The sequence below is a fragment of the Phaseolus vulgaris genome, chromosome 1 (genome assembly GCF_051622355.1).
Source record: "Phaseolus vulgaris cultivar YP4 chromosome 1, ASM5162235v1, whole genome shotgun sequence".
Classification (NCBI taxonomy): domain Eukaryota; kingdom Viridiplantae; phylum Streptophyta; class Magnoliopsida; order Fabales; family Fabaceae; genus Phaseolus; species Phaseolus vulgaris.
This window is the reverse complement of record NC_143498.1, coordinates 21,778,285-21,849,456: the sequence shown is the minus strand read 5'-3', so window position 1 is coordinate 21,849,456 and position 71,172 is coordinate 21,778,285. Positions and strand designations below refer to the sequence as shown.

Below are 71,172 nucleotides of genomic sequence, written 5' to 3'. Positions count from 1 at the left end.
AGATGGTTTTCAAGGTCTTCTACTATCGTGAAAACGATCTTAGGCGTGATGTAGTGTGGCGGCACAAGCGCATCCATGATCGCCTGTGAGAATGACTTGGGACGAGATCTTGGGGGCGCATTCAAACCTCACTCCCTTGTAGAGTGTTAATCAAGTTGTTGTAGATTTTTGTGCAATTCCTTATTGTTTGCTCATGAGGCATCTATCTTCGCCATCAGTTGATCTTGCCTAAGCACTTGCTCAGATCAAGCTTCTGCAATAAGCTTTTCTTGTTCGACTTTAGCCTCTGCCATTAGCATGTCCTGCTTGACTTTGGCTTCCGCCATCAGCCTTTCCTACTTGGCTTTGGCCTCTTGTTGGATCCACTCCTGCTCTTGCCTATACTGCTCGTTGGCTTCTTGGAGAGCTCTCACGGTGTCCATGAGCTATTGTAGGGAAGGGGCATCATTCCCTTCAGATCCTAGCGGTCCATGCCTAGTGTTCCTCATATCGCTAGAAAACTCAAACACAAATTTGGATGGGATCAAGTTTTATCAGGCCCCACGGTGGGTGCTAAATGTTCTTTCCAGTTGACTTTCTCGTCGGTTGACTATGGTGAGAAGCTCCACTTTTGATCTGTCTCTTCTGGAGTTTGTTCTACATCTTATTGTTGCATTGAAACGTGACTCTGTTGAAACAGAGGGGGTCATACCTGTTGATCACAATCTGACGATCAAATCAGTAAGAGCTTACTAAAATTAAAGAAGTATTCAGTTTCAGTCTAAAAAACAACGTACATTTACCTTGGGTCTCAAGCCCCTTTTATAGCTTATCTCTTGTAACAGTTTTCTCTCATGAGAATTTAATCTCAACCGAAGCATACGTAACAGAAAACATTCTGTTTATGGGCACCTCCACTCAGGGTGCTACAACAAAAAAGAATCTTGACTCTAATGAGAGCATAAAATAACAACAGAAAAATCACTTGCTAACGGGGCACCACTTATCTTCAGATGCTAACTGCATGAAAATATTATGTTTACGTGGGCACCCTAACTCATGGTCCAACGTTATCTTTCACTATGTATGAAACTTAACCACTACGTGCCCTAAACACACACTTAGGTTAAAATATATTTACGTGACTTAACCACTACGTGTACTAACACACACTCTTAGGTTAAGAAATATCTTTTACTACTAACTTTATATTAGCGTATAAAAATATTATTTCAATTATTCTCCAACGGGCTTACTAACGTAACTGGAACAAACTCATGACCTACTTTAAAAGTCCAACAGCCGAACTGACCTACCCACACCATGCACTGAGCTCTGACCCCTAAGCATTGAGCACTCTGTTCAGTACATTATTAATTTATTTAATTTATATTTATTATCATTATTTTAAAAATTATTTATTATTTAATTTATATGATTTATTATTATTATTATTATTATATTATATTATTATAAAGATTTGAGAATGAAATTCATATACTTTTACTTTTACTTTATGATAATCAAATTTATTAATATAAAGTTACTGAAACTTGTTTACTATGTGGGACAAAATTGGAAATTACATTTGGTTATGTGTCTTTCTCGTTGTTTCTGTGCTATGAGGAGGAGAAACAATTTTACTATTCACGCTTGTATACTTACTCTCTCTTTCGCGCATATCCCTTAAACCAAATGCAAATCATCCCCTCCTTTTCGTCCTCATGCACAAGACTCACCCTGGAGCAAACAGACTCTTAATCATTTGCACGGATGTAGGAGCAAAGAAATGTGAGTGAGGGACGTAAGGTATCCTCTCATAGTTAAAGAGAAAATGAAACATTATGGGAAAGTCACATTGGGACCTTTTAATTTTCATTTTTACCCCAAGTAAATGTATGTGTATGACGGTGTGTAGTATTTGAATAGGAACCATTCAAAAAATTATCATTAATATTTGTGTTTTTATATAAAAAACATATACTTAATATATATATATATAATATAATATAAATTAAATAACCATAAACAATATTAAAATCTAAATACACTAATTTAACTAACAAAATTAATTTAAATTAATAAAATGAAAAATAATATAATTATATTTAAATTTTTAATTTCATTTATTTATTTTAATTTTATATTATTTTATTTATAATTGTAATTTTTATTATTTTAATTAACTAAAATATGCACAAAATTAATTATTATTATTTTTTTATTATGGATAAGGATAAATTTGTAATCTTACAATTTACATCATTAAAAACAATTCAAAATATCCTTACAACCACTACATCACATACTTCAATTTTTCTCTTACATTCACTCTAATATACCCCAATCCAAACATCATCAACTTTCTTTTCAAATCTTCACATTTCCACACTCTCACACCCTCAACTTTTCACTTTCCAATCCAAATCGCATTTCCATCTTTCGCCACAAGTGGATCCGAACACAACTATTAAAGTTGTTTCTTTTTTTGAAATTGTTGAACACATATATTCATTATTTTCCATTTCATTGAAAAGGTGTACAATTTTCCTTGATAACGTTTTTGGGTTAACTATAAAATTCTTGTCTCATACTTGTTGAAAAAATTGAATTAAAAGTGTTAAAGATATTAATATTACTATTAATTTTGTATTTTAGAATGCTCAAAGAAATAACTTTTTACAATAATTTAATGTACTTGGTTTTATAAATGGTTAATAAGATGACAATAATATTAATAATGGAGAATGACATAAAAATTGATGGAAAACAGTATAACCCTATGTATATTCTATGTATATAGCAATTTCCAAAATGATTAAAAGAAATATCCCATGACCCCTGTTATTTAACTATAATTTCAACATAGACAATGAAATCATGGCCAAAAGTCCATTCTAGAAAAACTTCACAAGCTCAACTCAAATCATGAATCAAAACTGGTTAAGCAGAGAGGCAATCAACGATGCAAAAATGAACACAAGAGAGCTGAAGCATTGTGAGGCTGAAGATGAAGAAGAAGAAGATGACGATGATGATGATGATGATGATGCAGGGGAAGATGTTCCAGACACTGTTGTGATCTTCACCTTCATACCTTGACCACAATGACCTAAAGTACCACATGCAAAGTAACGTGCACCAGGCTTGTTCAGTTTCACAACATCATTGCCACTGCTCATTGAGTTCACTGTATTCCCAAGATCACAATTCTTGTACTCACTCTCACTACCTAGTTCAACCACACTATGCAACCCAGAAGAGTACTTGAAAACTATCAAAACAAAAAGGAATAAAAGTATCAGTCAAATTAAATCAATTTTCAGGGGAATATTCCAATTCATCGTTTAAGTTTTTAAATTAGAGTTAAATTTGTATGAACTGAAAGTAATTTTTTTCTCAAAGTAACTGAGTAAATGAATCCTTTAAATTCTGTGTAAGAAACGTACCAAGTTGATCGCCAACATTAAATGTTTGGCCCGAAACCCAAGAATTAAAGTTTGTGGATGCATCCCAACCTTGGCTTCCACCAACTACATGTTGTTCTGCCATGGCCTCATTTGTAATCAAAGCAACAAACAGTGCCAAGAAAATTGTGTTCTTGCGCCCCATCTCTCTTTTTGGGTCTCTCTGCTTTCTGTGTTTTTTTTATTATCTTGGTTATGTGTGAACCTTGTTGTAATCCATTACTATTTATGCCAACAATCCGTGAAATCTATACCCCACCTCTAACAACTTAACATATGATATCATTACGTTATTTGGTTATCTTATGTATGTTCAAAAATAATGTCATATTTAAGTTATTGTACAATAACATGTTAGAAAATATAAAGAATGTTTCCTTCTAATTGGCTCAACATAGCTTGACCAGCTTTTGGTCTCTGGGGCAAAAGAAGCAAAGCATTTTTGTGTAGTTTCCTCGTTTCAAGTGTTTGCATTAGCCGCCAAGTAAACTCAGGTGGGTAGAAGTTGTGAAAGCTTTGCGTTCAAACGAAGTTAGCATGAATCATCTGAAGGGGTAGTCTCTCGAAGTTCAAATTTCAATTTTTATGACAGATAATGGCACAACAAGAAAGGAAAGGAAAAAAAAGAAATCATGGGTAGATACATCTAGAAGACTAGAACCAAACAGGGTTATGGTGAGGAGCAGGTATTTTTACACCTGAGTGATGAGTAAATTGGTGGATATGGCCAATAAATTACTCACCTGATTTTCTTTTGTTACAAATTGTTGGTTAATTGTGGCTGTTGAGATTAGTTGGTTAATTTGTTGTTATTAATTACTTCTTCAATAAGCTCTATAAATAGAACATGTATCAAACTCAGTGGTTTCTTTTTTTCATTCAAATCAATACAGTGAGTTACTCTACGAAAGTCCTCTTTCATGTTCTTTGCGCTCTATAATTTTTAGCCTCAACAAGTTGGGGTCGCATGCATCTCATCTCTAAGTTCCGATATCTTCAAGAAATGGAAGAAAAAGTGCCACTGGGGAAGAAATAAAGCAATTGAAAGTTTGATGGCCTTAAGAATGAGTAAAATAGTTAAGAAACGAACATGTAAAAGAAAGACTGATATCAATTGTTGATTTTTGCTTAATCCCAAGTCCCACATCGGTGGGTTCATTGTTTGAGAAGAAGATTTGAGGGTTATAAATTAACATCTCCTCCTTCACCGTTAAATCTCCCAAGTTGTAATATCTTCTCTCATAATAATAAAAGCGGACTGTTTCAGCTGTGCTCGGAGATTAGGCTAAATTGGTCAAACTCCGTTAACAATTTTCTGGTGTGTTTTTTCCTCTTTATCTCTTTTATTATTCCGCTTTGTTTATTCAATATTATTTGTCGGGTAGCTCTGTTAGTGTTCTGTTTTAATGGGGAAATTACCCATTTTTCCCAACAAGTGGTATCAGAGTCGAAGGTTCGCCCTTGGGTTGTTTGAAATTATTTGTAATATTGAATACTATATTTTGAGTTTGTAATGGAAAATCAAGAAGAAGAAGTGAAGGATGTATCCAGAGTGTCGGGCTCCTCGTCATCATGGTCGAGGTTCCCGGTGTCCACTTTGAAATTGGCGGTGGAAATATTTGATGGCACTGGACATTTTGGCATGTGGCAAGGAGAGGTCTTGGACTCTCTTTTTCAGCAGGGTCTTGATATTGCTATTGAAGGAGAGAAACTAGAAGAGGTAGAGGAGAAAGACTAGAGCATCATCAACCGGTTGGCATGCGGAACTATTTGATCCTGCCTGTCCAGAGAGCAGAAGTATGCTGTAAAAAATGAGACTTCTGCACACAAACTGTGGAAGGCATTGGAGAACAAGTTTCTGAAGAAGAGTGGTCAGAATAAGCTCTGGATGAAGAAAATGTTGTTCCGATTTGACTACCAACAAGGTACTACTATGAATGCACACATCACTATGTTTAATCAATTAGTAGCAGACCTGTTGAATTTAGATGTGAAGTTCGAGGATGAGGATTTGGCTTTGATGTTGTTATCATCTCTTCCTGGTGAATTTGAACATTTGGAGACTACGCTCCTTCACGGGAAGGAGAATGTGTCCTTAGATGTTGTTTGTTCTGCTTTATATAGTCATGAATTGAGAAAGCATGATAAGATGAAAACCAAATCAACGACATCAGAAGAAGCATTGGTGGCAAGAGGTCGTTAGCAAAGCCATACAAAGGGGAGAAGAGGGAGGTCTAATTCTAAAGGTCGAGCCGTTGCCAAAGATTTGTGTGCTTTCTGTCATGAGAAAGGACACTGGAAGAAAGACTGTCCAAAACTGTAGAAGAAAGGGAAGGCTCCGCAAGATGCAAATGTTGCAGAATGCAAAAGTGATGTGGAATCAGATATCTCTTTAATTGTCTCGCTTTCAACATCATCGTATCCAAATGAGTGGATATTGGATTCAGGTTGTACCTATCATATGTGTCCCATTCGGGAATGGTTCTTTGAATTTCAAGAACTTGATGGCGGGGTTGTTTACATGGGTAATGATAATCCATGCAAGACAGCTGGGATAGGTTCAATCAAGTTACGGAATCATGATGGATTCACAGGATGTACGGTACGTGCCAAAGTTGAAGAAGAATCTCGTCTCATTGGGGGCTTTAGAATCTAAAGGCCTAGTTGTGACGATGCGAGATGGAATTCTTAAAGCAACTTCAGGAGCACTGGTGATGTTGAAAGGCGCGAGGAAGAACAATCTGTATTACTATCAAGGTAGTACAGTGGTGGGGACAGTAGCGATTGTTGAAAGGTAGGAAGGCTTGCAAACTTGAGTTTTGTGAGCATTGTGTTCTGGGAAAATAACGAAAAGTGAAGTTTGGTACTGCAATTTACAATACCAAGGGTATTCTGGATTATGTGCATTCAGATGTGTGGGGACCTGCCAAGACTCTGTCAATCGGAGGTAGGCATTATTTTATCACTTTTGTGGATGATTTTTCCAAGAGAGTTTGGGTGTTTACTATGAAGAACAAAAATGATGTGCTTGAAATTTTCCTTAAGTGGAAAGCTCAAGTTGAAAACCAGATAGGAAGGAAGATTAAGGTTCTCCAAATAGACAATGGAGGAGAATACAAGAGTGATCTGTTCCTGAAAGTATGCCAAGATTGTGGCATAGTTCGACACTTCACTGTTAGAAAAACACCACAGCAGAATAGGGTGTCAAAGCGTATGAACAAGACATTTGTGGAGAAAGTTCGTTGTATGATGTCTAATGCTGAGTTAGGCAGAGAGTTTTGGGCTGAGGCTGTGACATACGCTCAACATCTCGTCAATCGTTTGTCATCATCTGCTATAGATGGCAAAACCCCGTTAGAGGTATGGTCTGGAAAACCTGCAACTGATTATGATTATTTGCATGTTTTTGGTTCTATTGCATATTATCATGTGATTGAATCAAAGTTGGATCCACGGGCAAAGAAAGCTCTTTTCATGGGCTTTAGTCCTAGAGTGAAGGGATACCGTTTATGGTGTCTAGAGGCAAAGAAGACGATTATCAGCAGGGATGTTACCTTTGATGAATCTGCCATGTTAAATAAGGTAAATCCAGAAGGAGCTGATAGTACTCCGTAACGGGTGGAGTGTGCCCGGAAGTAGGTGGAGTTTGAACAGACAGTGGTGATCCCAACACGAAATACCACAAGTGACTCTCCTATGGCAGAAGAAGAGTCAGATAAGGAAGAGGTTCCTACCCAAGAATCTCAACAACAATCAGCGCCAATTGCAGTTAGAAGACAAAAACGAGATATTCAAAAGCCTGCTCGTTTCATGGATATGGTTGCCTATGCACTTTCAGTTGTTGATGACATTCCATCCACTAACCCAGAAGCCATTCTGAGTTCAGAGAGTGGTAATTGGGCGGGTGCGATGGAAGAGGACATGAAGTCTTTGAAGAAGAATAAGACGTGGAAGCTGGCATAAGTACCAAAAGGTAAGAAGGCAATTGGGTGCAAATGGCTATTTGCAAAGAAAGAAGGATTTCCTAATAAAGAAGATGTTCGCTACAAGGCAAGGTTGGTTGCTAAAGGCTTTGCTCAGAGGGAGGGAATTGATTATAATGAGGTGTTTTCTCCAGTTGTTAAACATTCCTCCATTCGAATTTTGTTGGCCTTGGTAGCACAGTTGAATTTGGAGTTAGCTCAACTTGATGTAAAGATCGCGTTCCTACACGGTGATTTGAATGAGGAAATCTATATGACTCAACCAAAAGGATACAAGGTTGTTGGTAAAGAAGATTGGGTTTGTAAACTTAGCAAATCGTTGTATGGACTGAAACAATCTCCGAGACAGTGGTACAAACAATTTGATAAGTTCATGAAGGATCAGAAGTACAAGAGAAGCAAATATGATCATTGTGTGTATTTGCGCAAAATTCAAGATGGTTCCTATATTTACTTACTCTTATATGTTGATGATATGCTGATTGCAGCAAAGAGCCAAGTTGAGATTGACAGGTTAAAGGCTCAGTTGAGTAAAGAGTTCGAGATGAAGGATTTGGGGGAAGCCAAGAAGATTCTCGGCATGGAGATAAACAGGGACAGAGAGAGGGGAAAACTTTGGTTGTCACAGAAGCAGTATTTGCAGAAGGTACTACAACATTTTGGTATACACGAAGATACAAAACCTGTAAGTGATCTAGGTTTGATTGCTTAGTGGAATTCCTCAGTGAGTTCTGAGAAGACTGGATGAAGCTCTGGGTTTAGAGTGAACCAGTATAAATCTCTGTGTGCTTTTTTCTCTATCCCTTAACTCTTTAAATTTAGTTTTTATTTTTGTAAACTGGTATAAACAACCGATTGTTTCTGCGAAACAACCGATTGTTTTTCTGGTGCTGTGCTTTTAGCTTTGTGTTTTGAAAAACTGATTTCTTAATCAAGATATTCTCAAAGTAATTTCATTCAAAGCTTAAAAGTTTTCGAAATCCCTCTTTAAACCATTCACCCCCCCCTCTAGTTTAAAGCCATACTTTCTAACAGTTGGAAGCTTGATGTATGCAATGGTGTGTATGAGACCAGATATTTCACAGGCTGTGAGTGTTGTTAGCAGGTATATGCATGATCCGGGTAAGGGTCATTAGCAAGCTGTGAGATGGATTCTACGGTACCTCCAAAATACCTTAGATGTTGGATTGGCATTTGAGCAAGATGAATCACTTGGTCAATGCATAGTTGGATATTTTGATTCTGATTATGCAGGTGATTTGTATAAGCAACGTCTACAACTGGCTATTTGTTCACTTTAGCAAAAGCGCCAGTTAGTTGGAAGTCTACCTTGCAGTCTACGGTGGCTTTGTCTACAACAGAGGCAAAGTATATGGCGATTACAGAGGTTGTGAAGGAAGCAATTTGGCTTCATGGGTTGCTAAAAGACTTGGGAGTTGGTCAGAAACAACTTGAGTTATATTCTAACAATCAGAGTGCTATTCATTTAGCCAAGAATCAAGTCTTTCATGCACGGACGAAGCACATTGATGTTCGCTATCACTTTGTGCGTGAGATTCTCGAAGAAGAGGAGATTGTTCTCCAGAAGATTCACATTACGGAGAATCCTGCAGATATGCTCACCAAGGTGGTTACAAGGGCCAAGTTTGAACATTGTTTAGACTTGGTTAATATCTTGCACATTTGAAGTTGGTGCCCAAAGGCGCAAATTTGAAGCACTGCAAAGTTTGTTTTTGTTATGTTTTGAGAAGATTTGTATTAGGTGGGACTTGAAATTAATCCAAAGTGGAGATTTGTTGATTTTGGCTTAATTCCAAGTCCCACATCGGTGGGTTCATTGTTTGGGAAGGAGGTTTGAGGGTTATAAATTAACATATCCTCCTTCACTGTTAAATATCCCAAGTTGTAATATCTTCTCTCATAATAAAAACGGGTTGTTTCTCGGAGATTAGGCTAAATTGGCCGAACTCCGTTAACAATTTTTTGGTGTGTTTTTTCCTTTTTATCTCTTTTATTATTTCGCTCTGTTTATTTAATATTATTTGTCGGATAGCTCTGTTAGTGTTCTGTTTTAGTGGAGAAATTACCCGTTTTTCCCAACATTAATATCATTATTCTGAATTTATCTTACTCATTATTAACTTAAGTTTCTAAAACTCAGAGAAGCTTCTATACCTCTGCATAGAGTAGGAAAAAACCAGTTGGAAAATTAAAAGGAAAAATACATATGGGTACTTGTTAAAATTTTCATTTCACAACAAGTGGTCATAATCAGTAGTAGGCGTTTGAATATAGATATTAAACAGAAAAGTGATTCATGGGTCTCCAAAGGGTCCTTATCTTGAAGGCATATAAGCAAATGACTGTCCCAGAGAAAATCTTAGTAAATATGAATATGTAGCTCATAATGATAAACTGATATTTGGCACACTAGATTTTCAAATGAGCTTCAATTACGAAATGTTTTTAGTGATGTGAGCTTTCAACCATCCATTGGGATATGTATATATTTGGAACCTTCTTACTAAGAATGTAAATAGCGGCGAGTAATTTGCATACATACACATATGCATCTAGCTTAGTTTATAGTTCTTTTGATAAATCTCATCCACGTGTTTCCATGTTACATAGTTGAGGCCAATAGCCAATTTCTTCTGCATTACAATAGATACACAGCCATTGAAACACCAAAGCAAATCACTGGTGTAGTGATACTTCATTACTTTTGTAATTGGTCATTACTTAATCTTCACTAGATAACTTTTGATTGATCTCAGTGATCACTAGCGTATGAAGCCACGTGGTTCTTTCTATGACGTAGTTTGCTTGGCATCAAGTGTTAACTTGATGATTGAAAAATGAAATAACAGCATTGTATACAAAGTCCTTGGCATTGAACCCCATCACGTAGTCAGCGTGAGCATATTCCTTGATGAACTGGACACTGAGCTTGTCCACATCATGGAACTTGAGGTTATCAAGTAAATTCTGAACATCTCGAGCATCTGAAAGTGCATCTCTGCCACCATAGCTAATGAAGAGAGGAAGGTCATGAGGGATATTGGAAAGGTTGTAGATAGGAGGGAATACGTCTCCGTAATGCATAATATTATAATCTGGTCTCACATAATTAAATTTTGTCAACACCCCACGTCTTACAGCTGCAAAACATTGTAATATAAGCTTCCTTGATCAGTATAAAAGCAATTGAATTCAGAACACCAGAAACGAGTTATGTTGGTAGATGGGAAAATCTTACTCTGAGCCAAGTGCACCATATTCTTTGTTGATGTTGACTGAGGTTCATTCCTCAAGAATATATCAACAGTAGAAGAATTGAGGCAGCAATTTTTACCTAAATAGGACATCACAATCCGATCACAGATATAGTCAGAAAACATTACAGTTTAATTTATGGTTTAACCAAGTTTTCAGTGGAAATATGGAGATTTTCAGTTTTAATTCTTTAAATTATTTGGGATTTTGATTCTCTTTAGTTTTTTTAGATGATCACTATTATCAATTCTTTAAAACTAACATTCACCATATTTAGTGGTATTAACAATAATATTAAACCTTGATTTACTTCTAAGAAAAATGTGTCCAATAATATATGATGCTTAATTAAAAATCAAATGGTTAACAAGTAGTGAAGGAGTTTAGGCAAAGACATAGACCAGTTAGTTCAGTGATCAAGTCATAGCAGTCTATCCCAGGGTAAGCGCAGAGAGACTTGAGGAAGGCATCAACAGGTAACCTATACAATGCATGGAGTTGGTAAGAATCATGGTTATGGTTTAAAAGTACATATAAGGAGACAACTTCATTACCCTTTTGGATTGAATTCTGCCAGACCGAAGAGGGTAGTGACCTGTTTGGCAAAACAAAAATCATTTCCCAGAATCAACAAATGTGTCTTCATTTATGTGTGTATGAACATGATTTCACAGTAACAAGAGGTGCCACGTACCTCACCAACGAAGGACTTAGCTGCAATAACACCAAGTGCTGTGTTCATGTGGCTTAAATACGCTATAGGGCTCAACAAGGCTGCTGATTTCAGCTGGTTAACCAATTTCCCTTCGGAAAAGGATGCTAAAGCTGTCAAAGTTCCCTGCCAAACATGGCCTATCACTTTCAGAACTAAATTCTACTCTTTATCTTTAACTAACAACTTTCTAATCAAACATTGTTAATATAAAGAGTTTAACATTATGAATATGAATTAGAAATCATGAGAACATAACATATATGATAATTTATATTAAGATTGTAAGAAAAGTTGAAGCTATTAATAAGTTCCAAATGCAATACCAAGGAATGGCCAACGTAATTGATCTTCTGCTGCGTTTGGGTGAATACATAATTAAAGATGGCTGGTAGATCATAGGAGACAAGTTCATCCCAAGACCAATTCCAAAAGGCCTGGGTGATTGATATAGAAGAGTTAATTTAGCATATTAAAGGAAAAACAGAAGAGAAGATAACCTGAAAGCAGGAGAAAAACAAAAAAAAAGACCAACCGGGCTAGAGGGGTCCAATGAGATGTGTCGGCGGCTAAATCTGGTTCCTCTGCTGTTAGCAATCCAAACGTCAAAGCCATTATCAGCTAAAATCAAAGGTAGGTCTTGCTCTGGAGGGTTCAGAAGCCATGTCATACCATCCTGCATCCATGGTATTGTAAAAGTATTGTAACAAGTTTTAATTTTCTCCTACTAGACATTTTTTTCTCCCTAAAAACTACAGATTAAAGTTCTTACCACAGGTTTAAGAAACAAAATTATCTACTATAATAATAGCAAATTGTAATTATTGTATTATTTTAATCAATCAATAAATAAGTATATAACTATATGTAGAGACTATATAAGATTTGGTCGACACTTTTTTTTTTCTATTTGCTTTCATAACTTTATCTATAATTTTTTATTTTAAACCTATAATTTCACTTTTTAAACCACATTCTTTCAAGCACTCACTTTTATTATTTAGCTTTTATTATTAACTTTGTATTTAAACATTGGGGAGGATAGTAAATTTTTTTATGAAAGTGTGGTAATTTTCTTTTTTAATTAAAATAGGATTGTTTTAAAAAAATTATGAATATGTGAAAAGTTGCATCAAAGTGATACCATTTTTTTCCATTTCAAAGTGTTACGTTAACACAACTTTTTTATATTTGTGTGTTTTTTTTTAAATAATCTAATTTTATTAAAAAAAGTGGAAAAATTATCCCACTTTCGTACAAAATTTGGACAGTGAAGTATTTATTTTTTTTGTTAATTAATGAGTATAATTATGATAGAAATTAAACACAAGTGTAGTAAAAATTAAAGTAAATTATAATACGAAGAACAAGATCTTCAAAATTTTAAAGTGCACTTCCATTTAGTGGGGGTCATGTTCCATGCTATCTTGGTTGGGAAGAAGGCAACCTTGATAATCCATGTGACAGAGATACATAATAACCTTAATTTGTACGCATGACATGAGTGGGGTTTCTATCATTGCTTAAGGGTTGAGAATGTGAATATAGCTTTTTCAATTTTACAAGCATGCTTTGTTAGTGCTTGATCAAGGAAATATGAGACTATTCAAAAATCTTTTTAATACATTTTGTTTTATTAGAACAATATTGACACTTATCATGGGTAACATGGCCGACACTTGCACTGTGTCTCTTTTTATATATATATTTCCTAATATGAAAAGGATCATTTCAGGATTGGGTTTCTGAAAATTATGAAAATGAAGAAAAAAACCACATAGGATATTGATGCTTTCATACACTTTGTCGTTAATTCGAAGCCCCGATGATTGTGGGAGTATACAAAGAAAAGTAACAAAAGAAAAAAGAAAAAAACAAATCATGATTTTTTTACTTTGAAACATGTCTAAAGGAAATCAAATTCATATGACGCGGAATTCAACAGCTGGATCACACTCATTGACAATGGTCAACGCTTGTTGACCCTCATTTAATCAAATGAATGCATGCTTTAACTAAAGAGTAAAGTAATAAAATTGCTTTTTTTTTACAAAAGAGTTTAACATTTATAAAGATGATTAATAAATGTTTTATCTTAACTAAGATAAGACTTATAGAAGAGATGGATTGAAAAAAAAAACTTATTTTAAAATAATCTATTGTGATGATTGCACCTTTTTATTGCTTAATTGTAACGTCACTAAAGAAAGTGTAACTTATAGTAATGCGTTAAGCAACGAGACATATGAGCATCACGTAATTTATTTTGACAGACGCCGAACTTTCGCCACCTTATCATAAACCTGTGGTAACGTTTGTTTCAAGAATGGCAAACGGTGTGAAATTAATGAATGCAGGGCAAAAAGGAATAAAAAGAGAATAAAATGTTGCGTGAGAAGAAAAAAAGTTTAAAAAATTATTATAAAAGAGATGCAAAAAATATTAGATTTAAAAAAAAATCTAAACATATAATTTTGCCCTTCTAATTCATGCTGCACTAAGTTTAGGTGGAAAGAGAAGAAAGAAAAAAAGAGAAAAAAAAATATCCGAGATATATATAATTAAAAATAATGTATAGAAAATTTAATGAACATAAGATCATTAAAATAGATGTATCTGTTATATAACCTTTCAAAAATTATTTTTTGAAGCTATCTCAGCATTGTTATAAACCGTTTATCCTAAATACTATAACAAAACACGTAAAAAAAATTATGACGCACTGCTTCAAAGGTGTTTGATGGGTAGATATACATAATGTAGGAGATTACATAATTAAACTTTTTCATTAAGAGAATGGTATAGACATAATCAAGTATCGAACAATGAAGAATTTAAAAAGTTTAATTTTACTTAACAGTTTAAAAAGCTGAAGAGCTTATTAGTGTGTTTAGATTCCATAGAAAGGTGCAAGAAAAGGGTAATTGAATTTGAAAGTAGGAACTGGGTAGATGCATATATAATATAGAGTTTCCCACTTACCACTAGAACTCCGTGTTGTATGATCACTGGTTGTTTCCTGGTTCTGCTACCACTGCCATTAGCACGACCTTCTGGGATCCTTTGCACACTCAGAATATATCCATCATTGGTTGTAACCTGCAAAAATGTCTCACTATTTTAAGTCTGAACTTCATTTATTTTGATCATATATATCTCCAAACACCACTGCAAAGCATTTGTTTAGAGTGTATTACCTCGTGTTCTTGGCACTTGTATCCATGCAGAATGACAGAAGAGGAACATATACCATACACGGGAGGGTTGATATTTCTGCCATGAGAGACTGTTGTGAGGACCAAGAAAAGAGTGAAAGCAGCAAAAGACATTGAACCTTGAAGAGCCATGTCTGTGAGATGGTGTATCTATTAAAGGGTTGGGATTGTGGTGTTGATATGTATGAGACTGAATGAAACTGAATGTTTATATAGGGTGTGGGACAAGATAGGTGAAGAAAGTGACTCTATGAAACTGAAAAAAAGGGAACACCAAAAGATGGGAAAACGGTTTTGTTTGATTCCTCTCTTTATCTGCCTCACTGCCCAAAATAATAATATTAGACTGAAGGGTTATGTTGGGCAGGACCTTAGGCCTGCCCAGGATACCAAGAATTTCTGAGGGAAAATCAAAACTGAAGCATGTGTCCATAAAACTTAAATGAAGTTCACAAATTGATGTGTGTAAAACTCAGAATCCTTTCTATTTACTTTGAAAAAGTATATATAAAATGTGTTATTTATATACTCTGAAAAAGATAAGTAAAGAATGTAAAAGGTAGTGAAGTTGGAACAGCTATTTGACATTGGGGTCCACTAGTGACAGGGGTAAATAAAAATGGGTTTGAATGAATTCAAGACTGATTTCTGATACATATCAGTGGTGTGCTCACAAGTCTGTGATGAGATCAGTTTGGCAGCGTGGAAGTCAGAGGGTAGCCCATTCTCTTTGCCTAGGATGCAGTAGCCTCTAGGGATACAAATATGCCCAAAAAGGGTCTCACCCTCCTTCTCTTTGGCATGTTCTTCGAGAGTGATTTTCTTTTTTTATATAATTAAGGTGAATAAAGTAAAAAATGAAAAAAAATTATAAAAGTTTACGAGTGATGTGACAAAATAAAATATTTTTTATTATTTATAATTATTTTACTTATTTTATTATTGTTATTTTATAAATATATTATTAATATTTTCATTTTATTTTTTATATTATTATTTTTTTATTTCATAATAGTTATTTATATTATTATATAATTAATTATTTTTTATTACAATATAAATATAAATATTAATGAAATATTAATATAAAATATAATATATTTAATATAATAAGTATAAACATATATAATAAACATATAATATATTTAATAAATTTGTAAAATATAAATTAAAGTTAAAATAAGTTTTACATTAAAACAAAAAATTATTATAAAATATTAATAAATAAAAAAGTAATATTTTAAAATAAAAATATATTAAAATAAATCATTCAAATTTAATTATTTTTATTTTATTTATTAATTTAATATTTTTATTTTATTTATTAATTTAATATTTTTATTTTTTATTTAACATTAAATATATATTAATGAAATATTAAATTTATTTTATTTTATTAATTAATTTAATATTTTTATTTTATTATCAATTTAATTATTATTTTAAAATATAATGTAATATTTGTTGCATTTTATTTAATAAAGTAGCTTAAATTATTAAAAATGATTTTTCTTCGCAGAACTTTTCACTCTTTTTATTTTTATTGTTTTATATATTTTCATTGTTTAAAAAAAATGTTATTTTTTATGAATATGATATTTTGACATATATGGAGTTGTATATAATTTTTTATGTAATAATGTGTTTAAAAATAAATATATATATAATAAAGGGTAAATTTAGAATTAAATGATATAAAAAATTAAAATAATAATATTGAAAATTGTAATGGAATTATAGAAAAATCTGAGTTATCAATGAATGATTACTAAAAAAATATTATTTCTGTTTATCTTCGTCTTCTAATGTCATAAATTGAACCAATGAGAAGAAAAATGGATGTGGTGTGTGGGTACTGCCTACTGAGAAGGACATTGATGCTTCCACCCTTATGAGGCTTTCGGATTTGAAGTGTGAACAAGAGGAATTTTGTTTTGGTGCTTCATCTGAAAAGAAAAACTTTTCCATTCAAATTTCCTTCATGAGAGTAGCTATTGTGGTCAAGTGTTCCAGTTTATATAATGCAGTCACTGAAAGGGTAAAAAGACATTTAATTAAAGCCTTCAATTAATAAAGGAGTTCTTTCTTTTTCTTTTCTTTTCTTTTTTGTTAAGCAATCAATGCATTGATTACCTTTTTTTCACTGAATTTGCTTTCAAAAGGACTGACTTTGTCTGAAGAAAAGACATGAAAACAGCAATGAGCTTCCTAGGTGAAAAGTAAAAAGTAAATGATTTAGTCTCATTCATTAAAGTCCAAATAAACAAATAGAACTTGGCAGCAAGTTGAGTATCCCAAAACCGCATCAAACACTTAATTTTGATAAATGTGTGGGAGTGACATTGGATCATATCAAATTAATATTTTATTTGAATTTGGGAATTAATATTTTATTTAAATTTGGGAATAGAAATGTCGAAGTGGATTTGAAATAATTTGTAAAGAAAGTTAGAATGTTTGGATTAAGGTAAATAGAGTTGAAAGTATAAGAAAAATTTATGAAAATTTGTGAATAATGTGATGGGTGTGATTGAAATTGTATTTTTTTAATTGATAAAAATATAACTTTACACATTTTTCTTTGCATTTAAAAATTATTAAAAAAATTAATTTAATTGATTATTTGTGAATTATAATTTTTTTTTAATTAAAATATTATTTTCAGCAATTGAAATATTATTTTCGATACTATGTTCGAGCTAATTTCGAAAAAATATAAATTATGTAAAATTTTCGGACCATGTTTATGATTGTCATAAACTTTATTTTTCATATGATTTGAATCCAAACTTAACACCTTTTTCGGAAAAGTGAAAAGTGGAATGACAAAAAAAAAAATATATGCATGCAAAATCAAGGATATGGAACTTTTGAATCCATAAAAACAAAGATAAAAGAGTTTTGAGAAGCATTCACATTTCAACTTTCATTTTGCAAATTATTAAAAAGGATTATAAGTATATGACAAATTGAGTTCATACTTGTGGAATTTAATCCTTATTGCTTTCACATTTTCTAAATTTTTTTCAAACCTTCATAATTAAAGTTTAAGTAAGTTTCCTTGAGTCTTTATTTAGTGCTTTTCTTGTTTGTCTTCTTAAAAGTTGTCATTCTCTTATTTCCAAATTTGGTTTAGTTTTCTTGATTTTAAGTTTTTCTTACTTGTCATTCAAACTTTCTTTAAATTTGTTGTGAGAATCTTTGGTAAGCAAGTGTAAGATCTTTGTCATCTTTCACTTGAAGTGCTTGTTACCCAAGTGTAGACCCTTGGTTGAGAGAGAAATTATTTCTTGAGTGCATTACTTTTCCTTCTATCTACACAACCGAGTGATACAAGTGAGGAGATGATTGTTAATCTTTTTCACTAATTGTTTGTTTTCTTTTGTGCAAAATTATGGCTCATTTGTCTTTAGGAGAATCTTCCAAACCTCAATCTCCCCCAAAAGCTTTTCTTTTGGGAGAACTTGCGGAAACTAAGAGGACATTTGCCCAAAAGGAGGAGGAGATGCGACAATTAGTGGAAAGGTTACAAAGACTTGAAGCAGCTCAAGACAGGCAACCTAGAGGAAGGGGATGGGACCAAAGGAGAGCCTCTAGAAGCTACACATGATATGGGAGCCAAGAAGAAGACCAAGAATGGAGAATGCATCAATTTGAAGAGAGGCGCCACCAACACCCAACATCCAAACCTTCTTTTCCTTTCATTAAATTGCCTAGTTTTAGTGGGGAAAGTGATCTCAATGTGTATCTAGGATAGGAAGCTAAAGTAGAACAAATTTTCAATGTGTATGAGGTCCAAGAGGACCAAAAGGTTAAGTTAGATTCCCTGGAATTTTTAGATTATGTCATGCAGTGGTGGCATCAAACTGTAATGGACATTGGTTTGAACAAGAGGTCAGTCGTGGTCTTGGTATGATTTAAAGAAATGCATGTGCGCGCGGTTTTCTCCTCCTTATTATAGGAAGAAACTCTTCTTGAAGCTCCAACGACTTCAACAAGGACCTAGGAATGTAGATGAATATTTTAAAGACTTAGAAACTACTTTGACCAAAATTTATATGCATGATAGTGAGGAGTCAAAGATTGTTAGGTTTGTGAGTGGTTTAAGGAGAGAATACTCTCTCACTTTCTTTGCATTTCAATAGCAATCACCCGAATCCAAATAGTCCACAAGTGTTGTTTTCTTTAGTTTCTACACTATCTTTCATTTCAATATGGATTGCCATATAGTTTATAATATTTACGAGTAAATATGGTTTTTTTTTTCAATGTGTAGTGTAATTTAAAACAAAAATTCTAGAAAAAGCAGTTTTTTTTTTCAAAAATGGATAAATCATATATAAATTATAAGAGTTTTTAAAATATAAAAGAACTCGTATATCCGTTTAAAATCCTATTTAACTAATAAAATTTTAATTAAAATAAAATTAGAATCTTAAGAATTAAAAAAAATGAAAAATCGTATATATTATTTACGATTTTGAAATGAATTCGTATATGTGTACGCTTTAAAAATGTTTTTTTAACATAATTAAAGAAAAATATTTTTTTATAAAATATTGTTTTATTATATATAATTAAAAAATGGCTGAATAGATTTTATATTTTATTATTATATATAATTAAAGGATGGTTGAATGAATAGGGTTTTTTAGAAAATATTTTTTTCTTATATATGATTAAAAAATTAAATATAACTTTATGGTTTTTAAGATATTAAAATTATTTTAAATTTTTAATAAAATTAATGATATAATACTTTAATAATATAAAAGAATATAATAAACTATTTTAAGAAAAATGATCAAACTAAATTTAATTTATATGATAAAAAATTAAGTTGGTAAAATTCTAAATCTGAAACGTTAAAAACAAATTGGAAAATTTAATCGAAACGCTAAAACTTAAAACGTTAACCGAAAATTTTAATTCTCATATAAAGTAGAAAAATGGTACAAGAGTCTACATTCTACTATTGTTGATATGAACAATTGGTTTATTGTGGCCTTCATTTCTACAATAATAGTATTTATTTGGTTTATTTTGAAGTCGTTCATCCATTTCATTATATATATGATTAAGTTGTTGGTATGCATGTGGGGGGTCTGGAATGAAATTCGGTCTCATATAAGTAGACCAATAATCTTGATTTTGAGTTTGATGAAAATTGAACTTCGTAAGCCTTCAAAATATACTATAGACTCTAGATAAGGTCAACGAATGTTGTTAGTAGTAAATGACATGCCGAAAAAACAACGATGACATGAGCATAGGGAAGCCGAAGAACTTGAAACTCCTCACAATCACACCACTAGTCATTAAGTCTTACTTTGCATGACATAGGTAAGTATCGTAATTGGGGAGTGGGTAGCTCTTAAACATTAAACTGTGAATTTTGTCTATTGTACATTTGGACATGACACATAGCAGACTGTTGTTCATTTTTTTGTACCAAGGTAGTAATATCTTCTGAATATTGATGGTCAGTTTGTAACATGCACTTCGTCTTCGTCCCTCGTTCAAAAAACCAAGATCTAGTTCTTTCAAAAGTTGTCTAACGATTGTACTCCCTTTTAATACATAGTTCATGAACTCAGTTAAATTTGTTGTCATGTGGTCATACATGCTGCCTCCGTCATATGTTTGTGTCCATTTTTCCAAAGGTATTTGATCTATTTAGGAAAAAGCTTGTTGAAATTGTGATCTTAGAGCCGACAACTTTTCCTGAAGAGTTGGTTGTTTCATTTCGTAACCTGTGAGCATGTGAAAAATGAAATGATTTCAATTCACTGTGTTGCAACAAGAATAATCAATAGAAGTCAATTAAATTAAGAATACCCATGTTTATCAATTGTCTCTTCACCTCAACATTCTTGAATTTTTTATTGAAGTTAGATGCAATGTGGTATATGCAATATACTGATAGAAAATCATATTTTTTCCAAACAACTTTTGGAGATTTGAATGCTGATAAAATGGTCTTTCCTCTATTAGTTGTCATCTTAAAGTAGTTAACAAAGTCTCGTGGTCTTTTCCGGTCAAGAATGTTTCGTCATCTTGGACTATTGGCTTGGAGTAATTGAAGCCATCAATGCATGCTTGAAAGCCCAAAATACATGTTCGAAGATGAAACACGAGTTGTCTTGAACACCGTCTATAACAAAAGGCCGAGTTACATATTCAAGTAACACTTTCTTGAACCACCTGCAACCATCTTGGAAGATGACTATAGGATTCGTCCTAGTCCCTGAATTCCATGGCAAGCGCCTTTTGTTTTGTCATCCATGTTTTTTATACGTTACAGAATAACCATAACGACTTCTAATTTCTGCAATTAAACTTTTCACAGGGATGAATGGGTTTGCTTTGATGAAATTGACCACAATAGTTGCAATTTGGTTGGAGTCCAAATTTACGTGATCACCAGAAAGAGTGATCGACAAACTCTTCCATGGGAAATACGAGTTCCAATTTGGCATGTTCTAGACTAGTCAATTTGAGTGGCAATGTCATTATTTGCGTCATTGGCAAGTTCACTTCGCATGCGTTCATGCTTGCTCTGACCTTTATTTTGTGGCAGAGAGATTCCTCAAGAATATTTGTTATTCACCCGTGAAAGCTTCACAGAGAGATTCCTAGTGTGTTGCTTCAATGTCACACATAATAAATGTTGGTGTGTTGCTTCAATTTCACACACATCATTCAAATGCATATACACATGTTAGAAAAAAGTTTCATCAAGTACATGCAAGAGTTCAATAAATTGATATGGAGTTCACATAAGCATATCACCCTTAAGCCATCTGCACCATCTCCTCCGTTCTGGTTGCCTTCTCCTTCTGATTTTGGAGATCTAGTATTGCGTTCTTCCTTATACTATTGTCTGTAATCCATATCAACAAGTAAGTCTTAAATATATTTGCTAAAACTCAACTTTATGGTATTTAAGACATTTTGAACTTTCATTTTTTTTTCTTAACAGATCATATACCAATGGTAGCCAATGCACGACTGCCATTTGATATGTCCCTTTTACGGTTGCAACATAAACATGTGATGAAGACTTTATGGGTAGGGGAACGAAAGACTTATAAGGCCTAAACGACATTCCATTTGGGTTCTCAAACATTCTGAATGACTTGATTGAACATGCTGAATTCAAACACATATTGAATTTAAAAAATATTGACATAAATCATCATCATCATCTAATTATGACATTAATCGAGAGGCGGAGAACTGAAATGCACACCTTTCATAAGCCACTCGACAGACAACAATCACCTTAAAAGATGTTGTCATTCAACTTGGGCTTCCAATTAATGGGGAACTTGTTACAGGTGTTAGTACTGGTGACTTGGTATCTGCCTGTGAGGAATTGTTGGGATTTGTGGCACCAAAAACTATGGTTCAAGGAGGCACAGTCAAGATATCTTGGTTGAATAGTTCTTTTTGGGACTTGGCACATGATGCAACTGACAATATTATTGTGCAACATACACATATTGACATTAATTGGAAGTGGATTGAAGCTAGACACATCAGGCAGACGAGTTCATTTGATGTATCTATTTGTTACTGGCTCACTTTAATAATGTATCAAACTTTAGTTGGGGGTCAACTTTGTTGGTGCGTTTATATCGTGCAGTTGATCACGATATTAAATATAATAAAAAAAAATATCAGAGGGTGCATGTTACTATTATAATGCTAGGCATGAGATTGAATGACATGCTTTTCACCGACTATTGACTCATTGAGTGCTGAGGACATAACTGTCGGGGTTTGTTTTCCACTTGTGAAGAGGTTACTATTTATTTTCTTGTTCTTAATGTTGTATGTTTAAAAACTTCGTATTAATTATGACATGACAAACATTGATCGCAGGTGGTCTCAGAATTTGCATCGATTAAACACAAATGCGATAAGTGTGGGCCAAATCCGGAAAACACTAGATTAGCTACAACCGAAACAAGATATCCTTTCATCCTTTATCAACTAAATTATTTCCAAGTAATCAACAAATTAATAATGTTATTTTCTATTGTTGACAATTTTTATGGACTCCATATCGACAACCTCAAATTAGTGGTCTAATTATAATTGATGTGTCAGTTGTAAGTCGGATAGTTGTACCTTTAATCTGTTTTGCAACTGTCGAGTTTCATCAAGCAGACCGAGTAATGCGACAATTCAGGTATCGACAACACATTCCACATGACCCATGCAACCTCGATGAAGTGTACAAAGAAGACATGTGTGGGAGAACAGATAGGTACTTGCCACAGTATCACTGGAGGTGGATAACAAATTTGAACAATTGACAAAACCATTTAATTCAAGGAGTATCATTCCACAAAAACGACCATTTGTGTGATGATTCAACTTACATGCAATGGTACATCACTCATACTATTCGCTACGTCTCACCTATAAAGACCACGTTTGAAGACAATGTAAGTTCAATCATTTCATATTGTCATTTTTTTAAAAAGTACATTAATTATTTTTTAAACAACAATACAACATGTCACCCGATAGTTAACCACACCATTCCAAAGTTCACCCTCTTCATGTTGGGTAATGTTGCACAATTTGGACAAGTAAAATTTCAATCGACCCCCAATCAACCACCACAAATATTCAGCTTTATTGAGCACCACCGCAACATATTTGCCCAATTTCCCTACCATCAAGTGACATCAACTTACACCAATTTTGCATCGCAGAGAAATATTTTTTCTCCATGTCCATCACAAATATTTGGTACTTCAACAATGACACCACCTTTCCATTTCGTTTAGTTCCTACCATGCATTATTATCCGTCCACAATGCCTTCACTGGGGTTTGATATTCCATCTGACAACAATGAAGGAAAAAAATAATGACGATGATAGCCCACCTCCATCAAGACGTCCACAGAGACAAAAAAAAAAACCTCATGTGGGACAAGATCTTATAGATAGTTCACTCATTTTTAACATACATTTGTAAATTGTTTATTTTTTAAATTAGGTTGTCATGTTTGTGTGTTTTATTAAATTTTCATATTCTTTTTAAACATGTTTTTTTGTTAACGTTTTCAGTTTTAATTTTCTAATTAAAGTTTTCAATTTATTTTTAGCATTTTACATTTAGACTTTTACCAAATTAATTCTTTATCATTTAGTTTGATCATTTTCTTGAAATTATTTGTTTATATTATTAAAATATTATATCATTAATTTTTTTTAAAAATTAAAATAATTTTAATATATTAAAGATAAAAAAATTATATATTTTTTTAATTATATATAATAAAAAAATATTTTTTTAAAAACCCATTAACTCAATCATTCTTTAATTATATAATAATAAAGTATTTTATAAAATCCTATTCAGCCATTCTTTAATTATATATAATAAAAGGAATATTTTATAAAACTATTTTTTAACTATATATAATAAAAAATAATTTTAAAAGCGTCCACTTGCTATACGGATTCATTTCAAAATCGAAATAGTATATACGATTTTGCATATTTTTTAATTCTTCATATTCTTTTATTTTAATTAAAAGCGATTGGCTAAATACGATTTTAAACGGAACTCGTATATTATACGAGTTCTTTTATTTTTGAAAACTCGAATATACATTTTGGTGATTTCCTTATAATTAAATCGTATAATCCATATACTATTTATCCATTTTCATAAAAGAAAATCTGCTCATTTCCTAAATTTTCATTTTAAATTACACTACACAGGAAAAAAAAATCTAAATATTGTCTCTTGAAATGATATCCTATTACATCTATGTACTGAAGTTATTATAAAAGATAAATATAATTAAATATTAAAAATCAAGATTCTTTGTAGTTTTTAAAAAGGAATTATAACATAAAAAGTATTTTGGAGAAGAAACCAATAAACTTAGCAATAAGTTAAAAAGTAATTTTAAGTATGTATTTTTTATTCAATTTTTGATAATTGTGGAAGTGAAGAACCAAACACTTGGCGAATATTGCAGTTGAGACTCCTTAACTTTCTATGAAGGTTAATACAGAAAATTATGGTTTCAAACCATGAAAGTCATCGTACTACTCAAGATTTTATGGATTTAGATGTGGCAAAAATATTGGGTCGCAAATGTGAGAAAACTTACCCATTCATAATTGATAGTTGTTGTTTAACCATTAAATTAAAAAATTCATAAAAATAAAATAAAAAATTCATAAAAAAAATTAAAAAATTCAGACGTCCAAAAAGATAGTAGGATAGATAAGGTTATATAATGTCAGGTTGTCTTTCAACGGGAAAATATAAAAAATATTCAAAACAGTAGATGATGGAGGACCATTCTCATTTCTAAGCCATCATACACTTGGCTAAAATCAGGAAATTGATGCAACAACTCTAAAGACTTACCCATATTTGCTCATCGAATAATAAAGACAAAAAATTGAGTTACTAATGTTAAGGGTAGGTATTTGGAAAGAATCTACATTTATCAAAGCTTGGTTCCAAAGTATTATTAATTATGATATAAAAGATAAAAGAGGTTAAGAATATTAAAAAAAAAAACTCAAATTTAAGAAAGCTAAGCTCAAGAGATTTGAAATTGTTACAACTTACGCCTAATAATTTTAAAAACTCAAAATTAAAAATTAAGGATTTTCAAGAAAGGAAGACACCAAAAAGAAGCACCTAAATATTAACACAAAAATTAAATTACTAAAAGAGAAAAAGTAAGGTGGAGGAGTGGGTTGCGTTGTCAAAATGTTGTTTGACTTCTAAAGGTAAAAATTGAGTTTTTTTTAAGAACATAGGTGGTTATGGAGTTTTTGTGGTTACCGAGAATCACGATCTAGGAGTGTGCTACGGATTGATAAATTCAGAAGTGAAAATGTGATTTTTGGATACGGTAGTCCGTAAGGAAATCATTTTCCATAATCAATTTGTTAATAAATTGTTGATTATCGGATAGCTGGATCCGAAAGCTTATTTTTTGTTATAGATTGATGGATCTGGAAGCTTACTGAACTCACCAATCCAGAAAATTTATGGATTTTTCAATCTGAAAGGCTTACGAATTTCCCAATCTAGAAGATTTACAGATTTTGGATTTTGGAATGCAAAAAAACAAATGCGAATTTCCAATTCCATAAAATTACCGAACTGCATTGTCTAAAATACTAGATATGAACTGCGAAAACGATAATCCAAAAATAAAGTGGAACTATGGATCCGAAAACCAAAAAAATATTACTTACCTTTTTCTCCGAACAGGAGACCACTCAACCACCACCAACTCGTCAAGACACCATCAACCACCACCCACAGAAACGTCTTCATGTGCCAAGAGATGGAGTCTGTGGGTGCAGTCTGTAGACAAAGGAAGAAGAAAGAGTAGTGGGGATCTTATGTACATTTTTAAAAATAATAGAGATACTTTTGTCTTTGCATAATATTATGGGGATGCAGGAAGAAAAACATAGAGGTGTAGGAAGAAAATTTCAAAAACAAATTTCAAGGCTCCATAGAAACCAAATATTTTTTTCTGGCCCAAATTAAAACTGCGGCAGCACATTAGTTTTTGTTGTCACGTTTTTTTCCAATTCAATTCGGGCCCCACACCAAGAATCTCAAATTGCCAATAACTTGTGACCAAATTCACACGTTTTTGCTTCAACAATTCTCACCAATCATAAATCAATCTAGCTTCAAAGTCATGGGCCCCACCATGTGAATACAATTTTATTCAAAGCTGCTAACTGAAATATGGACCCCACTTTGACTTAATTTGAACAAAATTTATTTCACGTAGCTAAACACTGTACACACCAATTAAATACAAAATTACAAATTTTGGTCTCTTATCGATTCTTGCGGGTCCCACGGTAACTTTTCCACTTGCTGTTATTTTGTTTTAATCAAACCGTGACTCTGCTGCTCATCAATTCAACAATGTCCATGCAAATCAATGCAGCTTAACAAATGGAATTCAAGTTTCAGCAATATATCAAATACAAAAAAAATATTGTTTTGAATAGAAAATCTGCAATCAAACAGACGCAGGTTGATTATAACATAAAAAGTATTTTGGAGAAGAAACCAATAAACTTCGCAATAAGTTAAAAATACTTTTAAGTAAGTATATTTATTCAATTTTGATAATTGTGGAGAGTGAAGACCACACACTTGGCCAAGAAGGAAGAACCTACTTCACAAGCTAGTAATGTTAACCTCATTCTGCTGCTGTAGAGGGTATGGAAAATATTGTAGTTGAGACTCCTCAACTTTCTATGAAGGTTATGACAGAAAATTATGGATTTAGATGTGGCAAAAAATATTGGCTCACAAATTGGAGAAATTTTTCCATTAACTAATAATAGTTGTCGTTTAACATTTAAATTAAAAAGATTGTAAGTAGATTATCTAACGAGGTAATATATCGTCTAAGATGATAATAGATTATCTAACGAGGTGATATATCGTCTAAGATGATAATATAGATAAGGTCACATGACCTTAAGTCGTCTCTCAACAAATCCAATAACAAATCTAGTGAAATCAGTATTCAAACTTATCTGTAATTAATGAAAATTAACAATAACAAAAAGACAATTATGATTGCTAAACAGGAAAATATAAAAAATGATTACAAAACAGTAGAAAACGTAGTTGACTCTCTAGTTTATTCAACACAAATTTCTCATAAATAAGTATAAATCAAATTCAACATAATCTTATCAACAAAACAAATGTTTACTCATATATTTAATATCTCATTAGTCTCAAGCGTATACTTGTAAAACATTTATCTTCTATCTTTCTAACTAAACAAATAAGAGATTAATTACAATTAAGAAAACTAACAAAAATATCTTATTAAAGAAAAAAAAGTAAATTCTGAACATGTTTTTGAAAACAACTCCTTTGAAAAAAAAAACTCAATTTCAAAGAACCTAATCTTGCCAATTGACTCAGCCACCGTTGACTCCAAAGACAGATGGTGACTCCTCCTATCTCCTAGTGGTTTCCGCTCTCTCCTTGGGTAGCTGAGAGTGGATCCGTTGAAACAGAGGGGACCCTACCTGTTGATTGCACTCCGACGATCAAGTCGGTACTGGGCTAGAAACAATAAGTATGTAAAGCAATTTCACTCTTAGAAACGACGTACCTTTCTAGGGTTCTTACCACCTTTTATATAGATTGTGATTAGGTCAACTTCCCTGTCCCACAAGGATCTTTCCTTAAATAGAATTAGGGTTTCTAGTGAGGCATTTTGTGACGCGTTGCACAAGCTTAGTGCCGTCGCGACACAAGACTTGTCTCTTCTGGAGTGCAATATCTCTAATAGTATGGCCGCCAAGGCACCAACTCATGTACTAGCGCTGCGGCGTCATCTGCTCTGTGGGTGTCCTAATTATTCACGTGCCATGCATGCAGTCTTTCCCTAGAAACCCTAACCCCTACGGGCCTTAGCGCCTCCAGGGAACACTTGCTTGTGCCGTACCCAAATGTACTATACACACCCCATGCATGATCCTCTCGTGATTTAGGTCTTTCTTATACCTAGGTGTTAACTCATACTATTTGTGGGTCCCAACTTACGTGGTCCATTATTACTGTCGGATCACCGAGGTCCGATGTCAACATCTGATGTCGACCTTTTCTTCAGTCGAGGTCCAAGGTCTGGCCAGTACACAAGTCCCCCAGGCTTGAGCTGTAACTTGTTTTAGCGAAGAGGCTAAGTGATCGTCCACGGCGACACACGTGGCGCTAGAGTGATGGGATGTGAACAGTGCACCGAAGTGACGTTTCACCATACCTTTTTAATCAGTGTACACGTATCAGGATCAACGACTAAGACTCGTTGCCGCTTGCGCTTCTTCGTACATGTTAGACCCCTCAAAACTCCTACGCTCCTTCACTATTTCATTACTTCTCCTAATCATTTCTCAAGAATTCCTTGCTCTCAAACGCTCTCTCTTCTTCCCCAACCACTTCAACCCTTCGAAACCTAATTACTCAAAGGTATGTTTTTTACTTTATGATTGCCCCTGCTTTATGATTCCGATGCTCATAACATGCCATAACTGTTCTGGGACTGTTTATATTTTCTGCACTTTATGATTCATGCTCTTCGTTTTCGCGTCTCTTTGCTTTATGAATTTCTAAAACGCTCAAACTCTCCTTTCTGAACTCTGCCTTTTTCTCTCTTTTTTCCTTCTCCTTCCATTAGCTTTTCTCCTCGAGATGGCTCAAACGAAAACCACTCCAAACCCTCCTCCTTCCATCAACTACCAAACTCTATACCGTTGGGCTCCTGACAGCCTTATAGCCAAAACTTCAAAAATCACCTCCTTTAAGGAGATAGAGGCGTATAAGGAGAGCGAGTCCAATGAAAAATTCTACAGGAAGGAGCACGACAGGTTCGTGAAGGTCCTGCCTTGCAGGGAAGGCGTACCTGTGTGCGCTGATGACCACGCAGACCCAAAAAAACCTTTCTTCTTCGCGTACACCACTATCTTCAAAAGGCTCAAGCTCCACTTGCCATTCACGGGGTTCGAGCGCGCGCTTCTCACCGAGGTCAACGTGGCCCCTGCCCAGCTACATCCCAACAACTGGGCATTCGTTAGGGCCTTCTCTATACTCTACAGCCACTTTGGCCATACGCCATCAATGGATGTCTTCCTGTACTTCTTCGAAGCCAAGAACCCAGGGAAGAAACTGTGGATGAGCTTCAACGGGGCCGCTGGAAGAGTCTTGTTGTCGCTCTTCCAACAATCGTATAAGGGCTTCAAAGGGAAGTTTTTCAAGATATGTTGTAGCAAGTTCGACCCTACCTTGTTGGACGGGTTTCCCCTCTATTGGGTGGAGAAACCATGGCTCAAAAAACCAAGGTGCCTTGAGGACTTGGCCCCGCAAGAGCATGAGGTATGCGAGTTCTTCTCCAACTCGGGGGCAGTGTTTAGCACCGTGGAGCAGATCAAACTCGAGCACAACCCTAAGGCTCTCAAGGGCTACATTGGTACCCTCCCTTTCTTCCTTTGTTTCTGTTTTATGTTTTACTCTTGACTTGTGTGCTTTGTGGGTTTGGACTCTTATATGTTGTTGTCTTCTTATGCAAGTATGGTGCTCAATGCTGAGAAAAGGAGGCAGCTAGCTGAAGTGGCCCTTCAATGCAAGGCTACTCCTGGCCCTTCTGATGTCGATGCCTCTACTCCAACTGCTTCTGGCCCAGGCCCCTCTGCACTAGCCTTTATAGATCAAAGGCAGAAGGGGGTGGCTGAGGTCACTGCCTCTGAAGATGAGGACACTTGCTCAGGCTTCTTCTTTAAGAGGAAGAGGAAGGTTGATGTTGCGGTGCCTGCGAACTCAGCTTCGGATGATCGTGCCCCATCCTTCAGGGAACACGCCCCAAGCGTCTCTTCCCCTCGCGACCTCGTGGTACAAGAAGGTGGGGGGAGAGTGCCTCTGGGGGCAATCATGGCGCGCCTCCTGCTGACCTGCCCGCCTTCCTCCAACGAGCCCTTTTGTCCTTCCAAGATCAGGAAAGGATGGAGAGCATGGATGAAGACCCCTTACAAGAGCACGCAACCAAGTGCCTCGGGGACTCTCTCATTGCATCTAGTCTTACCATGACTAAGATGCAGAAGATGAAGGAGGCAGCTAACCAAGACGCCCTTCAGATCAAGGAGCTCAAACACCGTGAAATTGCCATCTAATTGGAGGCGAAAAATCTTCGCAAATCTGAGATAGCAGTTAAGAAACTCCTTTTCGAGAAGTCTCAGGAAGCCCTAAGAGCCCATGCCAAAGTCTTGTCCCTCTGCACTGAAATTATTGGCTTGACAGAGAAGGCGGAAGAGTCGCAGGAGAAGATGGCTAGGCTCGAGGATAAGTCATCTCAACAAGAAGAGCGAGTGGCCAAACTAGAAGAGGAGCTAGCTGGCAAGGATGAACTCTTCAAATAGACTAAGGAGGAGCTCACCAATGACGCTGCTGACGCCTATGTTGCTGGGTTTGAGGATGTCATGGCCTAGGTTGCCTGCATGCACTTTGGGTGGATCTTTCTCAAACTGGCTTGTCCAAGAAAATTGCTGGTGGGCAGTTGGTCAATGCTAAGGAGTGACTCCTTCTGTTGTAATTATTTGGCTGCTTGATAAACAATGGTCACTTGTAAATACACACACACACATATATATGTGTGTGTGTGTTTCTTATATATATCTGCTTTCTCTTGAATTGCTCCTTTTTGTTATTAGCTGCTTTGCCTGTCTTGCTTAGTCTTGCAACGCTTTAAGGCCTTTCTAACGTAGGTAGCACGCTTCTTTACTGCTCGCTTGACCTTAACTCTTCGTCGTCTTAGGGTAGAGGCGGTGCTTACTCGAACTCTTACTTCGCCCTATCCTTTGTCAAGCAAAGGTAATGGAAATGTTGCTCTCAACCTTGGCTCATAAGGGCAAGGGAGATCTTTAACTAGGAACCATATTGTTCTCGACCTTGTCTTACAAGACAAGGGAGAGGTTCACTTAGTTGGTCTAGACCTTTCCACATAGGGGTAAAGGAGATATATAACTGGGAACCATACTAACCTTGCCTTATGAGACAAGGAAGAGGTTCTTATTTCTGACCTCACCCTAGCCATACAGAGGCAGGGGAGGATTTGAACTGGTAACTATTCTGTTCTCAACCTTGACGTTCCCACACAAGAGGGAGACTCACTAAGAACTATACTATTCCTAGTCTTGGTGTTTCTAACCCAAGGGAGATGTTTACTTTGCTTACTGACCTCATCCTTGTTGTATAGAGGCAAGAGAGGATTTTAACTGGGAACCATCTCTCTCGACCTGGCGTTCCACACAAGAGGGAGGCTCACTAAGAACCATATTGTTCCCAGTCTTGGTGTTTCTAACCCAAGGGAGAGGTTCGCTTTGCTGACCTCATCCTTGCCGTATAGAGGCAAGGGAGGATTTTAACTGGTGAACCATACTGTTCTCAGCCTTGGTGAACTCACACAAGAGGGAGGCTCAATAAGAACCATAGTATTCCTGATCTTGGCATATCTAACCAAGGGAAAGGTTCGCTTTGTTGACCTCGTCCTTGCCGTATAGAGGCAAGGGAGGATTTTAACTGGTGAACCATACTGTTCTCAGCCTTAGTGAACTCACACAAGAAGGAGCCTCACTAAGAACCATACTATTCCCGATCTTGGTGTATCTAACCAAGGGAGAAGTTCATTTTACTTCACTGTACAATTGCAAAACATATCTTTAACTGAATAACTGAAATTTTATTGGGTGACCTCATTAAAAAACCTTGATAAGGGAAAAAGAGTGTCCCTTAAGTCTGTGTACAATGAAGTAACTTAACTGAAATAAAACTTAAGGTTGGTTGCGTTCCACGTACGAGGAATCGCTCCACCTTCTAAGGTCTTAAGCCTGTATGCTCCATTCCCAAGGGCCTCTGTCACACGGAAGGGACCAATCCACTTGGGAGACAACTTGTTTTCTAGTTGGTATGGGTGGGCCTTTCGCATCACCAGGTCGGCGACCTGGAACTACCGAGGTCTCAACTTGGAGTTGTATTTGTTCTCCACCCTGCTCTTCATGGCTTCAACCCTGATTCTTGCTTCCTCCCTGACTTCATCCAGCAGATCCAGGTTCACCTTTCTCTCTTTATTGGACTCTTCGGCCACGAAGTTATGAAAGCGTGGTGAACTCTTCTAAATCTCTACAGGAATCATCGCGTCCGAACCATACACCAAACTAAAAGGTGTTTCCTTGGTGGTGGACTGAGGAGTGGTGTGGTAAGCGCACACGATTCTAGGGACTTCTTCTGCCCAGGTTCCCTTGGCCTTCTCTAGTATTCTCTTTAGACCTTTGAGCATAACTCTATTGGCAGACTCGACCTGCCCATTTATCTTGGGGTGTTCGACTGACGCGAACACCTACTTTATCCCCAACTTTGTGCACAGTTTGCCCAAATATTGATTAGCAAACTGGGTGCCATTATCAGACACCAAGCGTTTTGGTATTCCAAAACAGCATACCATGTTCTTCCATACGAAGTGCTGGATCTTGTGGGCTGTGATTTGCGCCACTGACTCGGCCTCTATCCACTTCGTAAAGTACTCAATGGCAACCACAAGGTACTGTTGGGTCTATTAGTGTCTAAGTTCAAGAGGGGAGGGGTGAATTGAAGTTATAAAATTTTCGCAAACTCAAACTGTTTTACAGTTTGTCAGAGGAAAAAGAACATATTAATTTTAGAATGAACAGATTGATTCTTCAAAACACTTTAACACAAACAAAACATATCCAGATTACGATTGAGATCAAACAGTGAAAGATAGCAAAATCAGATTGGTTCACTTTTAACAGTTTTGAAGAACATAGAATATGCCAGAAGAACAATAAAAAATATTCAACACAAGGCTTCAAAGACAATGAATCTTTATCAAGGATTTAATGAAGAAAACTATTCGTCCTTAAACCAATTACAAACTTATATTCAAGAGCTTTGTTTATGATTGAAGAACTTTTCCAGATCAAGAAGAACAATTTTTATTAAGCCCAGAATTAACAAATTTAATTTCAAGTAAACAGATTTCGTTCTTGACAGATTAAACAAAAAACCAGAAACGAGTTCAGGGATGAGAAGATTTATGCAAGCACGCTTTATACTGGTTCACTTATAAAGAGCTACATCCAGTTTCACCTCACTCCAAGGTGAAATACACTAAAAACCAATTCCAAACAATTACAACACAACAGTTCTTGAAACCTACAAGAACAATACAACCCAAAGCTGAAAACCCCTATTTCGGCACACCTTGCACTCCAAGAAACCATATCAAAGAGGGATTAACACTTACACCTTTTACAACAAAGAATAAAGGAAAGATAACACCTGAAAGAAGATGCAAGAACTCAAAACCAGTAGTTCAATTGCTGCAGAACTACACCAACACCTTCATCTCGATCAAGGTTTTCCTAGAACGAGCACATTTAAAGATCACTTTGGAAAACCTTTCAAAAACTCTTTTCAATCCTTCTTCTCACTCAGAACATGTTTAATCTCTGTTAAAACCGTGATTTCTCAATAACCTTTCATGTGAGAAAGACCTTTCAATTTATAGAAAACAGTTTCTAACAACTTTTCAAAAACCAATTAAAAAGTTGTTATAAAAACAATAGGTTGATTTAAAAACAAACAGATTGTTTTTAAGGAAAACTGCCAGCTCAGCTTAACTGAAATAACTAACTGAACTGCATTTTGGGTGCCCTAACCAACTTTCGAAAAACCTTTCAGCAGGCCAAAAATAAACCTATTCTTTTATAGAGAAACAAATTTATTTTTTTGCAGTATCCTGATTTTTGAGAAAACTGTAAAAAGCTTTTTGAAAACCATTTGATCACTTTATGTGCTTGATCTTACTACCTTGATTAGGTATCTAGGATAGGTCATGTAGCAAAAGGCAACCTTAAACACACACTAGCCTAAATACAAGATCATCTGAAACACATTACAATCTTCAAAGCAAACTAGCTATTTTCTACATTAAACACACACTAAGACTAGGTGCAGAAGAAACTTCATCCATCTTCAACAGGTACTTCATTTGACGCACCGCTAAAGGGTGGTCCTAAAATATCGATCCCCCATATATGAAACAACCATGGGCTATGAACCGATCGTAACTCCTCTGGGGCGCATTGTGCCAGTCAGCGTGTCTTTGGCACTGCTCGCATCGCTGTGCGTGCCTCGTGCAATCTTCCCTCATGGTTGACCAGTAGTACCCTACGTGAATGGCTTTCAACAAGAGAGTTCGGCCGCCGATGTTACTCTCACATATCCCTTCATGGAGTTCTTTCATGATGCGCGTGCATTGTTCGCCACTTACGCAGGTCAAGATAGGATGGGTATACCCATGTCTAAACAAATTCCCATCCACAAGGGTATACCTGCTTGAATTTTTCTTGATTATTCTGTCCTCTGTGGACTCCAGCAGGAGTATCCCGTCCGCCAAGTAGTGTCTATAGGGTGTCATGCAGGTTTCGCCTTCTTCAACTAGGCAAACGTGCAATGACTCTCCCCCTGCTAAGGTGTATGTGCTTATTCTGGGCGTCTTCAATGTGTCTTGGGTCAACGACCGATGACTCCTCTTAACGCCCTCCAAGGTGCTTATCTGTTGGACCTTTGTTGTGTGAGTTGTGATGGTTCGAAGCATCCTCAGGGTCTCCTGTATGACTGTCCTCTGTCTATGGGTATACCCATGTTTGAACAAATTCCCATCCACAAGGGTAAATCTGCTCGAATTTTGGAAAAAAAAAACTCGATTTCAAAGAACATGTTCTCACCGGTTGACTCAGCCGCCGTTGAATCCAAAGGCAGATGGTGGCTCCTCCTATCTCCTGGTGGTTTCCGCTCTCTCCTTGGGTAGCTTAGAGTGGCTCCGTTGAAACAAAGAGGGCCTCACCTATTGATTGCACTCTGACGATCAAGTCAGTACTGGGCTAGAAACAATAAGTATGTAAAGCAATTTCAGTCTTAGAAACGGCGTACCTTTCTAGGGTTCTTACCACCCTTTATATAGGTTGTGATTAGGTCAACTTCCCTGTCCCACAAGGATCTTTCCTTAAGTGGAATTAGGGTTTCTGGTGAGGCATCTTGTGACGTGTTGCACAAGCTTAGCGCAACCGCAACACAAGACTTGCCTCTTCTGGAGTGCAATAACTCTAACAGTATGGCCGCCAAGGCACCAATTCATGTACCAGCGCTGCGACGTCATCTGCTCTGTGGTGCCTTAATTATTCATGTGTCATGCATGCAGTCTTTCCCTAGTAACCCTAACCCTTACGGGCCTTAGTGCCTCTAGGAAACACTTGCTTGTGTCGTACCCGAATGTACTATACACACCCCATGCATGATCCTCTAGTGATTTAGGTCTTTCTTATATCTGGGCGTTAACTCATGTTAACTCATACTATTTGTGGGGCCCAACTTACGTGGCCCATTATTACTATCAGATCACCGAGGTCCGATGTCAACGTCTGATGTCGACCTCTTCTTTAGCCGAGGTTCGAGGTCTGGCCAGTACAGAACCAATCATGGTGAAGAAGATTGTTGATAATATGTTCACGCCTTTTTATCCTTTTAAAGATCATTTTTGCAATAAAGTAGTGAAGGGCCAACCTAGCATGCTTGACTTGGGATTGTATGGTTGGTCCGCCATTTTTCAAAGGATTTTGCTATGATGGATGAGTTCGAATGAGACCTTAATACATATCACAATTAAAAATTCTCAAAGATTTTGCTATGATAGATGAGTTCAAAAGAGACCTTAATATATATTACAATTAAAAATTCTCAACAAAGTTTCAAAACAAAACAAAGTAATTAAGCCACAAAATAATAATAGTATATAAGTCTTTAATTCAGTCTAATAAGCGGCCAAATGACAGTACAAGTTTATAACTTAGTTTTAAATTCTCCAAGAACACAACATAAATCAAATCAATCATTTATTCCTCTTCGTTTCAATAAAATGCTAATACTATGTTATAAGTTACAAATACATAAAATAAACAAAATAATTAATTAAACAAGTTGGCAAGCAAACCCACCATCTTTGCCTGGGCACATTGGTGGATTATGCAAAACAAGCATAAACGGGCTGAATTCCCCACCTTCTCCCATTATTTCAATAATAGGCTGACATGCTGACAGAAGAAGAACGGGATCTAGGATTCCTTTGCTAAGGCCACCGAAGATAAGAGCTGAAGGGGAAATTCAATCGGGATTTCCGAACAGAGAAGAGAAACAAAATATAGAAGGGAAGAATATAGAGGTAAGAGAATGTGTGTATTATTGCTGATTTTAAAATTCTTTGATTATAATAGGTTTTATTTATAGGCAACGAAGCGGTGAAAGCGGTGAGTCACCGCACTGCTCACTTACATATAAAATTCACTTTATATGTAACAATACCCCTCCCATGAATACATTCTTGTCCTCAAGAATGAAATGAAGGGTATTTTCTTTTGAATTCATAGTAAAACTCCCATGTAGCATCTTCTGGAAAGTCATTCTTCCATTTCACAAGCACTTTGGTGGCTGCCATTCCCCTTCTTTTTATAGTCAAACTATCCAATATGGCTTCGGGCTATTTCTCCTACAACCTTTCCTTAGCTTGATAAGGCAACTCAGTAGAAACTATTGTATTTCCCACATACTTTTTTAGTTGAGATACGTGGAACACATTATGAATTTTTGAGTTTACAGAAAGTTCTAATTTGTAGGCAACTTATCCCACCTTGTCCAGAATTCGATAAGACCCAAAATATTTGGGGCTTAGTTTGGCATTAGGCCTAAAACTCACTGAGATTTGTCTGTAGGACTGCAACTTCACATAAACTTTATCACCAATCTCATATTTCCTTTCAGATATGTGCCTATCAGCCACTTGCTTCATTCTTTCTTGTGCCCTTTTCAAATGGAATTTGATTACTTTTAGCATTTCCTCCCTTTTTGCAAGACTTTTGTCCAACAGTTCAATATTAGATTCCCCAGGCAAATATGGCAAATGTATAGGGGGAGTTGTCCATACATAATCTCGTATGGTGTAGCCTTAGTAGCAGTATGATATGTTGTATTATACCACCACTCAGCCAGGGGTAGCCATTTCACCCAATTTTTTGGTGATTTAGCACACATACACCTCAAATAAGTCCCAAGACAACGATTCATTACTTCCATCTGTCCATCAGTTTGTGGATGGTAACTTGTAGACAACTGGATCTTAACCCCTTGCACCACCATCAGTTCTTGCCAAAATTGGCTCACAAAAACAGAATCTCTGTCACTAGTTATAGTATTTGGGAACCCATGCAATTTAAACACATTTTCTAAAAAAGATTGTGCTACTTCTTTTGCTGAGTAAGGATGAGATAAAGTCATAAAGTGAGCGACCTTGCTCATTTTGTCCATAACCACAAAAATCACTTGTTTGCCATAGGAATTAGGCAATCCTTCAATGAAATCCATAGTAATATGCTGCCAAATATTTCCAGGAATGGGCAAAGGCTGTAATAAACTTGGACTCACAACTATATCACTTTTATTTTGTTGGCATGTTGTGCAACGTTGTATAAAATGTTTTATATCTCCATTCAACCTTTTCCAGGAAACAACTGCTTTAACTCTCTTTATTGTTGCATTAACTCTCGAATGTGACTCTAATTGAAGAGTAATAAGGCTTTCACATTATCCAGTCTAGAAAGGGTATCAACTACAACATTGTCTTGCCCTTTTTTGTACTTTATTGAGAAGTCAAATTCCATCAATTTCACTAACCATTTTTGCTGAAAATTAGTTGTGCATCTCTGGTCTAGGATGTATTTTAGGCTGCAATGATATGTTTTGATAATAAAATGCCTATTTAATAGGTAATGCCTCCACCTCTGTACCGCAAAGACTACTCCCAATAATTCTTTTTCATAAGTTGAATAAGACTGTTGTTGCTTATTAAAAGCTTTGCTAATATAAGCAATAATATGACTTTCATGCAGTAAAACTGCCCCAATTCCGTATCCAGAAGCATTTACCTTGATAACAAATTTTTGTGAGAAGTTTGGAAGTGTCAGAACTGGTGTGCTACTCATTAATGTTTTCAGCTTGTTAAAAGCTTGTACAACTATGTCAGTTCATGTAAAATTGTCTCTTAACATATCAGTTAAGGGTTTAGTGATGACTCCATAGCCTTTAACAAATCGCCTATAATAACCAGCTAGCCCCAAAAACCCCTCAACTGCTTTAGGGTATGAGGTAAAGGCCAGTTGACAATGACTGCAATTTTATTAGGATCAGTAGAAACATCTTTCCCCGATATGATATGTCCCAAGTATTCCACACTATCCACTGCAAAATAACACTTAGATCTTTTAGCAAATAAAGAATTGAGTCTAAGGGTTACCAGGACTTGTCGCAGTTGTTGGAGATGTTCCTTCAAATTCTTACTATAAATGAGAATATGATCGAAGAAAACCAATAAAAGTTTCCTCAAAAATTGTTGAAATATTGTGTTCATGAGTCCCTAAAAAGTAGAAGGTGCATTCGTGAGGCTGAAGGGCATTAACAAGTATTCATAATGTCTTGAGTGTGTTCTGAATGCTGTTTTCCATATATCTGTAGGGTCCATTCTGACTTGATTGTACCCTCAAGTCAATTTTCGAAAAGATTGTGGAGCCTTTAAGTTCATCTAACAAATCATCAACTAAGGGAATAAGAAACTTGTTTTTCACTGTACCCTTATTTAACTCCCTGTAGTCCACGCATAACCGCCATGATCTATCTTTCTTTCCCACCAGAACTACTGGACTCGCACAGGGGCTACTGCTGTTTTGAATGATTCCAGACTTCAAATATTCCTGTATAAGCTTGTCAATAATGTCTTTTTGATTTTTAGCATACCTATATGCTCTCCTATTTAACGGGTCTACGCCTTGACTGGAGGTTATTTGGTGATCATGTCCTGTTCTGAATGGAGGTAAGTGAGTGAGTTCTTGAAACACATCTTGAAACTCATCCAGTAACTCTTCTATTTCAAGAGGTAATCTTGAGTGGACCACATGGGCGTGGGCATGGGTTGTTAAAGACTGTAATAAAGTTCCCGTTTCATCCCCTACTTGCATCAACAAGAGGTGCACTTCATCGACTAATGTTTTACAAAACTGATGTTGTTTAACAATTTTGACCTTATTTGTTGTCGCTCCTCTTAACACATGTCTCCTTCCGTGGACTTTAAAATCCATAGTAAGTTTATTAAAGTTCCAGATGATATCGCTTAGTTGTATGAGCCATTCTATGCCTAATACCAAGTCGCAACACCCCAAGGGGAGTAACAACATATATGCTGTAAAAGTTGTATGTTGAATAGTCCACTTGAAATTCTTGACCATAGAATAAATTGAGATTTTAGATCCATCCACCACCACAACATTCAAAGGCTGCATTTGTTCAATTGTACACCCATAGTTTTTAACAACTTGAACATCCAAGAAATTATGGGTACTACCACTGTCAATCAAAATGTGCGTTGGTTTTTTCTGATAATATCTCATAATTCTCATGGTTCAAAATCCTTACCCCCGTTAAAGCATTAACAGAAATTTGTGGTTCAGCCTACTGTGTTGGCTCCCTCTCCTCATCGATAATGTCCTCAACGGTAATGTCACCATGGAATAAGGTTCATCACAAAAATAGCATAGTCCTTTCGCTCTCCTCCCTGACATGTATGGCGGTGTAAGGTTTCTTTGAAATTTGGGCTTGGTATGTGAATTTGGTTGAGACCCCATTTGAGGCGTCGATGCAGGACCCAATACTCCTCTTTGATTCTTGTTAGAATTAAAGTTAGGATTAACAACCTCATACATCCTTGCAAGGGCAAAAGCCCGACTTACAGTTGGAGGCTGAAACATTCTGACAATCATTTGTACATCTTTCTTGAGACCACCAAGAAAACAACTTAAAACATAAGTATCGGAAAGATTCAATCTTGTAATAACTAAATCAAATTCTTCATGATACTCAGTCACAAAATGCCTTTGTTACACTCTCATGAGTTATGCCATAGGATCATCACATATATTGCCAAATTGCTCGATCAATCGTTTAGTAAAATCAGACCACGACAATAAAGAAGAATGGGAAAAGTCTTGGTTAAAGTCGTGTGCCACTGCAAAGTTTTACCTTCCAAATGAACAATAGTCAATTTCACTTTAATTTCATCTAGGGTATTATCAATCAAGAAGTAATTGTCGCATTGATGGATCCAAGGAATGACATTGTCTCCATTAAATCTAGGAAAGTCGATTCTGGCCAAGCGGGTACCGCAAACGTATGAAGAAGAATGACTTCCTGACTCTGGTGACATATTGAATCTTTTGGCATCAATACTTTGTTTCACCAAATCTTGGATGGTTTCTTTCAAACACGTACCTAATTCAATAAACCGAGAATCCATGCGTGTTGACAAACGTTCTTCCATGTCTTTCATGGCTTGAGCAAAACGTGTAGCATCGGCCATAGTCACAAGTCCTCCAGAAGAGCAAGCTGATACCAATTGATAGAAGAAGAACGAGATCTAGGATTCATTTGCTAAGGCCACCGAAGATAAGAGCTGAAGGGGAAACCCAATCGGGATTTCCGAACAGAGAAGAGAAACAAAATATAGAAGGTAAGAATATAGAGGTAAGAGAATGTGTGTATTATTGCTGATTTTAAAATTCTTTGATTACAATAGGTTTTATTTATAGGCAACGAACCGGTTAAAGCGGTGAGTCACCGCACCGCTCACTTGCATATAAAACTCACTTTATATGTAACACATGCATTGTTATTCCTAGTCCGAACAAAAAAACCAAGTTGGAGGACTTTCTAATTATTATACAAAGAATACAAATTTTCTAATTTTGATCAGTAAGCTTTCAAACGAAATTGATTTCACCATAAAAGGATTTATGTAACTTGAGTTGCGATCTATTATAGACGTTTATAGCATCTGAAATCCGGTTCCCTAAACATATGCAACCTTTACACAAGTTGTTGATGAAGGATCAGTTTCAAAAGGCAGGGAATTTCTAGATAAGTATATGCAAGTGGCAAAGAAAAACCCATATGGCCAAATTCATAGGGACACAGAAAATTCATAGTTACAAAATTGAATCCAGGGCGCAATTGCACACTGCAAAAATTCTCAGCAAATCTTTTTTTTCAACGAATACTGCAAGTGAATTAAGACACTACTCAATATCTGCATCTAGAACATAAGTTTGTGAGGTTCATCAAAGTGCAGAGCTTGGGTGGGGCTGCAATGGAATTAAAAAAGTAGCAGTTCTCAAGTAGTCTTCTTCACGCATTGTTTTCCAATTCAAAAGTAACTTTGGTGAAAGATAGCAGCATAATTGACCAGTACTTTTAGAAGCACTCATGGTTGTCATGGATATTTAGAAACAAAGCATCAACATTTGATGGCATTTTGTCTCGAAAAGATATTAGCTTTTGTTCCTCAACCAAATTATGAAGAGTAGAAAGTCAGAATATTCTAAAAATAAAAACCAACTATTGTACTATCCACTTTCCAAGCCAAATCCTTTCCCCAACATTTTAAGAATTAACAGGTAAATGGAAACGCAATACACTGGCTTTTTGTTTTTAATTTTTTTTTGAACTCTATTAACTTAAAGACTGATTCAGTTTTTCGCCTACTTGTAGATCAAGTGTAACAATTTAACAATCAATTATGTACGTATCAGTGCGTATTTTTATCAAGCATTTAAAATATAAGGATCAATCTACATTACAAGTATAACTTAAACGAACACAATCCTTGTACCTTCAAAGTGGGTAACAAGGACTATAACACGAACGAATTTGATGAGTTTGGATCTCTTCGGACTTATTGTGCAAGTTTGAGTTCAAACTCTTGTTGATTCCCTCTCTCCCATCCCGATGTGCGATCCACGTCCGACTGTTACAAGTTGCATGTTAACATTGGACAATGTTGACCGTTACCTTGATTAACATTACCCCTCTTCTTGCCTTGCACACCCTTTATATGCTAGTGTGTGGCCTTGTAGGTCAAGCTTGCTTATTCCATAAATCCATGTCTCTCCTCTCCTCTAAAAGCACATCTTCACACTTACTCTTCTCTTATCATGTGTTATTTTTCTTGTGTTGTTGCTAGTTCTATGATACTCGACATATCACTCAAGAAACTTTTGTTGTACCTAGAAGGGTTTCCGCAACATACCGCAAATGAGTCTTTGAGGAGAGTGCTCAACCACACCTCAACTAGAATGGTGATAATCCATTGGAACTATAACATCTGATACTAATAATTTGATTCTGTTTTGTTTAGATCCTTTTATTATATGAGAAAAAGAAATTATAATCAGTGAAGAACAATGCAAAAATAATGAGGGAAAGAGTAATGTTGTTACCCTACACAAAAGAAAGTAAATGGTCCACATATTTTTTTCCTTATTCCTAAGTGCAAGGATGTAGAATACACAGGGAGTTCAAATCTCAATAAGTACTGAAACCTCATGCTTTCTCGTTTGACTTTACGCATCTTCAGATATTGCAAAAGTTTCTATTCTGTCATACTTCATAGTTTATATGTTAATCACTCCAATCAACCACTTCCATCAAGTTGTCCAAGAGAAAGGAGGTGTGCCATGTATTGCTGTAAGAAGCCAAACACGTCATTTGTTAATTACATAAACACTGTATAGATCCAATAGAAATGGAACAATGTAACAAAATTAAACAAACACAGAAGCATGGTTGAAATTTTATGCTGTTAGGTTTTATCCAAAAAAAATAAAATAACAGTATTCTATTGAGGTTTGATAAATTAATTGGTCATAGCTTTCAGGAAGAGCAATTATGAAAAATATCTGTATCAGTTCGCCCATATCTGTTACTGCTTGATTATACAAGAGAACATGGAGAAAAACTCCTCCGGCCAAATGAAGGTCAGTCTACTTTGACTGAGAAAGTCATAATCCTGGGCATTAATACTTTGATATGAGAAATACAAGGATATTGTGTCTATCATCCTCCCTTTCTGGAAACCAGATTTGTCCTAACCAAGGTTTTAATTGCAGTCATAGTTCTATTGCAAATTGAAACTGCGGTCACAAATACTCCCAAAACCTTGATGTTGCAGTCAAAACTGTTATCAAATATCATTTTTAAAGCCTTGCCCCTAACCTATAACAGGTAAAAACTTCAGGATCTTCTAATATTCTCACATGCAGAAATTATCATATATCAGAAGCAAGTTTTTATGCAATTTTTCAAACAATTTCCTATCACAGACCTCCCTATCATTCAAGAGAAGACCACTATATGTCACTCACAAATAAGAAATCATTCCACTAGAAGACCACTATATGTCACTCACAAATCAGAAATCATTCCACTGTCCACCACTCACAAAGGGGAAGAACAATCCTATCCAATAGTTTCTCCCAACATTTATTTAAAAAAGCAAATCCCCAATTCACAAAGATTCTTCCTTGCAGCAGCATTGATGCAAAAGTTAAAGCACTTTGGCACAATAGGCATTCATGTATGCATCATACCGCATGATAAGCATATGGCGACTTCCCTTGACGGTCGAAATGTTTGGCCATGATGCAGAACTCAAACGGACCCCAGTCCTCAGCTTCGAAGCAGTTTCCAAGTGCAGCTTTGTACAACTGAAACAAAATTCAAACACCAAAATCGCACTTTCGGTAAAAATAAAATTCTCCAATTTCAAATTGATTGCATTATGCAAAAGAAAATACCTTGGTAGTGTCCGTTAAAAGCTCGGTACCAGCGGGGTAGGACGCGTAGAATTGATCGGCTCTAGAGTAACCAGCTCTTGTTGTATTGCTGACGTAAGCGTAGCTTATGAGCGTAGCGAAGCAGTAGAACCCAGTATACGATACTAATCTTCTGAACTTCTGAATCTTCACTATCTCTCTCAACTCCTCGTACAACCTCATCGCGATCACAAGTTTGTTATTCTCTGAAACAACCAAGGCAAATAATCAAACACATGGTGCGCGGAAGCTTGGGGATTCTATTGGGCCTCACCTTCAAGCCCAGTTACTCGGCTCCGGCCCACTTCCTGTAAAGCATCAAGATATTTTCGGAACTATAAGTTTAAATATAATTTTTAATTTTATTATCCATTCCCGCGTTGTTCCCCAAGCCAGAAAATGACCCTCCGTCTCGTGGCAGCACCACCGTCGTTCTCTCTCTTCACCTGCCGCGCCACCGCTTCCACCGCTTCCACCGCCCTCCCTCCGCCGACGCCGACGCCAACGCCAGCTTCTTCAACTCCACCGTCCCTGCCGTTAACGTGTGCACTTCACTGCCCGCACTTCCAATCGTACGGTCCTCAGTTACTCAATCTCATTTCATATTTTCCGTTTTAAAACTGCAATTTATTTATTTATATTATTGTTTTTCTCAGGTGTTCGGGGTGCACGCACGAGTTCAACCTCCACCGTCCGGTTATATTGGACGACGCCACCGATTTCTTTCGGAAACACGGCGTCTCCGACTTCACATTTGACACGTGTAAACTGGTTGGTTTTCTTCGGAATTCATAATGTCTTTTTAGTTTCTCTCTTTAAAAAAAATATTTTTAATTTAGTTTTGTTTTTGTTGTAGTGGGGTTGGAGGTGCCGTGCGAAATTGGCCGTGCGTGGCTCTTCAACGGAGCCTCTTATTGGGCTCTACGAGGAGGGTACTCATAACATAGTTGACATTCCACAATGCAAAGGTCCATAGTTCTTATATCTATTTAGTTATTCCATAGTGCAAAAAAACATAATTCATATGGCGTCTGGCCTCGTATAAGTAAGAAACCTAAGAAGCTATTTTACTCTAGTTTAAATGTTAGTTAATTTCATTTGATTTTCTCAATCTTATTAAAAAATGAACTTTCATTTTCTAAATTATCTTTCTTGCTAATCCATAACAGAACAGTGCATAGTTTATACTCAATTTACACTCAAATATAAGTTAAAATGGAAAACAAACTAATTTACACTCAAATATAAGTTAAAATGGAAAACAAACTAATTTACACTAATTAAAATTGTTAATTAACTTCACCTAAGTCTGATTTAAAAAGCGAACTTTCAATTTCTAAATTATCTTTCGTGCTAACTGATGGAAGATTTCAAATTATTGTTTCAAATGAAAATATTCTTTCTTTATTTTGAAAGCCATGTGATTGATGTTGCGTGAGTTAAAGGAGTTATTTGAAATTAGTTAATGGTTATTTGGATAATGATTTCATTAAAAAGGATGGAATCAATTAAAATTGACTTATATTTTGGAGCACCTTACTAAGAGACTATATGTATATTGTTATTCTTTGAGTGCCTTCACAAGATTCGATTCCATTTAGTCCAGATTTTCAAATGGAATAGAACATAAAATGAGTTTAAAACAAAATGGTACCTTTTAATTCCCATTGTTTGGTGTACTGACAAGATATGATTTTCTTATCCTATTGTCTTTTCTATCGTATTGGTTGAACGAATTTTTTCTACTTAGGTAGAGTTTAGTTAGAAGACAACATGATGAGATAGTTATAGTTGACTTCTCTCTCGCTCTCTCACTACCCACCCTCACTTCTATCATTGTCACCACCATTGTAGTTGTTGCCACTACCACCAACACCCTTGTTGTTGTCACCTCCCTCACCCGTGCCACTGTTGTTGCCACCACCCTTATATACATTGCTTTTACCATCATCATCATAATCATCATCATCTTTGTTGTAGCAACCATCATTTTCACTATCACCATTAGTTTCATCACCATCACCATGGTTACTTTAGCAATTATCACTACTCCATTGCTTCACCTCCATGTCATCATGATAGGAACTTGGTATTATAGGGTGCCCAAATCCCACATCGAGTCGTATGGGATGTGCGATGGAGTATTTACGTTTTTTAGTTCTGCCCCCTTAATAGATAGCTTTTGAGGGTGGGTTCTCCAAGTGCTTGGGTACTTATTACTTGGTATTAGAATTGGTTGTCAATTCCTCGAAAAGGACTACCTATGAAGGGTTTTGACCTGGGAGAGAGTTGAGTGAAGTGTCATCAGTCGACTAAGTCTTATAGAGTGAGAGTTGTTTGAGATATCAACTATTGGATGCTCAATGGAGTGTTTAAGTGTTTGGTTACCCTACTTAATAGTATTACCTTTGAGGGTGGGTTTCCTAAGTGATTGTGTACTTATCACATCTCTATTGCAGCAACTATCGCTACACCATCACGACTACCAGTTGCTACTTCTGTCATCGTCATTATCACCACCACCACAACCACCTTTATTGTTGCCACAACAACTACAACCTCCTCCACCATTGTTATCATTACTAGGAGTTTTGCCATTGTTGTTATGACTCCCACAACAACTATGTTATTATTACCATTGTTACCTCCACTCTCAACGTCACCACCATTAATGTTGCTATAATCTTGTTACTGATATTGTTGTAATTGTCACCGTTGTTGCCACCACTATCTCCTCTACCACTTCCATTATCACCATCACCACCAACACCATTATATAGGACTACTGCTTCTTATCCTGCACTTATATTATACTATTATGTTCTTATCTTACTCTTCTATTCTATCCTAAAATTGTTGGAAATAATGTTGATAGATAAAAAATTTTGGTCAAATTTGGTCTCTAGCATTTGTTATTTCTTTGGTTGTGTTTTGTGAGTGTAAAAGTAGTTTGCTTTCCTATTTATTTTTAATTGTTCTCCTTGGTTGAGGTGGAATTATGTCAATTAAGCCACTATATATATTGTCTTCTGCTTGCAGCTCATCATCCTAATATTAATGCTGCTGTGGAACTGCTTCGACAGGGTATTTCCCTGTTTTGTTATTACCACTATGTTTATTTTATTTAACTCTTCAATTTATTCATATAATTATGTTTTATGTGCTTTACCTCAATATCATCATCTAGGTATTACTGAATTAGGAGTTGGGCCATACATTGAGGATGAAGGTACTGGTGATTTGCGATATGTCCAGGTGCATAACAATAGAGTAGTTGATGAATTCAGTCCATGGTTGTAGTTTTCTGCATTCATGAAATTAACCACTAGTAAATGGTTGTTTGCAGATGGCGGTGACGACGCATAATACATCTCTTCCTGCAGCTGAAAGATATATGAATGGTTACTTCTTAGTTTCTATAACTCATTCATTATGCCAAGTTAATAGATATTTTTATTGTTAATGGAAATTAATAACAATTGCTTCATTTAATTTGTATGATTTAAGGAAAGGTTCAGATTACATTGGTTTGGAATTCTAGAAATGAAAATTCACCTGGTTCTGACAAACTGAATGCATTGGCAAATGTGAGCTTGTTGCTTCCTTTCTTTTTGCTTTTATAAGTTATCCTGCCTCTTCCCTTTTAATAATAGAAAGTGATAGTCCATATGATTGATACAGTTTCTATGGAAAAATGGTGGGCCACGGAGCAGGGTTCATTTAATTCACTCTGTGTGGGCCAACTTTCAGACTTCTACTAACAATGTAAGTTCAAATTATTCTTATAAAACAAATAAATGGTTTATATGTCTTTATAATGGAAACTAGTGTGCTGCCTGTGGTACAGGGAAGGTAGATGTTGTAGTTGCAGTAGGGAAGGAAGGAGGGTCCATATATAGTTCATGAACTGCTTCGTAACACTTATCATTTGATGCTGAAAATTTAAATTACAGATATTGTTGATTCCTAATGGTTATATCTTTGTATTTTTGGGGAACAAAGTACTGCTTTGCAAGTTTTCCCTTAACATTTCATGGTGGGCAAAAATATCACTTGCAAGCAGAGTCTTAAATATTACTTCTGTGGTTGTATATGTTGACTTTGAACTTAGGTTGCCTTAAGAAAATGATATCATATGAATCGGCAATCTTTGGAATGATTTGGATATTGCTTACTCTGGATGATGAAAATTCTGATGTGTATTTGGTAAAGCATTTCATCTAGATTATAGATGAAATTTTGATAAAATTATTTCATCTGTGTGCAAGACAGCATTTTTAATAGCTTTTCACTTATTTCAATAAGCTACTCATTAGTGTTTCAAAATAATCTCCCAGATGAAACTTATATTTTACCATCTTACCTCTTAAAATAGAAATAGAAATAGAAACCTCAATGTCCAAACTCTGTTTACTACAATTATTGGATTATTCTTTTACTGCTACACTTTTTTGGATTATTGATTTAATGTTATAGTTGTTTATTATTGTTTTAATTATTCTTTTTTTTAATAAAATATTTATTTTGTATTCAGAAATGATAACTATTTTAATTTATAATGAAGAATAAATTTTTACACAAATATTTCTTGAAATTTAATTTATATAAAAAATTAGATTATAAAAAATTAAAAATATAAATTTGTTATTATTGCAAATATGTAATTACCTAATATTAAGATTTGATTCAATAATTAATCATGTTCTTATTTTCCATTTTACTACTTTCAAGTATGTCATCAACTAGTTTTATCAAAAATTTTAGCCTTGCATTTCAGCTTTAGCTGTCTTTTGAGATTTCAGTTTCCTTTTCAGCTAATTTACCAAACATAACCTGTATTTGAGGGGAAATCTTTAGATTATGGAATTTAGAAACTTTATTTTCCATTTCAGTTCTTAAATAAAATAACTCTTTTTATCCAGGGTTCCTTGTATTCCAATCATGTTAACTTTTCTTGACAACTTATGATTACTTCATCATGAATAGTGCTGGGCATAATTTTTCTAAAAAAATCATACCTCTGAATTTCTTACTTGATGGCTCAGATAATTTTTGGGAATAGATGGAGACATCTTCTTGGAGAAAGAGATTTTTGGGAACATGTTGGTGGAATTGATGTATCCTTGGCACCTTCTTGTTTTGGCCAGGCAAACACACGGGTAAAGATTTTTAATTTAGTGGATCTTCATAATTTATACGGAATACTGCATATAATCCATCTTTTTGAACTAGTTACTATTGAAGCTTGTACACTGGATACATTTATTGTGTAAATAAATTAATCTTTATATATACATGCATATTTTTGGTATTGGCGTATCAAGATATATTTCCATATATCTAAACACTGTTATGTTTGGCATGTGTTACAGAGCAAGCCTTGGTGAAAAAGTAAGGTTGTTGCCTTGTGACATTATAGGTTCAAATCTTGGAAGCAACATGTGCAGGGTAGACTGTGTATCTATCCTCCCCAAAATCCATTAGGTGTACCGCCTTGCACTCTAACTCACCTTTTGATGCTTAGGATGTGTTTAAACAATTTCTTTTAGGATAGTTAAAAACATGTTTCGTTACTAGTGTCAGCCAATTTTCTTTCCAAGAACGTTATATTTAGGTCTCACCGTCTCATCTTAGTGTGTCAATGTGGGTATTATGATTTTCATGAGTGAGATGTGTGTTGGACACAGCAGGTTGTGTTTCTAGTGCTTGTACTTCGTAAGTAGTGAACTGAAAGGAAAATCACAAAATAAAAAACCTGGATTAAAAAATCCCTTAACAAAATCACCGGAAAGTTGTTGATGTAATCCTAGCTTGCATGACTTTGTATCTTTTGTTTTATATTTTTGGGGTGCGGAATTTGGTGGCTAAAATGAGTGAAAGAAACTGTGAACTATTGGTGTATGGAGATAATGAAGCTTAAGAGAGGTTAGGCCAACTCCTAAGAGGTCCATGCTAAAACACTTACAAATAAGGCTAGCAAAGAGTGAGCTAAGAGACTAATTGAGGCTGAAATTTGGCATCAATTCAATAGTCTATTCAAAACTCACTTACAAGAGGGCTAGCACTTGTATTTATAGTTGTATGGGTAGCCAAGGTGCAAACTTTAACTCTAAAAACTCTCCACTCATAGAAGGACAAGTGACTCTCTCTAATTGGAGCAAATCCTCTCAAATTAGAGGTTGACAAGTATCCTCCTCTAATTGGAGAGAATCCTCTCCATTCCCATGAAGACAAATGGTCTTTTAGCATTGGTGGGGATCCTCGCCATTGAGGGGATGACATGTGGACCTTCATGCCTTCCTTGCCATTCCATGCTTTCTATTTGCACTTTAGTAATTTATATGTGCACCCTATATGGTCTAGAGTTGCATTTTGTCCAAGGAGGCCCAATTGTAACAGTGGAAAGAAATAGATGAAATATATTTCTGAAATATCTTACAAATGTGATTACAGTCTCTATTTATAGACTGTTTTACAACCTAATTAAAGAAAGAAATAATAGGCAATGAAAGCCAGAAATAATGAGTGTTTAAAGCTGTACAAATCAAGTCACTAACAAATCTGTCCTAAAAAATATAAAATGGAATCTGCACTTAATTATAACATAATTCTCCTGATTATGCAACACTCTCCCTCAAGTTGGTGAATGTATATCTATCATTCCCAACTTGCAAGTAAGATCTTCGAATTGTTTTGTGGGAAGTCCCTTAGTAAACATATCTGCCAATTTGAGTCTTGAAGGGATGTACTCAGTGGCTATAAGACCATCATCCAACTTCTCTTTAATAAAGTGTCGGTCTATCTCTACGTGCTTTGTTCGATCATGTTGAACTGGATTGTGTGCAATACTGATAGCGGACTTATTATCACATGCCAAACCCATAGGAGCTTCATATTTTATTTTTAGGTCATCAAGTATGATCTTCATCCATAAGAGTTCACACACCCCTTGAGCCATGGCTCTAAATTCTGCCTCTGCACTTGATCTTGCAACTACATTTTGCTTCTTGCTCCTCCATGTCACCAGATTTCCACCCAAGAACATGCAGTAGCCTGTGGTGGATCTCCTATCAACAATCGATCCTGCATAGTCAGCATCAGTATATACTTTCATGGATAAGTTTTCCCCCTTTTTGAATAGCAATCCTTTTCCTGGAGAGGCTTTTAAGTACTGAATAATTTTATCTACTGCCTGCAAGTGTCTTTCTCTTGGATCATGCATAAATTGACTAACCACACTAACTGCATAGGCTATATCTGGCCTAGTGTGTGAAAGATAAATGAGTTTTCCCACAAGTCTTTGATATTGTATCTTCTCCACTTTTGGGTTTTCCTCATCATTCCCAATCCTATGATTTTGCTCTATTGGCACTCCAGTGGGCTTACAACCCAACTTACCAATCTCTTTGAGAAGATCAAGGATGTATTTCCTTTGAGAAATAAAGATGCCCTGTCTCGAGTAAGCAACCTCTATCCCAAGGAAGTACTTCAGCTTCCCAAGATCCTTCATTTCAAATTGAGCAGCTAGTCTCTCCCTCAAATTTTGTTTTTCAATCTCATCATCACCTGTAATAATCATATCATCTACATAGACCAAAAGTAGAGTGAGTTTACCATTCTGAGAATGTTTTATAAACAGAGTATGGTCACCTTGGCTTTGTCGGTACCCCAAAGATACCATAGCTTGAGTAAACCTTCCAAACGAAGCACGAGGTGATTGTTTAAGACCATATAGGGTCTTCTTAAGTCTGCACGCCTTATTCCCTTCATTAACAATACCATAACCAGGTGGAATCTCCATGTATACTTCTTCCTCCAAGCTTCCATGCAAGAAGGCATTTTTAACATCAAATTGATGCATTGCCCAACCAAAGTGTGCTGCCAGGGAGAGAATAATCCTGACGGTATTCATTTTTGCCACTGGAGCAAAAGTCTCCTCATAATCGATCCCAAAGGTTTGAGTGTACCCTTTTGCAACCAACCTTGCTTTATACCGATCCAGTGTGCCATCAGACTTATACTTAACTGTGTATATCCACCTACAACCCACTGCTTTCTTATCTTTTGGTCTCTCTACAATCTCCCAAGTCTCATTCCTTTCTAACGCGCTCATTTCTTCATTCATGGCTCGAATCTAGTTCTCATCTTTTAAGGCTTCTTGTACCGATGTAGGGATTTTGATAGAATCAATAGCTGAAAGAAAACTCTGGTGCTGCATAGAAAGTTTTTCTGTAGACACAAATTGGGATATAGGATATTTGTCACAAGATCTTTTTTCTTTTCTCAAGGCAATAGGTAAATCATTTAGGTTAGGTTCAAAAGCAGTATTTAAGGTGTCCTCAAGAGTCTCACTGGTATGAGTTCTTACCTCCGGTTCAGACAATTGAAGTTGCTGTTCGACCAGGACGGGTTCTTGTTGCCTTCGCTGATATTGTTTTCCAAAATATTTGTCTTCATTATTCTTCTCTGGTAATGATGTTGGTGCAGGGTCTTTGTCATCCTCCCTAAGAATGAAATCCTGCAACAAAGGAAAAGGTGGCAACTCAAGGTCCTCAGCTTCTTGAATACTCTCCCCCTGAAGTTGAGAACTAGGAAAGAAAGACTCTGTCTCATGGAAGGTGACATCTTTGGAAATATAAACTTTACGACTTTGAGGATGATAACATTTGTACCCCTTTTTGTTGGGGGCATAACCGATGAAGACACATTTGATGGCACGAGGATCTAACTTACCCCGATAAGGACTATGAACATGGACAAAAGCAGGACAACCAAAGACACGATTCTGAAGACTATTCAACATGGGAATAGAAGGATAGAATATGGTCATAACCTGAATAGGAGTAACACCCTCTAGAACCCGAGAGGGTAATCTATTAATCAAATAAGTGGCAGTCAGGACTGCTTCCCCCCAGTAAGATCTAGGAACAGATGTTTGGAAAAGTAAAGCTCGAGTAACCTCAAGGAGATGACGATTTTTCCTTTCAGCAACCCCATTTTGTTGAGGAGTGTCCACACAGGTTAATTCATGAACAACTCCATTTTCCTCAAGAAACTTGGAAAGGTTTTGGTTCACATATTCTCTTCCATTATCAGAACGCAATCTCTTAATTGGACTTTCAAATTGTGTTTGAATCATTCTGTAAAACTTTACAAACAAGTGAAAAACTTCAGACTTATCTTTCATGAGGAATATCCAAGTAACCCGAGTACAATCATCAATAAATGAAACAAACCATTTTGCACCCGAGATATTAGGAATAGGTGAAGGGCCCGATACATCTGAATGAATAAGATCAAAAGGTTTAGAACTTTTATTACCATTGGGAGGAAAAGTTGTCCGATGGTGTTTAGCAAACTGACAAACATCACAATGAAATGACTCAGCAGACACTTTTGTAAATAAAACAGGAAATAAGGACTTTAGGGTACTTAATGGAGGATGACCAAGACGTCTGTGTTGAAGCCATATCTGAGAGGATGACCAAGATTCACGACCTTGCTGAAGATTAGAAGTGTGTGCCTGTAGTCTAGCACCCTTTTTACTTTCTTCATGCTGTAAATAATATAACCCGCCCTGCTCTTTAGCAATTCCAATAGTGTTCCCCGTGGCAAGATCCTGAAAAACACAATGGGAAGGGAAAAATACCACTGCACAATTTAAATCTTGGGTAATCTTTTGAATAGACAAGAGGTTATTGGATAGTTTGGCAACGTGAAGCACATTTTTTAAAGGAAATGAAGGTTGAAGGTGAATGTTACCACGACCATTAATGGGGGTAGTGGAACCATTAGCAACAGTAATATATGGCTTACCGGATAAAGTAGTGTAGGATGAAAAAGAAGAGGAATGAGGTGTCATAGGCGGTTTCCGGCGAGCAGTGGCAGTTCCGGCGAGCGGTGCAGTTTCCGGCGAGCGAGGGCAGTGGTGGTCGGCGGTGGTTAATGGCAGTGGCAGTAACGGTCAATGGTGCAAGGTGGTGGTGGTGGTCAATGGAGAAAGGATAAGGAAAATAGAAAGTTGCAGCAATGAAGGCTGTCCAAAAAAAAAAATTGCAGCAATGAAGGTTATCAAGGAAAATGATTACAGCAATGAAGGCTGTCAAGGAAAATGATTACAGCAATGAAGGCTGTCAAGGAATATGATTACAGCAATGAAGGCTAAAAAAAAAATTGCGGAAGCAGAGTCTCCTAGATCAGGAGCTCTGATACCAAGTGGAAAGAAATAGATGAAATATATTTCTTAGATATCTTACAAATGTGATTACAGTCTCTATTTATAGACTTTTTTACAACCTAATTAAAGAAAGAAATAATAGGCAATGAAAGCCAGAAATAATGAGTGTTTAAAGCTGTACAAATCAAGTCACTAACAAATCTGTCCTAATAAATATAAAATGGAATCTGCACTTAATTATAACATAATTCTCCTGATTATGCAACAGTAACTCTAGCTGGACTCTTTCTTTTTCTATTTACATCCTACTCTAATTGGCTCAATACATGGCCCATGAAAATTGGCCCAAAACATGGCCTAAATACAAGCCAAAAATAAAACCTATACTACTCTATACAATATTTATAAAACTAGAGAAAAATGGAAGAGCACACAACAATTAATTCTCCTTGAGATGAGAGTCTTCCCAGGTCCTTCTTCTGCTTCCATACGTCCTTCCATGTGGTCCTCCATCAGTTGTCAAGTCTGACAGTTGCTAGAGAAGTTGTCATATAAGTCTAATAGTTACTGGGAAATTTGTCAGAAAAGTGGCTGGAAGAATCACTGGAGTTCTGATAGCCTTTGGAAAGGGTGACAGTAGCTGGAAAAGTCAGAAAATGTCAACAGCCCAGTCAAATTTAGTGTGGAAGAGGCAAAGTGATGCAAACCAGACTTGGTTCCATTCTTTTGTTTTTGATTTGTCTTTGGATGGAGATGCAAGATGACTTGTGGAAGCTGTGAAGAACTGAAATTCTAGTGGAAGAATGAAATGAAAACAGTGGTTTAAGAAATCTAGAAGAGGTGGTGAGGCCAACTTCTAGAGGTGCTTAGGTTAGTCACACTAAGATGTGCTAACATGGAGTGAACTTTGACAAGTAGAAACGTCTCAAAATTTGGACAGCAATTCTATACTCAATTCAAAGTAAAATACATGAGCTGAACACATTTATTTATATTGCTGTTCAGCCCAAAAGAGAGCCAAAATTCAAAAATTCAAATTAAAAAATAAACCCTAGATTTAGAAGAGCCTATGAGAGAATGCCATGTGGTGAGTCACACTCTCCATGCTCTCCCATGTGAAAGTGTGGGCCTTCTTTGTATGTGCAGCTGATTGGTGTGCTACTTTGCTCCTCCAAGACCAGCCTAGGGTTTCCTTTGGGCCAATGGAAGCCCAATTGAAACCCTAGGTAAGTTTAAAACCCTAATCCTAGCCCTAGTTTATCCTCGGTCAAAATACAAGACCAAAAATCCTACTCTACTTGACCCAAATACAGGGCCCAATTTATTTAACATTTTTAAACTCAAATAAATCCTATTCTACTCTATATATTTATACAAACTAAAGTTTGATCCAATATTATGAGAGTTTAACCATGCTGAGCTTAGTAGTGTTACACTCTTCATGTAGTATGCTATCCAATCTCTAGTTGTTCTTCTGTGGAATGGAGAATTTTTTGGATATATTTTGTGCATGCTTTCTTCTTAAGAGTTGTCCTCTTTATTGGACCTACAACAGATAGATAAAAACCCAATTAGGTTCATTTGGCCAATAAGTCCCTAAACAAGCTCTAGGTCTTCAATCTTCTTATTTTATGATGTTGTGGCTGGATGGATTTCCATCACAAAACCTCCTAGATAGAAGAGTTTGATATCATGTGAGGAAATGTGAGAGGAAATTTGTTGAATGTGCTATTACCATGTAGAATATATCCAGTGTTGTTGTATAATTGAGGGTTACTGTGTAAGGATTGATTTGATACGCCTCTTGTCTTGCTTCCTCATTCTTCCAGGCTTTTGATACCTTGCTGCGGAAGTTACAGAGATATGTTCCATATGAATCAGCTGTTGCTGATTTGTATGCTGGAGCTGGGGTCATCGGGTTGTCATTAGCTGCCACTAGAAAGTGCAGGCAAGATCTGGATAATTATTCTGAACATCTAAAATGTTGATTTCTAACTTCGTGTGCATAATTGATTTGGAGGTTTAATGCTAGCTGTTTGACAGATCTGTCAAATGCATTGAGATAAACAAAGAGTCAAAGGCATCTTTTGAGAAGACCATTGAACGTTTACCTTCCACTGTTGACAGCAGTATTACTTGGCATCATGCAGATGCTTCAAAAGTTAGTACTGAATATCTGAAGCATCACTATATTCTTTGTTTTTTTACTTCCAATTATTTTGTTTTCTGATTCACATAACTAAAATTACTACAGCTTAAATTTTGGCATGCATGGATATTTATCAACATATGTGAAAATTTTATATGTCCATGAGGGAAATCATAGTGTTTTTTTTTAGATCTAGAAACGGATATATCCTTGTCATGTGTTATTTTGAACTGATTGTATGAAAAATTTGCAAGTAACAGGAGCCTTTTTTATGGCTTGTGGGATCAGATGTTGTTATCATTGATCCTCCTAGAAAAGGATTAGACGCATCTCTTATTGATGCATTGAAAAATATATCATCAGTCGAGCGCAAAGCGTTGTCATCTTCTGAAAGGTTCTAATTTTGTGAACCTATCTTGTTTGGTCAGTACGAAAATATTTCCCCGGGCAAGTTTCTGATTTAGTGCAAGTTAACTGCAGCTCAAACTCATCCCAGGAAGAGAAAAGACCATGGGTTTTACGTGCTAAAGAAGCTTCAGTCCAGATTGGAAGCAAACCACTACCAGCTAACATCCCTCAATCAGTGCCACAAACCCTTATTTATATAAGTTGTGGATGGGAAAGTTTTAAAGAGGTGTATGACCATTCTTAGTGTTTTATCGTCGTGCTTTTACTTATCTCTAACTTCAGTTTTCTTGATGTTAATTTTAAAATTTGTTGACAGGACTGCAAGTCATTGTTGTCTAGCAAGGCATGGTATTTGGAAAAGGCTCATGGATTTAATTTCTTTCCTGGTACCCAGAGGTATTTATGTTTTTCTTTCATTTCTTAATTATTTATAAGTTTTAGTATTTACTAATTATCATATTTTCTGTTATTCTTGCATAAAATCTAAATAGAGTCAATAAATTTCCATTTCAACTTTTTATCCATCTAGAACATAAAAACTTATATAGTTTTTATCCACTTCGACTTCTTATATTTATAATGATTCAGTAAACTATGAATCATGTACACATACATTATGGTTATGTTTTGATGAATTTTTCATATACGCTTCCAGGAGAAGAAAATAGGAAAAATATGAAATAAATTTTTCTGTAAGTTAGAGTTAGCTCATGCATAAGCTTATTTGGTATAGCTTTCTCATATTAGCTCATCCAAAATTAGATTTTTAACTTATGGATAAGCTACTTTTAGATTATGGAGAATTTTATTTTCTTTTCCTAAAAGTGCTTATTAAGAAGTTTATTCAAATAGGTTCTATGTCGTATCGATCTCATCATTGCTAATCCTTTCTAGTTTTTGAGTGGAATGTCACAGACTATTGTACAACTCATGAATGTTGTTTTTCATTTTATATTATTTTGGGGGCGGGGTGGTTGATATTCAGGTAATCAAGTTAGGCCTACAAAACATGGTAACTAATAGCTTGTTTGGTGTAGTTTAATTTGAGAAAAATAATGCCTTCTTTTTCACAATATCCTTTAGGAAGTTGAAAAAAAAAAGCAATTATTTCTCCAAAATAAACTAAAAAAAACATATACTAAATCGGAAATGGAAATATTGTTTAACACCCAGGAAATTTAAAATTGCATTTATATTTGAACTTGGGTATTTCTTACAGTACTCAGCATCCCTACCCAACCCTTTACAGTCTCCTCCCATGTCCTGGGAAGTGTGATACTGGTGCAGCAAAACGCAAAACCCACCCAGCTTCCTATAGTGGGCCCTTATTTTATTTTCGTTGTTCTGTTTTCTTTATGACCTTGCCTAGTAGGCTTTGTTTACTGCAATCCTGTCCGATATTTATACTGTTCCTTCACAAGGAACTAGGCCAATGAAAATTTCTGTTAATTTATCTTGATGTTCTTCTTGCTTTTACTTTACTTTTTCTTTTCTTTTCTAGAATAGTGGAAGTTATATAAAGGAGAAAGGGCTACAACCTGGTCACTGTCAATAGAGTGAAAACTGTTGTGGACAATGCATCTCAAAGGGACTGATAATGTTAAGAGTTCCAAGTTGAATAGGATTAACTACTTGATATGATACTTAAGCCTCAAGGTTCTCCACCTAATGTACTATTTTTTTGGTTGGGGCTACGGAAAGGATACTTATAGGCAAAAGGCAAACTGAATATTTCTAATAGATGAGTGAAGCTGAGAAAAAAAGACTACCATGGAGTCAGTGTTAATAGAGTGAAAACTTCTGTGGTCATTGGGCCTTAAAAGGGGTGACAATTTTAGTAGTCTATCATAGAGTCGGATAAAATACTTCACACGGTACATTAGCTTTGAGATTCTCCCACTTGATATAGTAGTCTTTTGGGTTGGTTCTCCCTTCTGCTTTAGTCCTAGTTTCAGACATGGCATATGTGCTTTATGTCAGTTCTCTAAAATTAGAGCATGATTAAATGCTTTCTGCGTATATAATCCATGACATGATATCTACTTTAAATATGTTCCACTCTTCCCCTTGGATATTTTTCCCCATGAAGTAAATTTATTTTATAAACCTTTTTTCTCTGCAGAACTAAATTAAGGTTATTTTGTGTAATTGGTCGTATGATCGTACACAGCATATCATCCTGCCCCACTCTTCCCCGAAAGTAAAAAAATATTAACTTTTAATTTGCACATTTGTTGCAGCATTGAAGTTCTAGCAGTGTTCAAGAGGCCTCAGAAAAAGAAATCAGGAAAGAAAAAGAAAAAACACTTGCAAAGAGCTGTGAAACATTAACTTGGACATGGTTCGATATACATACAGGTTTTCGTGTACACCAGCAAATTATGTGTAATTTTGCATGGAAGAAAGGAAATGGCAAGTTTTGTAGCAGTCTAGAGTGGAGAAAGTTTAGCATTGCCATCTGCGGTGCGGGGACTGGGGAAGTCGTTTGTATCAGGGAAAAGGGAATTGTGTTTCATCGTTTGATTAATTGTGTTGAAAGAATATTAAAATTTGAATATAGTTTCACATTGCTTTTGTATCTTATTCAACATGCTTTTGATCTAAGTAATACAAAATTGAGGAATAACTGTGGAATTAAGAAACCAACTTGCCCCAAGGGTGCTGCTTGACCATTCAATCTCAATTACTAGGAAAGCTTCAATTCCTCTTTCCTCTGCTCTTAGATTTTGCCAGGTGAGGAAAGACTGTCGAAATGTTGTGTGCCAGCAGATCTTGCCTGGTCAAGATCCCAATTACTGGGGATACCTGTGACGAAATGACATCATTTGGTTAGTCATAATTAAATGCTACAAGAGTTTTAAAAAAAATTAAAAATGAACAATGAATTTTTTTTATCTCCCTGAAATATTAACATATCTATTTCGTGTTTGAATGATGTTAATATTATCTGCTGCTTAATAAACTCACCCCGGATGCTTGATACTTGGGTACTACTAACAGATGACGAAGTCCAACTTGCCTGAAGAGAATCATTGCTTTTGCTACTGACATGCTCTCTAGCACTGTAAAGGGAGTTGTATTGGTGAGAGGATGTAGATCAACAAACATCTCCATTTCCTCGCTGGTCACAGCCACCCCTTCAATACTTCCTTCTCTCTCAGCCAGCTCTACCCAGGTAAATTTCTGTCTCACTTCCCAGTCCTCTGTTCTCCTTCTTTCTTTAAAGAACCACTTCTTCTTTAGTGCTTGGATGAGATGTGCTCTAAGAACTAGTCCATGCAGTTCTGTTGCTCCATTGGCTTGTCCTACTACTGGTGGTACTACTACCCCATCATCCATAACAGGGAAGCCATTATGCGTAGTGTTTTTCAAGACATCTACTATTTTAGCTACCTTTTCTATTCCGTGGAGGGTAACCACTGATGGCTTCACATCAACAAGTTCTCCCACAGTGAGATTTCTCATCCATGGCTCGGGATTTGCATCCATGAAAGGGAGGCCTTTCAAGTGCAGTATAATCTCATAGATACTTGGGTTGAAACTGTCTCCCACAGTTTTGGCTATTAGGAGAACAATCATTGTTATTGGTAGTAGGAGAAGATTATTGGTGAGTTCAAGAAAGATCACACAAAGGGATACCGTCATTCTCATGGAACCAGCCATGAGGGAGGCTGCACCGAGTACGGCAAACAGCCCTTGGTCAATGTTTGTAGAAGACCCCATATAGATGCCAAGAAGGCGGCCATAACCTGAGCCCATAAGAATAATTGGGAGGAAAAGCCCAGATGGCACTGCAATTCCAAAAGTAATTAGTCCTAATATGCAATATAATACAAAGAAAATTAGGAGGGACAAGGGTTGATATTCTTGAGGGGTGTTGGTTGAGAATATGTTTCGAACAGCATCATCATTAGTGGTAAGCAGCAGAGTAGCAAGATCGTTATAGAAGCCAGGTGGACAGTTGAATTGTTTGAAATTTCCGGACCGTCCATTTGTAGGGCATGCTGACTCTCGAATCGAAGAATCACATGGGGTACATTTTCCTAAGAATGGGAGACCATATTGGCATACGGATGTGAAGAGTGCAACTGCAAGACTGAGGAGGAGTTTATGTATCTTTCCTTTCCTGCAACAGTTAAAGGTAGGCATTACCTTAGTAAGAGTGTAATCCGCATTGAATCAGTTTTCGATGTGTTGGCATTTGGCATTGCTTTATTATAGAGCATGAATCCGGGATACACTTTGGGATGTAATTCTATTATATACCCTCAAGTGAGGGTGCATCAATGCATCTTTTATCTGTTACTATTGGATCTGAATAAAATAAATAGACGTTATTTATTTTGTTCAAATCCTATGGTTATGTATCCTATCTTAAAGGGTGCATTGTAGAATTCCTCATAGTTTGGGATCATGCTGCAAGTTTAATTCATTAGATGCTAGGATTGATTGATTTTGATATTGTCTATATATTTTTGGCCTTAGCAGCTGAACACACATCTTGATAACCTCATTGGGCAACTACTGGCACACATTTTCATTGGACGATGCATTTGTGATCAGTATAGAACATTAAAACATGATATTTTTTCCTGTCACTGTTATTATGTGTTTTTAAAAGTTAAGTATGTGCAATATGTTGAGACTAGGGTTGGATATCATTGCTTACTGATTTATGAGATTGTAGAGTCTGAGGATCTTGTGTAGCAGATGATTGTAAAGGCTTCCCAATATCCCGCCTATGATACCAATTACTACGACGATGACAATATCCATAAAATGGTACCTGACTGTGACATTGCTTACATCAAACATAATCAAACCTCCTTCACCAAAAAGGCCACATTTTCCAGAATGGCAGAGTTCAATGAAGGCCCTGAGAACCACCACCACCACAGCTGTGCTAAAAAAAGTTCTCCAGAGTAGAGCACTTCTCCACCAGGTTGCCACCTCTTCAAGAGCAAAGAGAACTCCACCCACTGGAGCCCGGAAAGCTGCACAAACTCCCGAAGATGAACCACAGGTGATAAGATCCCGACGGTCACGATCATTGTTAAAATATCGAAGCCAACGCCATTTGATCCTGTAATTGTCGGGGCCTCCCTGGCCTAGCAAGGAAGCAATGCAGCTTCCTATATGTACCAACGGTCCTTCTTTTCCTAAATCTAGTCCCGCAGAGACAGCTCCAATGCTTCCAATTATCTACAAGAACCAATGCATGGGATGTGATATGGATAAGAATTGAAAATAACATTGATCAGCTAATAGAGATATGATGCAAAAAGGAACTAATAATTTGTGTACAAAGTGCTGATGTTAAATGTGAACACCATTTCCATTGTAGGCACGATACGATGGTCGTGAATTTTACCAATAACAAGACTTCTAAACTTGGTCAGGGTTGTGTTTGGGAAACAATTATTTTTCAATTCAACAATTTTGTTGCTTCTGTGTTTTATGCACCGGTTTTTGGTGTCTCTGAAACGACAATTCAATCGCACTGTAACTCAGTTATAGCATCCTAATGTACTATTTAGCTGAGGAGTATAACTATTTTAATGGAATAGATTTAGTATCCAAATCTGTTTTATAGAAATTAATTAGATAAGGATTCCGGTTGCAATGCAGTAAACAACACTGGATGAGAATTGGTATCTACATTTTAATTGGTGGCTCGCTGTAACCATTTCTCTACAATAATATTCTTGCATAAATTTCATTACATAATAAGAATATATCTTACATCAAAATTTGAACTCTAATAAACTATGCGCTTAAATTTTAAATTCTCAGCTTATTATATTAAAAATTGGTCTTGTTCATCATATCTGTTATTATTTGTCTTTTAAGACTAATAAATAATAAATATTTAAACAAATATATTGAAATAACAAATAGAGAGACATAAAATACAAGCATTTCCTGAACCATTATTCTAGTAGTCATTGTATAAAATATAACAACAAAATTAATTAAAAAAAAAACTGAATTTAAATTTATCGTATATAAAAAATGTCAATTTTATCTACATTCAATGGGTTAAACAGATATAATTTACACTAATTTAAATCAGATCGAAAAATATAATGAATTTAGTCCAATTAAATGGATCTAAATTTGAAATCAAATAAATTTTATCGAATTTATATCGGATATAGATTAGATTAAAAAAATGAATTCATGCCCACCCTCATCCCTAAGCAACCCTTATAAACTGGTTTGTGGAGAGTTTAATGAGAAACGAAGAGTTTGATGCAATCAATCTTACCTTGACAATCAATGTTGTAGCACCAAACATGTTGGGAGTATCAACACCATTAAGATAAGCTTTGATTTCAGGAATTCCAGGTCCTGCTGCTGTGGGTGCAAAACACACACACAGAATAGCAGCAACAAAGGTCAAAATGAAATTCATGCCCGTGAAATATAGGAAACCTGTCAAGTACCTGTCCCATGCACATTGACTCTGTCATACACTAACTCAACACATTGTCTATAGTTAAAATATCTATAAATCATGACATGCTTGTTCTCACCTTTCTTTGTGGATGTAACTAAGAACAGCCAGAAGCTTATACCCAGAAATATTCTCAACAGCAAGATTAATGAGAGTAGCTATAATACCAGTGAGAAGTCCAACAAGGAATGCTAGTAACCATTTCAAGAATATGTACTGCAACACTTGAACTCTTGATCTGCTTCTCCAGTCATGCTTGAAAAGATCATTCTCATTTATCCTGCATACCAAAGTCTTTTCTGATTAACACCAACAAAAAATGAAACAGAAGAAAGTTTAGTATCTGACAGTATTTGGAACAGTTATCTCTGAAAGAAGATACTTGTGGAGAAGAACAAAACAAAACATTGCTTTCACTGTGGTAATGCCTTCTTACTCATAATCCAAGCTTTCTATGTAGGAGACTTTTTCTCCAACCAGAGCAAGAGGGTTGGAAGACAGTGTTCGATTCCTCTTGAGCAGTGGCTCATTCAGTGGATTGCCTTCTGGGTCTATTTCTTCTTCTCTTTGAACTTCTTCCATCTTGTGGTTGATTTTGGTGCTTTCTCCAAACTCCCTCGAATCTTCCCCCATTGGAACAAACACAGATGTGTTGAGGTAGAGAACTTTTTATAAGGGTCTCAAGTTGCTGAAGTTTGTGTTTGTTTTGGATTAGAATAAGCTGAGACACCTCACCTGTTATCTTTTAAGTCTACTTGTTCTTTGGTACTGCTAATTATTTTTTCTCTCCACAACTGTTTTATCTACTTGATTCCATCCCTTTATGAGATCATCACTCTGAAAAGTCACACGGTTCATAGAAATGATATTCAAGAGGAAATTTAGGGAAAGTAAAATGTCTTTTCAAGTGAGAGTAGCTTCTCCTAAATTTAATCTTTTTGTTAAAAAAGTTATAATATATACGTATCCTCAACCAACTCTACATATTTGTTAAGCAAGGTGTTACCTTATATAAATCACAGATTCTAGGCTAAAGACAATGGTTGGGACCAGCGACAGTGAAATACAATTGTTCTTTGCGATGAATGGATAGTGATGCATATGCCTTTGTTCAAGTCTTTATTATTATGATTATGGATGTGCTATTCAAAAATAAACTAGTTTAGCCAAATGGGTGCTTCCAACTTGCCCTCTGATGTGTGAATTTGATGGCTACATTCATACTTTTTCACCATTTTTATCCATAAGCTTTTGTTCCTTTTTCCAAGGATTCCATTCCAACAATCAAACTAAAACAAATTCAAGATTCCACCCCCTTGCAATTATTTTATACCTACCTTTCACCATTCAATATTATACACAAACCTGATCTATATATTAAGGATGGAACTAATGTATCCGAAAAATGGAACTTTAAATTCCACTAATATTGTAAGATCTTGTTGGTAACTAACTTCTTCAAATATGAGATTTCTTGGCTGAACTCTCATTATCTAATTTGACTAAATTTTTACTTGATTTATTATTGCTACTATTGTTTTACAAACACATAAACAATGGCTGGCTTTGCAATTCACAAATGATGTGATAAATGATAAGGGATCAGAACAAATTGAGAGCTTTTCCACTTTATTCTTGGGGTGGGGGTGGATCTAGCTCGTTAAAGTACTATCTTACAAAAAGATTATGTGGTTTTGTACTTTTGGTTTTGTTTAAAATCTAATACATATGCATCTATCATATAAACAAATAATTGAAAAACTATCTTTATACTCTTCAAAAAAGCAAAAGTGCATGTCATTAAGAGAAAATTATTAAAATTAAATAAAAACTAATTTTAGAGACAAAAATAATTAGTTAATAGATTGACTAAATTAAATATTATCTTAGAGATTACAAAGATTATTGGTATCTAAAGTAGTCTCTATGATTAATAAATATGATTTCTAAGTTGATATTTAATTAGTTAATAAAGTTTTAGTTACCGACTTTATAATCTAAAGTAGTTGGTAGCTAGTTAAATACCAATTTAAAAATTATTTATTAATAATAAAAATTATTTTAGATACCAATAATTCACTTATTATCTAAAATAGTATCTAATATAATCAATCTAATAATTAATTGTTTTTTCTCTCTAATTAACAAAACCATGGCAAACAAGTTGGAGAAAAGTATATTTTTGTCTATTAATAGTTGGTGGTAATTTGTATTCTTAGCTTTTATATATTTAGATAAAAGTCTTGCTATTATTCAATTCAAAATGAAATTGATAAGTATGCAATAATAATAATAATAATCAATCGTAATGTCATAATTAGTTAGAAAACTATATAAACACATTCTTTTTGAAATTATAATATTAGATGCAATGCAGAACATATACCGAAAAACATAGACTCTACACCAAAAGAGATGCAATGCAACACACTTTAATTTGTTTAATGCCAAAGGTATTTCTTTTTAGCTCACCATGACAAAAATACATTAAAAACTAATTATTCTAGAATAGTCAAGTATGAAGTAAAAAGTGATTATATCTCTTGATTGTTATGAAAAAGAGTTAATCATGTTAAAAAGATCGTCTCTATAATTTTTTGAGAAATTCAATTATAAAAATATTTTTTTACACACTAATGTATAAATAATTATAAGATAAATTTTGTTTGGATTGATCAAACATATTATGAATGAAATTTTCAAAATAAATATAAAATAATTAAGCAAGATATCATTAAAGGCAAAAAAATATTTCTCCAGAGTAGTTTAATTAAGTAACAAACTAAACAATAATAATTAATCATGAAAATAAAGGACCAAGAATTCAAGCCTCAAAAGACTATAAAATTAGTTCAATTGATTTTTACAAATGAAATTTCAGCTTATTATCTCATCATGTGAAACACGAGAATATATATATATATATATATATATATATATATATATATATATATATATATATTTTGTGTTTTTTTGTGTGTGTATGATTGAGTGTGTGAAGCTATTCGTATGGACGTGAACTCTGAATTGTTTCATTTTTAACACTAACTAATTGTTTGAGTATTTTATGTTTTAATTATAAAATATTATTTTAAACTAACTGATGAATTAAAAGTGTTTTGATAAAACCAGTTGTTAATCTAAGTGATAGTTTAAAGATGGTATGACGACATTATTATAAGAGAAAATATTAAAATAAGAAAAAGGAACTTATGATATAAAATATTTGCATGCTATTAAAATAAATTATTTATTAAATAAACTCTTATCTCACCAGAAGCAGTTTGAGAAGATAATTGTTGAGTAAGAAATGAAATAATTTATTTTCTTATTTAAATTTGAATGTTGATTCTGAAATTTTAAACTTTAATTTTTCAAAATTAATAATGATGTACTAAAAAAAACACCTAGAAGGGATAAGGATAAATATGAGAGGCATTGTGATGTGCCACGTGGCTCTTTTAATGATTCAGATGGCCATTGAGCCCTTCCAAAGGGCAACTTACAACCACATCACACATCTCTCTCTATTATTAATAGTAATCAATTTACATTCCTTTCTTCTTCATACTTCACCAATCAAAATTCTTCTAATATATATATTCTCTAAAATCAATTTCTTTGGATCCATCTCTAAAATGCTTGTAATACTAATTTTTTAAGTAATTGTGAAAATATTAATATTATAAAAAGTTTAAAAATAGTAAAAGGATTCGCTTATGTATTTAATTATTCAGGGTGAATTTTAATTTGCTAAATTTGAATAACTAGATCTAAAATTCATTTATCTTGCAATTGAATTCTTAATGTGAATAATAAAGAGATTAATAAAGAGGTCTAGTTAGATAAATAATGTTTACATAGGTTTTTCTTTTCAAAAAAAGGTTTATTGGTAAAATATCTAAATTTTATTATTCATTTTTTTTTATCTTTATTTAACTATCACCATTCTTATTTTGTTTTTTCAAAAGTTAGCAGTTGGTTAAATATTTTATGAATTGTTATGAATGAGATAAAAAATTGAGAAAAAATAATGATGAAATATATAAATTAAATTCAATGATAAAAATGAGATAATAATTGGGTGTGTGATGTGCATTGATTTGGGTTTGTTTGTCTTGTTGCGCACGTGCGAAGCATGAGTGGCAGTGGTATGAGATCCACAGACACCTAAGTCCTTGGGGCCCACTCATTGCTGAACTCCCACAACAATTATTCATTTTATGGCGTATTTTTTAATACATTTTTTTACTTTTAAAAGAGAAATTAAGTGAATTATATTTTCGAAAAAAATTAATTCTTATAAATAGTCAGTATAAAGACTTGCACTCTATTTATCATTTAAAAATCAGTTTTGTTATTATGACAGTAAAAAGGTTTATATTTTTCTTCCTCTTATTCAAATTTTCTTATTAATATTAAACATTTTATTTACAAAAGGAAAAACTATATTTAAAAACAAAATGTAGACGCTTTTTAGAAAATAAATTGAGTGTGTTCCTTTTAATACTTATTGTTTTTCCCTTTATTTTTTTTATATAACATTAATATAAAATAGTTTTTTTACTTTACTTATGACTAATCTTTCCCTAAATACTAGACTGATTATTTTTTTTTTCTTACAAGGCTATTTAAGATAATCTAAATTATAGGTCATTCAAATAATATGTTGATTTTCTCATCATAGGAAGAACTTCAAAACATTGAATCTCATTGATTACACTTTTGTGAAATAAGTTGATCAAATAAGTGATTTTATAAAATAATTTATTTAAAAAATACTTATTATAAATTTAAACAATTTGACCATCATCTTGAAAACCATTATAAACAAATAGAAACTAATTTTGAATTAAATATATTAGGGTTGGGAATGTTGTGTTCTTGAGAAGCATTATCGAAACATTCCGTGTAGAAGATTGTTGCGTATGCATGTAAGATTATTGGGTGAGAGGAAGAAAGACATAATTTGTGTGGTGGGACTAGGAATGATGATAATCAATCAGTGGCGACTCGAGATTGTTGTATATATTGCATTATGGCTTCCATTGCATGTGCTTTTTGTTTCTTTTCTCTATTATTATTATTTTTTCCATTCTTGTCATCAATTTTCCTTAGAAATAAATAAATATCAGTGTGGTTTGGCAGTCGTGATAAATGCTGCAGATTCAATTTGAGTTTTCTAATTTCAAATATTTATTTTAAGGAAGGTAGGAAATTTAAATTACTTAAAAATATTACATAAAAATTTAAAGGTTTATTAGATTTTAACATGACAGATAACATATAAGAGTAAGTTTCATTTTCACAACTGTTACAATAACATTTAAAAGCCACTTGTTATTTTATATATTGATAAATTTATGTCACATACATATAAAAATAACATAAAACTAAAATAAAAATAAAAAAATACGGGGAATTAGATTAAGTCCATGTAGGAAATATTTAAAAAAAATCATGTATGTGGTGGTGGTTTTAATACAACGGTTATTGAAAACTGACATAATTACCTGTATAATAGGACACCTTAATAAACTATCATATTTTCTATTCAAAATATGTCATTTTATAAACTATACCACTCTTCTGCCTCTCCAGTTCCCTCCGTAACACTCTTTTTCCTCCAAAAATTATTTTCCCCGTTTTTTCATTGTCTTTTTTTTCCAAAAAAAAATCCCAAAAAAATCGATTCTGTGAAACTTTCGTTCCTCAAACATTGTATTCTAAAACCCTTGAATCTGCTTTATTTCTTTGAACTCTCATTTTTTTTTAGTTCTTCGGAATCCTATTCTTCAAAACTTTCATTCCTCAAACATTGTATTAAAAAACCCTTGAATCCTCTCATTTCTTTGAACCCTTTCATTCCTTTGAGCTCTTTGGGATCCACAGTTCTGTTTATTTCTTCTCTTTCGAAAATATCACTTTTTCTTTTGAACCCTCACCCAGACCTTCATCCTTCTACACCCTATGTTCCCTTCACGAGTTTTCAAGATTTTAAAAACCTATCTATGCTTTTGCCTTCTAATCAAACCTTTTTTATCTCTTGAATCTGACACCAAATTAGAGTCCACGAGATTTCACGATGACCACATCTCTTGATACCACATGATGTGAGTTGATTTTAGGATTGTTCATTTTTTTTGTGACACTTTAGATTGAGATTTTAAGCAAGTATATGGTGAGAACTCTAAGAAGATCCCCACTGGACACGAACTTAACAAAGTGATTAAGTGAGTGTGAAGGTTCACTTCACAAGAGCAAAAGGAAAAGACAATTACAAGGTGAATATGATGCCAATAGGTGCGAAATTAAAGAACATGAAAAGGAAAGACAAATAAGAATTGTCAAATGGAAGAATGAAATAAAGCAAGAGTAAAAACAAAATGACAAATGGAAGAAGAGATGAAGGAAGGAGAAAGCTTATGTGATGGATTTGAGAAGTGAACACGCCACTTGGAGTGTGATTGGCCTCCAAGATAAGTGTTGCTAGCCACCACTTGAGAGCTCTCAATTACTCACAAGATAAGACCTAAATGCTAAGAGGAATCAAGCCTCAGTAACACCTCACACAATTTGTGCATAATAACTTTTCTTCTATTAATTTCAACATGTAAAATACAATGGGTAGACCTTTTATTTATAGGGGAAGGAGCCTTGAAAAACAAGCAAGAGGGGTAGGATGAGAAAAGGGAAAAAAAAGGTTGCCTTAGGGTTTGACTAAGTCAATCCCGCATCATAGGCTTGTCATTCTAGAAACTACGTCAAAATGTCTTCCTAATGGGCTAGGAACAAGCTAAAATGATACCTACACCCCCTATTATGCTAAAGACACTTTATTCTATCCTATCTTTGCTATTTGGAACCATAAAGTGAGCCCAATTTATTTACATGACTTTTTATCTTGTGGAAAAGACCAGAAGGAAGAACTTCTGATATTCTGGTTTATAGCTTCTTCTTCCGCTGATGCTTTCTCGAGGTTTGGTGGGGCCAAACTTTGTATACTGAGATGACTGACCTTTTTGTGAGGTGCTTGATGTGTCCTTAGTCATCTGCTAGTTGCTTTGGTTTGTATCATGCCCCCCAAGTTGGAAAGAATTCGTCCTCGAATTTGGAACTACTGCAAATAACATAGTTAGTTTGTTCCCAGAGAAGATATTTCTAAGTTTAGGATGTGAAACAAACTTATGTTCATGAAGCTTGGGGAGTTCACATGAGTGAATTCTAGATGCAGACCATGGTTGTAGAGAATGTTTAGGGAAGAGATGATTTGTTTGTGAAAATCCTCTTAGAAGTGGATAACCTTTAGGAGGTTTTTGAAGATCATCCCTAAACTTCTTTAACAAAGATGTCAACTATTTATAATTATTTGGGAATGAAAAAGAGAAGGAAGAAGTATACCTAGGAGGTGCACTGATTTTCGTAGGAGTCAACAAGATGAGACCCACTTTACTTTCCTCTTCATTTTTGTTTTCTTTTTTGGCTTTTGTTTTAATTTGGTCTTGATTTACTTCTTGTAACGTTGTGGTTCTTTTATTTGGACAATTGGCAGCTATGTTCCCAAAACCTAAACATTTAAAACATTTTGTGCTTGAAGATTTGGTGGGTGACTTAGGGGTAGAGGTAGAAGGATTGTGTTTAGAAACTTTTTGGTGAGAAGTGGTTTCTTTTGAAAGATTGGAAGGAGAAGTTTTTTGTAGAATTTTTGTTTGTATCCTTCCATGAAGATTTTTAGAAGTCATCATTATGAGTATTTTTGAAAGTTGTTTTCTTCAAAAGTTGTGATTCTACCTTGATGGCTAGGTGAACCACTTTCTTTAAAGAAGAGTACTCATATAATTTTACAATATCTTGAATTTCTCTCCTCAAACCACTTACAAACCTAGCTATCTTTGACTCTTCATTATCATGCATATTAATTTCAGTCAAAGTTGTTTCTAAGTCTTTAAAGTATTCATCTATCGTCCTAGGTCCTTGATGAAGT

General features: G+C 35.1%; 6 protein-coding genes and 1 pseudogene across 9 annotated transcripts; 1 reads left to right on the top strand and 6 right to left on the bottom strand.

Moving 5' to 3' along the window:
- Positions 1-2,655: 2,655 nt before the first annotated feature.
- LOC137813704 (Cupredoxin superfamily protein) lies at positions 2,656-3,658 on the bottom strand. Its single transcript, XM_068616087.2, has 2 exons — positions 3,429-3,658; positions 2,656-3,253 (listed from the first exon to the last, which is right to left on the bottom strand). Exons 1-2 carry the CDS (start codon positions 3,589-3,591, stop codon positions 2,913-2,915), a joined length of 504 nt encoding a protein of 167 aa, XP_068472188.2. The 5' UTR covers positions 3,592-3,658; the 3' UTR covers positions 2,656-2,912.
- A 6,308-nt stretch (positions 3,659-9,966) lies between these two features.
- Positions 9,967-15,466, bottom strand: LOC137813703 (triacylglycerol lipase 2). Its single transcript, XM_068616086.2, has 9 exons — positions 14,615-15,466; positions 14,400-14,516; positions 11,953-12,093; positions 11,744-11,854; positions 11,400-11,543; positions 11,260-11,300; positions 11,107-11,186; positions 10,689-10,784; positions 9,967-10,590 (listed from the first exon to the last, which is right to left on the bottom strand). Exons 1-9 carry the CDS (start codon positions 14,762-14,764, stop codon positions 10,262-10,264), a joined length of 1,209 nt encoding a protein of 402 aa, XP_068472187.1. The 5' UTR covers positions 14,765-15,466; the 3' UTR covers positions 9,967-10,261.
- A 23,299-nt stretch (positions 15,467-38,765) lies between these two features.
- On the bottom strand, positions 38,766-39,752 carry LOC150029560 (uncharacterized). Its single transcript, XM_090295912.1, has one exon. The coding sequence runs from the start codon at positions 39,750-39,752 to the stop codon at positions 38,766-38,768; it is 987 nt and encodes a 328-aa protein (XP_090152038.1).
- A 21-nt stretch (positions 39,753-39,773) lies between these two features.
- On the bottom strand, positions 39,774-40,708 carry LOC137815621 (uncharacterized; annotated as a pseudogene).
- A 1,860-nt stretch (positions 40,709-42,568) lies between these two features.
- LOC137813702 (uncharacterized) lies at positions 42,569-44,180 on the bottom strand. Its single transcript, XM_068616085.2, has 3 exons — positions 43,980-44,180; positions 43,773-43,889; positions 42,569-42,868 (listed from the first exon to the last, which is right to left on the bottom strand). Exons 1-3 carry the CDS (start codon positions 44,178-44,180, stop codon positions 42,818-42,820), a joined length of 369 nt encoding a protein of 122 aa, XP_068472186.1. The 3' UTR covers positions 42,569-42,817.
- A 216-nt stretch (positions 44,181-44,396) lies between these two features.
- LOC137813701 (S-adenosyl-L-methionine-dependent methyltransferases superfamily protein) lies at positions 44,397-59,314 on the top strand. Of its 3 annotated transcripts, XM_068616084.2 has the most exons (15): positions 44,397-44,569; positions 44,654-44,768; positions 44,854-44,965; positions 47,037-47,081; positions 47,185-47,252; positions 47,344-47,398; positions 47,505-47,584; positions 47,679-47,762; positions 49,043-49,156; positions 56,004-56,122; positions 56,218-56,335; positions 56,584-56,717; positions 56,804-56,957; positions 57,048-57,127; positions 58,972-59,314. In XM_068616084.2, the coding sequence occupies exons 1-15, from the start codon at positions 44,397-44,399 to the stop codon at positions 59,060-59,062; spliced, it is 1,542 nt and encodes a 513-aa protein (XP_068472185.1). In that variant the 3' UTR covers positions 59,063-59,314. The 3 variants fall into 3 exon arrangements, 2 of the variants coding, with proteins under 2 accessions (XP_068472185.1, XP_090157079.1); XR_016520282.1 differs by lacking the exon at positions 56,584-56,717 and having other exon boundaries at positions 56,752-56,957; XM_090300953.1 differs by lacking the exons at positions 56,004-56,122; positions 56,218-56,335; positions 56,584-56,717; ... (1 more) ...; positions 57,048-57,127; positions 58,972-59,314 and adding an exon at positions 49,370-49,491.
- Positions 59,275-64,336, bottom strand: LOC137813700 (chloride channel protein CLC-b). Of its 2 annotated transcripts, none has more exons than XM_068616082.1 (6): positions 63,625-64,336; positions 63,268-63,468; positions 63,000-63,177; positions 61,401-61,933; positions 59,699-60,857; positions 59,275-59,536 (listed from the first exon to the last, which is right to left on the bottom strand). In XM_068616082.1, exons 1-6 carry the CDS (start codon positions 63,819-63,821, stop codon positions 59,429-59,431), a joined length of 2,376 nt encoding a protein of 791 aa, XP_068472183.1. In that variant the 5' UTR covers positions 63,822-64,336; the 3' UTR covers positions 59,275-59,428. The 2 variants fall into 2 exon arrangements, with proteins under 2 accessions (XP_068472183.1, XP_068472184.1); XM_068616083.2 differs by having other exon boundaries at positions 63,268-63,487; positions 63,625-64,173.
- Between the last annotated feature and the right edge of the window lie 6,836 nt (positions 64,337-71,172).

Bases quoted from the DNA above. Each gene is read 5' to 3' on its own strand.
- LOC137813700 (XM_068616082.1), bottom strand. From the start codon at position 63,821: ATGGGGGAAGATTCGAGGGAGTTTGGAGAAAGCACCAAAATCAACCAC. The intron at 63,178-63,267 runs GTGAGAACAAGC...TGCATGGGACAG, and splicing joins AGTTACATCCACAAAGAAAG to GTACTTGACAGGTTTCCTAT. The intron at 60,858-61,400 runs GTAAGCAATGAT...TAACTGTTGCAG, and splicing joins CTCTACAATCTCATAAATCA to GAAAGGAAAGATACATAAAC.
- LOC137813702 (XM_068616085.2), bottom strand. From the start codon at position 44,180: ATGAGGTTGTACGAGGAGTTGAGAGAGATAGTGAAGATTCAGAAGTTC. The intron at 43,890-43,979 runs GTATTTTCTTTT...ATTTTGTTTCAG, and splicing joins TTTTAACGGACACTACCAAG to TTGTACAAAGCTGCACTTGG. The intron at 42,869-43,772 runs GTATGATGCATA...GGCTTCTTACAG, and splicing joins CGCCATATGCTTATCATGCG to CAATACATGGCACACCTCCT.
- LOC137813701 (XM_068616084.2), top strand. From the start codon at position 44,397: ATGACCCTCCGTCTCGTGGCAGCACCACCGTCGTTCTCTCTCTTCACC. The intron at 47,082-47,184 runs GTATTTCCCTGT...ATCATCATCTAG, and splicing joins TGTGGAACTGCTTCGACAGG to GTATTACTGAATTAGGAGTT. The intron at 49,157-56,003 runs GTAAAGATTTTT...TCATTCTTCCAG, and splicing joins TTGGCCAGGCAAACACACGG to GCTTTTGATACCTTGCTGCG.
- LOC150029560 (XM_090295912.1), bottom strand. From the start codon at position 39,752: ATGAGAATTATGAGATATTATCAGAAAAAACCAACGCACATTTTGATT.
- LOC137813704 (XM_068616087.2), bottom strand. From the start codon at position 3,591: ATGGGGCGCAAGAACACAATTTTCTTGGCACTGTTTGTTGCTTTGATT. The intron at 3,254-3,428 runs GTACGTTTCTTA...TTGTTTTGATAG, and splicing joins TAATGTTGGCGATCAACTTG to TTTTCAAGTACTCTTCTGGG.
- LOC137813703 (XM_068616086.2), bottom strand. From the start codon at position 14,764: ATGGCTCTTCAAGGTTCAATGTCTTTTGCTGCTTTCACTCTTTTCTTG. The intron at 11,855-11,952 runs GTTGGTCTTTTT...TCAATCACCCAG, and splicing joins CATTGGACCCCTCTAGCCCG to GCCTTTTGGAATTGGTCTTG. The intron at 11,187-11,259 runs GTAATGAAGTTG...TGCATTGTATAG, and splicing joins GCAGAATTCAATCCAAAAGG to GTTACCTGTTGATGCCTTCC.